At 35.6% G+C, this 72,089-nt stretch overlaps 1 pseudogene; it reads right to left on the bottom strand.

Moving 5' to 3' along the window:
* Positions 1 to 18,952: 18,952 nt before the first annotated feature.
* Positions 18,953 to 38,071, bottom strand: LOC115517053 (annotated as a pseudogene).
* Between the last annotated feature and the right edge of the window lie 34,018 nt (positions 38,072 to 72,089).

Below are 72,089 nucleotides of genomic sequence, written 5' to 3'. Positions count from 1 at the left end.
TTGACACTTCAATTTCTTTAAAAGGCTTGTTAGGACAGGCCCACATATCATAATCTGAATAACAACTCTTGATTAACTGACAGTCAACTGCTTAAAAACTTAATCATGAGTGATATTCCTTTATATTCACAAATCCAGCCACACTCAAGGGAAGTGAGTTATATAGTGTGTATATTCCAGGGGGCAGAAGTCTTGGGGACTTCTTAGAATCTTGCCTATCATATAAAAAGTGATGTTTGGACAAACATCAAGGGATTTAGAGAGTGAGCCATGTGGGTAACTGGGAAAAGTATATTCTAGGCAGAAAGAATACCCCTTGCAAGACCATGAAATTAAAGCATGTGGTATGTTTAAATAACAGCAAGATTGGTGGGAGGGTCTGTGTAGCTGAAAAGAAACACTGAATGGATGGGAGACAACGGAAGTCATGGTATTATGTAGACTGTTGTAGGTTATTGTAAGGACTTCAACTTTAATATGAGTAAAATTGATGCATGGATAGACCATGGTGGAGGGTTTTCAGCAGATGAATAATATAGTCTAACACTTTAAAATAATTCCTCCTGCTACCCTACTGAGAATAAACTATGGAGGGTCAGTGTGGGAAACAGTAGACAAGTTAGAAGATATTGAAAAAATTCAGGTGAGAGTCATGGGGTTCTTGGACTAAGTCAGTAGCAGTGAAGGTGATAAAAAAAAGATTGAATTTTGTAGATATTTTGCAGGTAGAGCCTATAGATTTGCCTGATGGGATAAACGTGAGATGTGAAAGAAAGATAGGCACCAACAATGGTTAGAAAACTTTTGGCTTGAACAATGGGAAAGCTAGAGTTTCTGTTTACTAAGAATGGGGAAGCTTTGGGGACATCAGGTTTGGACATGACATCAGATTATTGCTTTTGGTTATGTTAAGTTTAAGATGTGTAGTTGACATCCAAATGGAAATGTCAAATGAAGGTTGAATATGTGAGTCTTCAGAATTAGGTTCAGAATTAGGTCTGGAATGGAAATACAAATTGTGAGTTTTAACATGAATAGGAGATATTTAAAGCCAGTAAGGCCAGATTATTGCTTTTGGTTATGTTAAGTTTAAGATGTGTAGTTGACATCCAAATGGAAATGTCAAATGAAAGTTGAATATGTGAGTCTTCAGAATTAGTGTTCAGAATTAGGTCTGGAATGGAGATACAAATTGTGAGTTTTTAGCATCAATAGGAGATATTTAAAGCCAGTAAGCCTGGATGAGAGACACTTTTCTAAAGAAGACGTTCAGATGGCCAACAGACACATGAAAAGATGCTTAATGTCACTCCTCATCAGGGAAATACAAATCAAAACCACACTGAGATATCACCTCATGCCGGTCAGATTGGCTAAAATGAACAAATCAGGAGACTAGATGCTGGAAAGGATGTGGAGAAATGGGAACCCTCTTGCACTGTTGGTGGGAATGCAAACTGGTGCAGCCACTCTGGAAAACAGTGTGGAGTTTCCTCAAAAAATTAAAAATAGATCAACCCTATGACCCAGCAATAGCACTGCTATGAATTTACCCAAAGGATGCAGGAGTGCTGATGCATAGGGGAACCTGTACCCCAATGTTTATAGCAGCACTTTCAACAATAGCCAAATTATGGAAAGAGCCTAAATGTCCATCAACTGACAAATGGATAAAGAAGATGTGGTTTATATATACAATGGAATACTACTTGGCAATGAGAAAGAATGAAATCTGGCCATTTGTAACAACATGGATGGAACTGGAGGGTATTATGCTAAGTGAAAGAGGTCATACAGAGAAAGACAGATACCATACGTTTTCACTCTTATGTGGATCCTGAGAAACTTAACAGAAGACCATGGGTTAGGGGAAGGGGGAAATAAAGTTACGGAGAGGGAGGGAAGCAAACCATAAGAGACTCTTAAATCCTGAGAACAAGCTGAGGGTTGATGGGGGGTGTGGGAGAGGGGAAAGTGGGTGATGGGCATTGAGGAGGGCACCTGTTGGGATGAGCACAGGGTGTTTTATGGAAACCAATTCGACAATAAATTATATTTAATATAAAAAAAGTAGTATATAGAGAAGACCAAGGACTGAGTTCAGCAGACTCTAATATTAAGAGGTTGGGAAGAAGAAAAGGAATGAACAAGAGAGTGAGAAAAAGCAGTATCTGAGGTTAGACAAAAATCAAGAGTACATAATGACTTGAAAGCCAAGGAAAGGAGTGTGTGTGGTCAACTGTATTAACACTGCTGGTGGGCCCAGTAAGATAAAGACAGAAAATTAGTTTGCCTTAGCAAAATGGAGGTCATTGGTGGCCATGAGGGGAACAGATTCATTACAATGGTAGAGATGAAAGTCTCTTGAGTGATGATTAAAAATGAATGAAGGGATGCCTGGGTGTTTCTTTTTTTTTTTTTTTTATGAAATTTATTGACAAATTGGTTTCCATACAACACCCAGTGCTCATCCCAAAAGGTGCCCTCCTCAATACCCATCACCCACCCTCCCCTCCCTCCCACCCCCCATCAACCCTCAGTTTGTTCTCAGTTTTTAACAGTCTCTTATGCTTTGGCTCTCTCCCACTCTAACCTCTTTTTTTTTTTTTTTCCTTCCCCTCCCCCATGGGTTCCTGTTAAGTTTCTCAGGATCCACATAAAGAAGACATCCAGATGGCCAACAGGCACATGCCTGGGTGTTTCAGTTGGTTAAACCTCTGACTCTTGATTTTGGCTCAGGTCATCATGATCTTGTGGTTCATGACTTCGAGACCTGCATCGGGATCTGCACTGACATTGTGGGGCCTGCTTGGGATTTTCTGTCTTCTCTCTCTCTCTCTCTCTCTCGCTGTCATTCCTCTTCTTGCTCTCTCTCTCTCAAAAATAAATAAATAAACATTAAAAATATGAATGGATAGAGAAGAATTCGAGAGACTGTAGACAATTTATTGAGCCGTTTTGCTAAAAGAGAAACAGAAGAGGCATTAGTTAGGAGAACATGGATCCAAGAGAGAGTTTTTGGTTTGTTTGTTTTTCTAAAGGGAGAAAAAATATGTTTAATTGTTTATAGAAGTGGTCCAGTAGAGAGAGAGAATTTGATGATACAGGAGAAAAAGGAAAGGCTTTGCTCAAGGCATGGTTTTGAATGGGGAAATGAGATGGGACCAAGAGCCCAAGATGGGAGGGGTTGCATGGGTACAGAAAGTTGTGGATGTTCTCCTTTGATTGCTTCGGTTCTCTCAATGAACTAAGAAGCAAGGTCAGCAAAGACTGAGGACAATAATGGAAGTGCATGAAGTGTGAGGAGGAAGGATAAGGTATGAAATCCTTCTGCAGGTGAGCCGGAGAGCAAACTGACTAGGCACATGTAACGTGATTGTTAGGCAGCACTATGAACCTACTTGAGATTCATGTTCATGACTTAATATAATAAGACTAGTTTATATTCTGTGTGCTTTTTTCCAGTCATGTTAGTTGCAGAGGTTCCAGAAAAGTGTATATAGAATAAAGAAAAAGTGATTGTAATGATGGGTCATGGAATTTAAGCTGGTAAGAAGGGAAAGGAGTATATGATGGAGGAGAGAAAAGTGAAAAGCACACATTGATGACCTGCTATGTACTGTGGTAAATTGTTAGAATAGATTAGTAGATTACTAGTCTTTCTTTAAAACCGGCTTGGTGATGATCTCAATGTTGTATCATATAAAGTGTTAGGGGGAAGTCAAGTGGTCATAATCTCTGGCTCCTGGTGGGCCGAAGGTAACTCATCACAGCGATTTATTTTGATTTCAGAGTATATCCGTAGTTGCTGTATCTACTGGCACACCAATGAGGGAGGAAAGGGCAAGAATTAATATCTTTGCTTTATATCTAGATGTATACAGGTAGGCATGGAGAAAGGATCCCTGGACAAAGTTGTAAAAACAAAGTTGGAATTTATTATTCACTCCAGTCAGTATTTCTCTTTGGGACCATTGGCTTCCTCAATTCAGCTCAGCACCCCGTGCTGCCATATGGTTGTTCCATGTTGCCCAATCAGTCTCCCTCCCAATTTCATGGGGAACACCCATGCTTCATAATTTCCTCTTCTCTCAGGTTTCCTTTGTTAAAAACTGCACGTGAAGGGTTCATTCCTACTGAGTCATACATTAACCACTTTGGTTAACTAATTCCAGTTTGGTTAAGTTTTCAATATTATTCTCTCTCTTAGAAAGAATGCTATTTCCATAGTAAGAACCACATATATACTACAACCTGGAAAAAATGTATAAATGCCTGGAAACATATAACTTATCAGTTTTGGAAGAAATAGAAGATTTAAATGGACTGATTACCAGCAATGAAATAGAATCAGTGATCAAAAAACTCCCCAATAAAGAAAAGTCCAGGACTAGATGGCTTCACAGATGAATTATACCAAATACTTAAGGAAAGATTAATTCCTATTCTCAAACTTTTTCAAAGAAAATAGAAGAGGAAGGAAAACTTCCAAATTCATTTTATGAGGCCAGTATAGTAAAAAACACAGTTTACATCATGAACCAGATCACAAATACATGTATCTACATAAACACCCCTATGCAGCTGAAAAGATTTATGAACTCATGCCCCTACTACTTGTGATGCGCTCTGATGCTTTCTGTTATTGTATTCAATTTAAAAACTTACTGGTTGGGACCCTCTAAGTGATGTACCAACCACCAATGGGTTGACAGACTGCAGTTTGACAGTAAGAGGAATTTTGATACTTATAATGCAGGCCAGTTATAATCATGGAGGAGATTTAAGGCAGCTTCCAGCAGAGCACAGTTTGAAAATGAAAGACCTATTGGTTTGTCTTAAATTATTTGTAGTAATTCAAAAAATAAAAAATAAAAAAGAGGTCGGGGTGTCTGGCTGGGTCCACTGGAAGAACATGCAATTCTTGATCTCAGGGTTGTGAGTTCAGGTCCCATGCTGAGTGTAGAGATTGCTTAAATTACTTACTTATTTAATTTTTTTTAAAAAGATTTTATGTTATATGCTAGTGAAATATATTGGTATACTTAGGAGAAATAGATTATGGTCTTAGTTCTACCAAAAATAATGGCAAAGATACTAAAAATAAATAAATCACACTGCGTCGAATCTTTAAAAATAAATTCATGGAGTATGCTAAATAAGGATAACAACTAAGAACATATTCATTAATTTTGATCACCAATTTCTCTTCTTGAAGGCATTGATATGCTTTACTTATTTGTTCAAGACAATAAATGCCAGTCACTATTCTAAAAGACTAGTGACTTTTAGAAGTCCCCCATGATAATTCCATTTTGTTGTTGTTGTTGTTTTATAGTTCTTAGTCTACAGATGAGGAAACAGGCACAGAGATTAAGGAATTTGCCATAGGTTCCCTGGTAAGTAAGAGCGTCAGGCAGTTTGGTTCCTAAGTCCATGCTCTCAACCACTACCATATGGCTACGACCACTACTTAGGGGTGGCTAAGTCAATGTTTTGTCCGCTTTGGGTTTCTTGTATCATATTTCTCATTATGCTACAAGGGACTCAATGATTTCTGGCTATATTAATAATGCTAATAGCTGCCTTTGGGCTGTTATCTCTTTTTAAACTTACGGCACCCATAAAGTAAATGTTTTTATTATTTCTTTGATTATTTTTCACCTTAGACTACAGGTGAGAAAACTGAGGCTGTGTAACTAATTTGAGAGCATGCATGGGTGGTGGAGATAGGTGTTAAATCCAGGTCTCTGCACTGTAGGACTGGGATAAGATTTGATTACTATTAAATCTTGATGCTCACTCTATTCCCCCCACTTCTCTGTGAACTCCACATTTACAATGTAGTTTTTTGATTTTCTTTGTGTTGATTTTCTTTGTGTGCCGGCTGCCTTTCTATCACATTTGCTCTCCTGCTCTGCTTCCTCCTCTAAACCTTGAGCCACCATTGACTTTCCATAGTTGCTTCTCTTCCACCGTGGAACTCACGCTGTCACTGACACTGTAGTGTCTGTACTGACTACTGAGGGAGTCATGTTGTCTGCTTTTTAATTATTACATAGCTTGTTCTTTTGAAACTGTCTTCTGACATGAATGAAGGGGCTATTTATTTCCAATAGGAAATTTCATTGTTTGGGGTCAGAAGTCTTTTTTTTTTTTTTTTAATCAAATTGCTACCTTTACTTTGGGAAACAAGAACACTCTTTCCCTGTACTGGTTCCTGTTTTTCTATTATCAACCATTCTCCGAATACAGAAGAGCATCTGGTTTTACTGTTCACCATATGAGGGTTATGTGTTTATGATTTTGGAATGCCTTGATGGATCTGAGGTATTAATATTAAAGTCCACAGTGGTGAGAAAACATAGTGTAGATGTTTGCCTGCTTGATGGCATGGGTTATGTGGATCTTAAGGTACCTAAGTGGCTTGAATCAAAGACGCTAGATAGCTTACAGTTAGTTCAAAATACTAATTTTGTTTTCTAATATTCCTAGAATATAGTTAGAAAAAACGTTCTAGGTAAAAGTAAAATATATTATTTCAAGGAGATATAACTGTAACCAAGTCAAGTCAAGTAAATATAAACAAAAGATACACACACATACACACACTTGCTAAATTTTAAAATAACACACAGAGTTTCATTTGTGCTTCTTCAAATTGATCAAAAAGATCATTTTAAACATAAAGATATTGTAGGTAGCCTTCTAAATAAAGCTTATAAAAATGTGTTTCTTAAACTCCTTTCATAACCTGTTAGAACTCACCATCCCTCCTAACTGCTTTATTGGGCAGGTGTAGATTATTGCCGTAGGTGTTATATGAGGCTTCTATCATTTCTCCCATGTACTCATAGCCATTTCTTGGGATAGGGGAGTGGGAGAGGCTTTAAAAATTACTTAGGGCAGCTCTTTCTGCCCACTGGTCCTATCCCTGTGCTTTAATAAAATCACGTTTTTACACACACACACACACACACACACACACACACACACAAATAAAAAAATTACTTAGGTTGAAAATGGCTCATCACAGGTTTCAGTATTTTCCAAAATGGCTCTTAATTGAGTCCTGATAGGATACGTATGTTTTAGTAACGAACAAGGACTGGAAACCAGCATTTAGTGGAAAGACCATTGAATACCAGAAGATTCAAATCCTAGCATCCATTCTGTTACTTAATAATTGTGTGAGGTAGGGCTTCTCATTCTAATCTCTTTCATGTTCCTTTTATCTGAAATGGAGTTCAAAACACCTGCTGGGTCTAACTCAGAAATTTATTCCCCAGAGCAAGGGAGATGTAAGTGATGAAAGTATATGAATAGCAAAGGCAGTGCTCTGATTTTATTTCTGGATTTGATTTATGTTAAGTCACACAAATCCCCCAAAAGATAAGAATATTCATTGTTATCAACTACTTACCTCTGATTGATCTAAAGTCCTCATATATTCTACAAGTATGCTGAATTAATTGTTTGGATATTATACTGTTCCTTAAGTTTTCAAAATAAATATCACCAGAAAATCCTGACAACTTAAAATAGATTACATGCTTTATATGGTGTCTAAAACTTTTCATGCATTGTAGTAAAAAAATAGTCATATGTTTTATATGACGTTCTGATATAAATCCACACATCAACTTGGAGTTTTCTTCATAGCTTATTTGTAATACATTAGTCATTGTTGGGTCTATTAGTCAGAAGTTTCAAATCTATAATGTGGTTGTCATTTTTAGTAATTATTTTTAAAATGCTAACATACAATTTAGTTTGTTGAAATTCAGCTTTATTCACAGATTTCTCCTTCTGTTCTTTTGCAGATCAATGTGGATAATCTCAAAATAACAGTGCCTCTCTTACTGTAAGCATTTTAGATGTGTCATCATATTAATCTTTTGCCCTTTACTATTTCCGTTAATTAATTTTGCCCTTTAACTTTTGCTGATCAATGTGGACTAAATTGTAATTGCAACATTTCTATGAAATAATACAAAATTAAAGCTGATAGTAGCATGCTGTGAGTTAGTGAGAGATATTAACATTTTTGAACTTGGTAAGTTGATTTAAAACCAGTTAGACTTAGAATCAACTTTTGATTTATTTTAAATTGTAGGTGTGAGAATTTTGAATATTATATTGTGATTAAAGTTTTCTTGCAGTGTCTGATAAATACTGATGGTTTGGAAACATGTGGCTTTACATCTCTATTACATTCATTGTCATTACAAAGTTAAAATATGCAGTGAGGTAAGGAAAGGATTAAATATCTCATGAGTGTCTATATTAATTCCCATAAATGAATTGAAATATTGACTTTAATATAGATTAACCAATATGGGGCACCTAGCTGGCTCAGTCAGTAGAGCATGGGAGTCTTGAACTTGGGTTCATGTGTTCAAGTCCCATATTGGGTATAGAGCCTCCTTAAAAAAATTGATTACCCATCACAGTTGATAGTTTACTCACTAAGTGAACATATAATTATGACTTACCCTGTACCAGATAATGTATGAGGTGATGAGGGTAGAGTGATGAATAAAATTTAATTCCTCCTCCAAAAGAACTCAGATTCTAGTGGAAAAGATGGACACATAGTCATAGGTGTATGTTAAAATTAGTGCCACATTGGAGGTATGTGTTTGGTACTATGGAAACACACAGGAAAGCCACTTGGATCTTCAGATTGAGGGAAGGCTTTCTGGAAAGCCTAATGCCACCTAAGCTCTCTCTTCAAAACATTTAGAAAAAAATTATAAATGGAACACAAGAACATGTAACAATAATAAAATGATTTAGAAGATCTTGTAATCAAAGAAACAGAACCATTTCTATTCAGTGGCTAATTGGTTTCCTAGGGTTAAGCTCTTTTAAATATTTTTGCTTGCATTTCTTTTGGTGATTTCTCCATATCACTAAATTATATGATTAGACCTCCTTGGTGTCTTTTAGAGTTACTTATCATTTTATTACTTCTACAGGTTACTTTTGTGTTCATAAATAATGACCCAACACATTGTTAAGAGATGATACTATCACTTCTGCTGTTTCCTCCATCTTTTTACCTTTGTCATTCTCCACCACTTATCAGCTACCCTATTATTTTTATTTTGTTGAGATTGTTATCATTGTGACTTGATAGGAAACAGCAAACAAGTTTTTCACTTTTTCTGCATTAATAGACTGTGTACATTTATGTTTTTATGACTACGCTGGGTCATGTACTGTGCTCTGATGAAATGGATTCTCTTTTCTTAACTATCACTTACTTAAAATCATGCCAAAGATGCATATTTTCCACATTGGAATCATGACTTTTTACACAACTTTACTTCCCTCTGCCCTACTGTACTTTTGGTTAGAAATTGACTTTTCTTTCTTGTTTTAAAAAAAGGTAAGCCTCCTATGCTTTCAGTTAGCAATTGACTTTTCTGTTTTAAAGACTTTGTTTTCTAGGCCTTACCTTTTAATTGCACTTAGTTAAATTTCTATTCTGCACTTTCCAGCCTCTAGCAATTTGTTGCTCTCTCTCATTTGCTCATATTTCTCTTACCTTCTTCTTGGTTACATATTAATTCTATTTTTATGGATTTTTGTTTTTATTTTAGAAGAGTCTCAGGGGAGTTGAAAAATAGAGATGTATCACTGAGACCTAGTATGAGTTTATAGGAAACTACAAACAGTCACAGGTTGTTTAAGGTTGAAATGTTAAACAGCAGGACACATGACTGAAATATTGCTAGGCATCATATCATGAGGACCTTACAGATACATTTACTGAGGACTTTAGACATTATCTTATGGGAGCTGAGTGTTTTAATTGTGAAAGTAGTATGATTATGTGACGGAGGTATATTTAAAGACTAGAGGCAGGGAGCAAATTTAGAAAGCTGTTGAAAGAGTCCATATTGATAATGAAGATCTGATCTAAAGGGAAATGATCAGAGTGAAGATGGGAAGGAAGTAATAAAGAGATGGTGCAGCAGAAATTTCCAACATTGATTAAAATATCAAAGCAAGAAATGCTAAGAGTCCAAATAGGATAAATGCAAAACCAAACAAAACTGGCAAATGAGGATAAAACTTCTGAACACTACAGATAAAAAGAAAAAGCAGCTAGAAAAAAAAAAGATGTATTACTTTGCAAGGAGCTAATAAAGGCAAGATAAGGGTATTAGCTATTCTTTTTCTAAAAAAATACAGTGGACGCCAGAGGATAATGGAGTGATAATCTTTAAAATGCTAAAATAAAATAAGGTGAGTCATAGGTTATAATTAAAGTCTAGTCTATTTCTACTTTTGTTTGATTTGCTATGTGATAAGGAACGCCACTGTTCATTAAGACAATATTTTTCTGGAAAAAACACTGACTTAAATTCAGGAGATTTGGACATCACCATAAAAAAGTGTAATTTAAATAGTTAATTTTGGAAGATAATGGGCTAGGTAGAACCACTAAGAGATTTAAACACTCACCATTTAATATGTTCTGAATGGTTACAAGTCCTGCACAATCTAGAAGCAAGACTTAGCTTTTTAAAAATTCCCTTCAGGGGCACCTGGGTGGCTCAGTTGGTTAAGCATCTGACTCTTGGTTTTGGCTCAGGTCATGATCTCATGGTTTGTGGGTTTAAACCCTACATTGGGCTCTGTGCTGAAAGCATGAAGCCTGCTTTCCATGAAGGGATTCTCCCTCTCCCTCTCTCTGCCCCTCCCCCACCCGTTCTCTCTGTCTCTCAAAATAAATAAATTTACAAAAACTTAAAAAAAATAAAATTTCCCTTGGGCTCTAATGTTTAATAATTTCTAAATCTCTTTTTCATTATACTTAAAAGAAACTTGACTCAGATTAACTATGGCAATATTTGTAAAACATATTAAGGTCAATAATATAAATGAAATGAAAATTATAAGAAGGCCATGTACAATAGAGCGTTTATAAAGAGACAGGTCAGAGTGGGTATTTTCAAGAACGGTTAGACAGTAAATATGAAAATAAGACTATGCGATGTTATGTCCAGGCAGGTATTATGAAAACAAAAGTGAGAGGCAGTACAACATAGTGATTAAAGGTATGGGCTTGAGAAGTCAATTTCCCAAGTGAAAATGCCATCTTTTCAAATTATTAGCTGTGTAACCTTCAGAAGTTTCCTAACCCATCTGAATTTTAGTTTCTGCATCTATAAAACCTTTTGAAGATTGTGGCATAAAATCATAAGCATTCTTCACATGTTAACTGTTATTATAATGAAAAGTTGGCAAAGTAAGGTTAGTACATTCATAGTAATTGTGTAATATTTTTTGCTGGATTCTGGTATTTGGCTTAGGCAAAGGAAGTACCTGAGGAACTTCACATTTTATATAATAATGAAAGAGTGAAAACAGAAAACAAAAAATTATTGAATTCCCACTGAATGGTACGAATTGTGTTGGCACTCCACAGATATAATTTTCTTTAACCTTAAAATGAGTCTATAACATAGTATTATTTTGTTATTTTACAGATGAGGAAGCTGGCTTAGAGATGTGAAGGATCCTAGATCACTGTCAATTTAACAAAATGATTTCTTTTTTTTTTTTAATTTTTTTCAACATTTATTTATTTTTGGGACAGAGAGAGACAGAGCATGAACGGGGGAGGGGCAGAGAGAGAGGGAGACACAGAATCGGAAACAGGCTCCAGGCTCCGAGCCATCAGCCCAGAGCCTGACGCGGGGCTCGAACTCACGGACCGCGAGATCGTGACCTGGCTGAAGTCGGACGCTTAGCCGACTGCGCCACACAGGCGCCCCAAAATGATTTCTTTTATCAGTGAGAAAGTGGGGTGAATTTCAGGGAGGAGACTGATTTCCTTATATGAATCATAGAAAAAAACACAATAGGTGGTTAACTGCTGACACATAAAACTGATTCATACCTGTGGATATAGCACATCTCCTGTTAACAATGCTGTGTCCCTGCCATCTATGGATGATTATTTGGTCCGTCTGTTGATTTCTTTTCTTTTTACTATCACTTTATTTGCAGTAGAGTCAATCAATTCTAGATGGAACTGAAAAGTAGATGAGTTATATCTTTTCACCTGAAGACGTACCTCTTTCCTTTCTACTTTTCATATACCCTATCTTTCAGTAAAAACTATTTTTCTTTTTTTTTCTTTTTCTTTCTAATTTTTTTTTTTTAAGATTTTATTTTGAAGTAATCTCTACACCCAAGATGGGGCTTGAACTTACAAGCCTGAGATCAAGAGTCATTCATTTTACCAAACAAGCCAGCCAGACACCTCAATAAAAACTATTTTTAGAAGAACGTCTGAAGTCAATCATTTATACCTGGATGTAAATACAATTTGTTTTACCTTCTCCTCAGAAGATTATCTCAAATCTTATCTTCCCTTTATTAGACATTTCACTCTATTAAAGGAAATCTGGGCATTTTTGAGTAAGCAAGGCATACTTTGGGAAGTTGGGAAGTGATCTTTTCAGGATTTCCTGAAATATAATAAATTAAGTTGGAAATAATTTACCTGTATATCAAATAAACCCTAAAATAAAACGGAAGCCTAAACTGGTTATTAACTTTTCAAGCAGTTGTTGAAAATTATTTAAATGATAAAAAAAATCAAACATCACTTTGTAATATGTCTTTTCTTTATTGGTCTCCAGACTGTGCCCTAAAGTAATGCAGAAGTTCCAAGTTTTTATATAAAGTCAAATCATGAAACATGGTTATATACAGCTGAATTTAGGTATTATTACTATATTTGGATTATATTGGTGGGGTTGCCTTTTTGCTTGTACTTAGATATATGAATGCCTTGCCACTCTCAATTAGTCAGGCTTATATTGATCAAGAATAATTGGAGGGCACGTGGGTGCCTCAGTTGGTTAAATGTCTGACTTTGGCTTAGGTCATGATCTCATAGTTTGTGAATTCGAGCCCCGTGTCGGACTCTGTGCTGACAGCTCAGAGCCTTGGAACTTGCTTGGGTTCTGTGTCTCCTTCTCTCTCTCTCTGCCCCTCCCCATCTTGTGCTCGCTCTCTCTCTCAACAATAAATAAATATTTAAAAGAAAAAAGAAGAAGATCTTGAGGTCATGAGTTTGAGCCCCAATTTGGGTGTTGAGATTACTTTAAAAAAAATAACGAGGAAAAGTACTCATGCTGGTAATTCTTGAATAGCTTCTGTGGATAGGAAATACTGGTCTCTATTAGTTAGGGTTAGAGTAGGATGCTATACTAAAGAGAACAATGTTTCAGTAAGTTAAATGAGATGAGATGATTTCTCCTTTACATAAAAGTTCAAACTGAGTGGTTCAACTCTGCTCTAAGAGGTTATTCAGAGATACAGGTTCTTTCCCCACTGGTTGCCCTGTCATCCCCTAGAGCTGTCATCCTCTGCATGGCAGAGACCAAGTCTCTGTAAGTCCCAGCTGATAATAAGGAGAAGGACAACATGGTGGGTGTATAGTCATGGTTCCAAGACTCAGGTCCATAACAGGCATATATCACATTGTCTTCTATGGAGAAAAACAGTCACATGACTTCATTATAAAAAGGAGGCTAGAAAATTCCATTTAGTTTTGTGTCTAGGAATAAAGGGAAAATACATTTGGTAGACAAACTAACAGACTGCCTTATGGTGTGTGCTATTTCTATTGATCATGGTAAGGCTTCCTGATTATATACAGTTTTTTTTTTTTTTCTGAAAAGGGTAAGAATTGGTATAATTTCTGTATGGACCCTTAAACTGGAGAAATAATAATGACTTTTATTTTTCTGCAGACTGTGTGCAGTATTACACTGTGAGTATAATGGTGAGAAATTATAATCTTTCTTTGAATAAGATCCTCCCTACTCTTTTTAAAAACCTGATTTGATCTCAGAAGGATAGGAAGCAATATTAAAAATTGTGATTTGCCTATGTCTTGTGAATTTGTTCCTAGTTCCTTTTATTGAGAGGGGAAAAAAACAGCTTCTACTACCAATGCTGCAATGAAAAACATACTTCTTAGCAGATCAAAACGTTTTAATCTCCTTTCTTCCTGAATCAGTGCTTAATTTAAGCATTGCTTAGTAGATATTTTCTAATGTGTCCTCTTTTAAGATGATCTAGAGTACAGGTAACCTTTAAGGGGAGGTTTACTGTAAAGGCTTTCTTTATGGTTAATAACTCATTCTTCAACTGGGATTGAATATTAGATACCTTACAGTTAGATAGAAAAGAGAATGGTGTCCATTTGTGTAGGGTAGTAATTATTCTCTAGTTTTATATTCTGACCAAATATATTATTGATGTAACATGATTTCTGTGTGTGTAACAAGACCCAAGAAGTTCCTTATCACATATTATCATCCCTATTTACTAGCATATGTCTCAATTTCTCAATTACAGATTATTTGTTTTGGTGTAAGGGCTTGCCTTTTTGAAACTCAACTACCTCTTGGAAACTGACTCTTTAAACTTTATAATCATTATATTCTATTTGGCTGAATTTGTTCTTGAGTTTCTTGAGGTTTCATTTTGATAGGAGCAAGCAAGTTGCTTGAAGTAGCAGTGAACAGATCCACTGATGAGGGAAATGGACACAAAAATATTTTTTTGCTTGAAAGATGAGGTTGATTTGTGGAACTGTTCTTCATGGAGGGTCGCTTTCAATTCTAACTGATTTAAAGAGGATAAATTAGAGTTGATCGTGTCCACTGAAAGAATTTTTTTATGTGCAAAAGGTATGCAACATTCCCTGAATTTTTGGTATTCATTTTTAAGTTAGAAAATTACCATTGGAGATTTAATGAAAAAAGAATAAAAAAAAAGCCTCATTTGCAAAATCATAGTTAATTGAAAACACCAAGATTTCATTTTCATTAATCATGCTAAAAGTTTTGATGAAGGTATTTTTAAATTTATATAGTACCTTAATGATAAAATATATTGGTGATAAATCCAAAGGATTGGTGAAATAGGATTTAAGTAACATACTTTTGTTAATAAAGGTATTGATCTATTGCCGATATTATAAATATATTAGTACAATGTTAGCATTTATTTTCAGCCCTGAGCTTTAAAAGAAATTGCAGGTAACATGGCTTGGTGATGAGAAAGAGCTTTTCCCCTAACTGGACAAAAAATATGTACTGTCCGTTTTAATATTATCTTAATGTTTAGGCCTTTGTAAATTGTAAAAAAATAAAAGTTTAAAATTTGTGTTAGGTAAATCTCTCAGTTTAAATTGAATTCAAGACATTGTTGTGGTTGCCAATAACTGTACTCGTGTGAATCCTTGAACTCTAAGTTTTAGATTTAGATTTAACAGATAACTACATTGTCGACTCTTGTAAGTGCATCGGCCCTGTTTTGTTCTTTGTTTGTTTTTACAATTCTTTTTTTTTATTTCAAGTTTTTATTTAAATTCTAGTTAGCATATATGGTAAAATTGGTGTCAGGTGAAGAATTTAGTGATTCATCACTTACATATAACACCCAGTGCTTATCACAAGTGCCCTCCTTAATGCTCATAACCCATTTAGCCCATGCCTCACCCACCTCCCTCTATCAACCCTCAGTTTGTTTTCTATAGTTAGGAGTCTCTTAGGGTTTGCCTCCCCCCTCTCTTTCTCTCTCTCTTTTTTTTACCCCTCTCCTATGTTCATTTGTTTTGTTTAATTCCACATATGAGTGAAATCATATGGTATTTGTCTTTCTTGGACTGACTTATTTTGCTTAGCATAATACACTCTAGCTCCATCCATGTGACTGCAAATATGGATTTCATTTTTTGATGGTTGAGTAATATTCCGTTATGTGTGTGTGTGTGTGTGTGTGTGTGTGTGTGTGTACCACTTCTTTATCCATTCATCAGTTGATGGACATTTGGGCTCTTTCCACAATTTTCCATACTGTTTTCCAGAGTGACCGTACCAGTTTGCATTCCCACCAATAGTGCAAAAGAGTTCCCCTTTCTCTGCATCCTCGGCATTGGCCATGTTTTATTAACCTTTCTGTAACTAGTTTCTGGCATATACTAAACATCTGTAAATATTAAATGGCTATTCAATACATCCTTACTAGATTTACATTTAACATAATTCACAAGTAATTATTGATTCATTTTTAAAATTCAGTGTACTAAAGAAGGGACAAAGATGAGTAGAACAAATGGTCTGGTTAACAGAGGAGAGCCTAGACAAGTGCAAACATAACTAATATAAAGTAGGGTGAGCCGAGTATCCTGAGATAAATGTAAACAATGTATAATAGAGGTTCAAAGGGCAGAGAGCTTGCACAGAGTTTGAAGATTGAGGATTGTCTTCAGGAGGATGTGACATTCAAGTTTGAACTTAAAGGTGGTCATGCACCTGCACAGCGGATTGGAAGGACAGTCATGGCAGAGAGCATATTCTATATAAACAATCAGTGCAAATCAGCCTATTTGCTACCTCTGAATGGCTATAACTATTCTACAGGGATCACTTCACAATATGTAGTAACAACTTTGTACCAAGGTTGTTATCCTCATTCTCTCCACTAAAACGTAAACTTGTTATGGGTTATAGGTTGGTACATTTTGTATCCTCTGCTACATCTATGAACGCTCTGTATGTAAAAATATTTTAAAAATTTACTTGGCATCTTTCAAATTACCAAAGATTTTACAGTGTTACTATTTATGTTAGGTCTACTGATTGACAGCCAAAATAGCTCCTCAAATGTGATACATAATCAACCATTTCTAGAACAGCAGCTAAGGGCTAAGGCACTGGAGTTAGGACTGCCATGTTTTAATTACTGGTTTAACTACTTACCAACAATGGGATCCTGGCAATGTATCAACCACTGAGGACTCAGTTTTGTCATCTATGAAAGGGAATGATAATCATATTTATCGTATAGAGCTCTGTGATAGATTAAAGATGTCTATAAATACTTTGCTACCCTTCTCTTTGAGGGTGATGTTCAATTTTCATCTCTTTGAGTCTAAGTTGGCCTTTGTGATGCCCTTAATGAATCGATTGCAATGGGAGTGGGATTCTGGGACTTTTGGAGTGAGATCTGAAGCTCTGCAGTGTTTGCTCATCCCTTTTTGAATTCTTGCTCTTGAAAAACTGTCTCTCAGAGTCCTTAGCCAATCATATAAGAAATTTGACTACCCTTAGACAACCATGCTGGAGACACCACATGTAGGTGCTTGGGTTACCAATATTAGCTGAACTCAGCTTTCCAGCCATTCCAGCCAAGGCACCTGACATGTGTATTAAACCTCTGGGACTCTTCTGAACAGCCCATCCACCAGCTGAATAACATATAGTGACATCAGCTGACTCATTGTGGAGTAACAGTATCACCAATTCTAAACGTATGTGATTTTTAAAACGGATTTCATTCATCATGAAATATAATAAATGGCTGTTTTAAAACACCAAGTTTTGGTTTAGTTTATTAATGTCAACAAATAACTAGAACAGGCTATTATGAAGATTAAGTGATTTAATGTATATAAAACACTTAGCACAGTGTCTGGCACAGAGTAAATATTTCATAAACATTTTTTTCTATTATGGTATTATTGCACCATAACCACAATTATGAAATCTGCATTTGTGTGTGTGTGTGTGTGTGTGTGTGTGTGTGTGATTTGCAAGTACTGAGAAAATAAACTCAAGATGAAAGGCAATAATGTGATGCACTTTCATATAAAATAGTCTTTGTTAAATTGTCCTTCTATAAGGAATTCTTGTTTTTGTCTGGCTAAGCATTAAATAATGAATTAAAAAAAATTATTTTAAAGTTTATTTATTTTTGAGAGAGAGAGAAAGAAAGAGCACAAGTAGAGAGCACAAGAGAGAGAGAGAGAGAGAGAGAGAGAGAGAGGGAGACTCAGAATCCAAAGCAGGTTCCAGGCTCCCAGCTCAGTACAGAGCCTGCCACAGGGCTGGAACTCACAAGCCATGAGATCATGACCTGAGCTGAAGTTGGACACTCAACCAGCTAAGCCATTCAGGCGCCCCGTGAGTTTTTTTTCTTTAAGGTGTTTTTTCCCCTTAGATGTTTTCTCATATTACTACATATTGTCCATCTGAATGATCTTCACTACTTTGTTGGCTTCAGTTTCTATCATTTGTTAATCCCAAATCTTTACCTTTAGTTCAACTTATTTTTGAACGTCAGACGTGAAAGTTCAGTTGCTTCCTGAAAATCTTCACCTAAATGTACCATGTGGCAAAACTGAACTCATCAGCTCCTCATCCTTTCTCCTCAAATTTCCATTGTTCATCACCCACTCAGGTGTTTACATCAAAATCTGAGTTTTAAGGAAAAAATCTGGCCTAAGACCACAATTCATATTGGTTATATATGTTTATTAAAATAGGATCCTCTCTGTAAGTGGTAATTGCAAACTTTGAAGCTTTTATAATGTAGTTCACGTACTATGATATAGGAATTTCTATGTTGTATGAAGCAGCAATGTATATAAATAGTAAAGAACACTGTCCAAAGTATCTGATATTTTGAATATGCTAAGGAAGCTACAAAGATACTTGGGATGTAGACCTTTTCTATTGTTTCTTTTTCATGCTCAAGCCTACAGAAGCTTGTGACTATATACATTCATCCAAATTTTAATCTGAAGGATGTCAAATAGCCGTATAGAATTCATTTGTCTATATATTTCTTTTTTCCCCTCAGTTCAAGTTTAATAGAAACAACAAATAATCTAAAGTGATGCCCCACTACTATACACATCAGTTGTCCTGCCCCATAGCACAGCTCAGGCCACTCTCTCTAGAGGAAGAAAGGGCAGCCTTCCCAACCCCTGCAGGAAAGGCCTGTTCTGTTCCACACCACATCCGCACTGAACCTAAAGTCTTATGTTTTAAGCATGACAATTGTACAAATGAAATCTTGTCTTCATGGTTACCCACTGCAGCCTGGCCCTAAAATGGCCCAGCACTCACTTCTGCTTGGAGAAATATTCTTTGCTCTTCTGGACATCAGGCTTGATGATATCACTGCCAGTCTTGCAGCCTTGGGCACAATTCCCCATGCGTGTCAGTAAACTTGAAGGCCTGAATTAGTCTCAGAATCTTATCCATAGAGTGTTCCAGAAGGAAGTCATTCACAGTGATCTGCCAAAGGATGCCTTTATCATCAATGATAGAGAGGCCCTGAACAAGTTACATTCATCAGCTTTAACATTCCATAGTCCTAAAGACCATATACAAAAGACCCACAGCCAGTATCACCCTCAGTGGGGAAAAACAGAACTTTGCCTCTAGGGTCAGGAACAAGATAGGAATGTCCAGTCTCACATTGTTATATAACATAGTACTGGAAGTCCTAGCCTCAGCAATCAGACAACAAAAAAGAAATAAAAGACATCCAAGTCAGCAAGGAAGAAGTCAAACTTTCACTATTTGCAGATGACATGATACTGTAGGTTGAAAACTCAAAAGTCTCTACCACAAAACTGCTAGAACTAATACATGAATTCAGCAAAGTCACAGGATATAAAATCAATGTAAAGAAATCTGTTGCATTTCTATACACCAATAATGAAGCAACAGAAAAAGAAGTCAAGGAATCAATCCCATTTACAATTGGATCACAAATAATAAGATACCTAAAAATAAACCTTACCAAAGAGGTAAAAGATGTGTACTCTGAAAACTATAGAACACTTATGAAAGAAACTGAAGAGAACACAAAGAAATGGAAAAACATTCCATGCTCATGGATTGGATGGAAAAATATTGTTAAAATGTTTGTACTACCCAAAGCAGCCTACACATTTAATGCATGCCCTATAAAAATACCACCAGCAGTTTTCACAGAGCTACACATCCTAAAATTTGTATGGAGCCACAAATGACCCTGAATAGCCAAAGCAATCCTGAAAAAGCAAAGCAAAGCTGGAGGCACCATGATTCTGGACTTCAATTATATTACAAAGTTATAGTCATCAAGACAGTATGGTACTGGCACAAAAAAAGACACATAGATCAATGGAACAGAATAGAAAATCCAGAAATGGACTCACAACTATATGGTCAACTAATCTTCAACAAAGCAGGAAAGAATATCCAGTAGAAAAAAAAGATAGTCTCTTCAACAAATGGTGTTGGGAAAACTGGGTGACAACATACAGAAGAATGAAACTCGACCACTTTCTTACACCGTATACAAAAATAAATTCAAAGTGAATGAGAAACCTAATTATGAGACAGGAAACCATCAAAATCCTAGGAAAGAACACAGGAAGCAACCTCTTTGACCTTAACTGCAGTAACTTCTTACTACACACATTTCCGGAGGCAAGGGAAACAGAAGCAAAATGAACTGTTGGGACTTCATCAAGATAAAAAGCTTCTGCACAGGAGAAATGGACAGAAGACATGAACAGACATTTTTCCAAAGAAGACATACAAATGGCCAACAGACAGATGCAAAGGAACTAAGCATCATCTGATATCTGATGAATATCAGAGAAATACAAAACAAAAGCACAATGAGATATCACCTCATACTTGTCAGAATGGCTATTAATAAAAAGATAATGGCAGGTTTTGGCAAGGATGTGGAAAAAAAGAGAACCCTTGTGCACTGTTGGTAGGAATGTAAATTCATGTAGCTACTATGACAACAGTATGGAAGTTTCTCGAAAAATTGAAAATAGAAATTCCATACCATCCAGGAATTCCCCTTCTGGTATGTGTCCAAAGAAAATGAAACACTAATTCAAAAAGATATATGCACCCCTCTGTTCTTTGCAGCATTATTTATGAGTGCCAAGACATAGAATCAGCCTAAATATCCACTGATGGATAAATGGATAAAGAAAATGTAGCACAGCTAAGGAAACAACAAAACCAAAAAGCAGCCTACAGAATGGAGAAGGTATTTGCAAATGACATATCTGAAAAAGGGTTAGTATTCAAATCTATAAAGGAGTTATCAAACCCAACAGGCAACAGCCAAACAATCCAGTTAAGAAATGGGCAGAAGACACGAATAGACGTTTTTCCAAAGAAGACATTCAGATGGCCAACAGACACAGGAAAAGATGCTCAATATTACTCATCATCAGGGAAAAACAAATCAAAACTGCAATGAGATTCCACCTCACCCCTGTCAGAATGGCTAAAGTTAACAACACACAAAATGAGATGTTGACAAGGATGTGGGAAAAGAGGAACCCTCTTATGGTTTGGTGGGAATGCAAACTGTGCAGCCATTCTGAAAAACAGTATGGAGGTTCCTCAAAACATTAAAAATAGAGCCACCCTACAAACCAGCAATTGCATTACTAAGTATTTACCTAAAGGATACAAATTACAGATTTGAAGGGGCATATGCACCCCAGGGTTTATAGCGGCATTATCAAGAATAGCCAAACTACAGAAAGATCCCAAATGTCCATTGACCAATGAATGGATAAAGAAGAGGGGATATATATGTATATATATGTATATGTACATGTGCATGTATATATATGTATATGTATATATGTATATATACACATACACACAATGGAATATTACTCAGTCATTAAAAAAATGAAACTTTGGCATTTGCAACGATGTGGATGGAGCTAGAATGTATTATGCTAAGTGAAACAAGAGTCAGAGAAAGACAAATACCATATGATTTCACTCATATGTGGAATTTAACAAACAAAACAGATGAACATAAGGGAAGGGAAAAAAAAAAGAGAGGGAAGCAAACCATAGAGACTCTTAACTATAGAGAACAAGTACTGGCAGGGGATGGGCTAAATGGAAGGCACTTGTGATGAGCACTGGGTGTTGTATGTAAGTAATGATCCAGTAAATTCTTCACCTGAAACCAATTTTACTAAATTAAACTAGATTCTTCACCTTAAACCAATCTTACCTTGTATGCTAACAAACTAGAATCTAAATAAAAACATGAAAAGAAAAGCAAAAAAAAAGATTCCATTGTCCTGGACACTGGACACTGGCATGCTTGGCTTCTGATACCAAGGGAATGTTCCTGGGTCCCAGTTCTCTTTGTTTCTTGGGTGTGATGATCCACGCCAGGCAATAGAAATGAGAGCCACAGATGCACCAATCATTTAGCAGCTGAGTTTCTTAAATTCTCCTGCCCTGTAACTGAAAGCAATGATCTCTGCAGGACACACAAAGGTGAAGCCAAGAGTGTAAAAGAACACAACGTATTTTCCTTTGTAGTCAGATAGGCTGATGTCTTTTTCTAAGTTTATTTATTTTGAGAGAGAAAGAGTGCGAGCAGGGAAGGAGCTGGGAGAGAGACAGAGAGAAAATCCCAAGCAGCCTCTGTGCTGTCAGCGGTACTGGATCTACGGCACTTGGAACGGTGAGATCATGACCTGAGCCGAAATCAGGAACTGGATGCTTAACCGACTGAGCCCCTGAGGTGCCTCCCCTGATGTCTTTAAACTGGCCATCTGGCGTAACAGCCATGGCTTTGAAGTTGGAGTCGGGATGCCCAATTTTGGCCTTTCCTGAAGATATCTTGTCATCAGCAGCTGAGACAGAATGCACCAAGGCCAGTCAGGAAGAAGACACTATCCATACATTTTTTAATGCTTTAAATTTTTAATGCTTTAGCATTAGTAAAGCTAATTGTTGTTGTTGTTGTTGTTGTTTTTTTGGTTGGCACACCAACCAGAACTTTGCTAATGTCATTTTTAATACAATTTTTATTTGTATCTTAGTACAACTTTATGATAATTTATGGTGCTCTAATCTTTAATCCCAGAAAAACTTTCAGCAAAAATTTCTGTGACTTAAATTTGGAAAAAAACCCTTTCTGTTGAAGATTTACCATATATTCTAAAATACTTATATTCTGAGGAGTAAAGGCTTGCAGGAAATTTATACTTGTTTAGCTTGTTTAATCCAGTGGTTGCCCTGCAACCTAAAAAAAGTTCACATTTATCATGCTATTTATTCTTTAGTTTGAAAGACTTAGAACTTTAAAATTGATATTCACTTTAGTTAATTTCATGAATGCCTTTTCAACTGCATTGACTCAGTGAGAGAGGGAATCTTTTATGGGTATACTTTCCACTTGGGTAGACTACATAAGCGTCTTTTTTCTCTTTCTTAAACAGCTTCCCTAATTGTTCACTATTACTTCAGATGACTTCTGAAATTCCTTGACAATCAGTGTTAGGTGAGTTGATTCTGAAGGTGAGACTTTCTCCTTTCACTGCCCGCATTCATACATTGCCAAATCTGTCGTATTTCTTTTGACTCTTTGTCTTTTTCCTTACCTTTTTTTTTTTTTACAATGCAGTCTTTGTCTTGCCAAGGCTCTTTCAGCTTTACAGAATATTATTTTTGTGTCCCACAATGACTTTAGAAGAAAATTTATCCATTGAGGATAGCTGTATAGCTCAGAATATTTTATTTAACAAATTATTTTGCATAGGCTTCCTTTAGCCTGAAATCTTCTCTGCACCTCAGACAGGTACCAAATATCGTTGACTTTTCAGAAATGCATCAGTTGTATAAAATGAAGCATATCTATAATATGCTTACAAGCATGTGCTAATGTAATAGCACTAAAGGAAAAATAGTGTTTTGGCAGAGAAAATTTTAATTAGTTGTTTTAGTAAAAATAGCTACAACTCTCCATCTTCTACTCAGCACAGAAAATGCGTTTCAGTCTTTAGGTCAGCTCATGTAAGACAATTAACTGGCAGGAGAGTCCGCACTCTTCACTACATGGATCCAACAATATCAGGGAAGTGTTAGAATAACTTAAACTTCCCTAATGAGCTTCAGGGCTTTAATGAGAATATTTTCTATTCTTGTATGATTAATATTGCTCTTTGATAGAAAGAGGACTCATGTGTGTGAAGGAAATGTAGAACGAAAGAGCTCAAGATAAACCGTTAAGAGGAAGTTAAGAAGTGGTTAATCCCTTAGAGCCCAGAGGGAATTAATTATTGATAACTAGTAACTGCCACCAGGTTGAGTAGTTTCTCCAAATAATTATAATAGCCTACAATAAAATAGCAAACAACTATTTTTAAACTACCAGCATTTTAACCATTTATTTTCTGAATTTAGTCAACTAAGCGATCTGTCCTGTCTGGCTATATAATTATGTAAAATGGTGAACCTATATCATGTATTTAAAGACACTATTATTATTTATAATAGTCTTATTTTTTTGTGCATAAAAATAGTCGTTGTAAATCACTAAGTCAGAGTGGATGAACCAGTTCTTTGTGTTTGTGTATGTATGTGTTTGTGTGCACGTATGTTTGTGTAGGTACACAGCTCTGTGTGCGTGGGTACGTTTGGAAAGTTAGAAAATTAGAACAGGATGAAGAGGAAAGAATAAGAAAAAGAGACAATCCAAAAGAGTCACTGATATTAAGTAAAACATTATTAGAACATGGGGACATACATAATCAGTGGAATTTTTGCACAAACACAAGTACAGGTTTCCCTTGCTTTCCTAGAGTTCGCGTCTATGAAAGACCTACATTAATATCTGCTTTCACTAACCCAAAAGAAAGCCAGAGAGAATTTTCACTTTTACGCAATGGTGACTGCTTCTTCGTTTTATGCCATTTCAGCTTATGTCAGGTTTCATAGGAGCACTCTACTTTCAGAGAGTGGGAGAAACTTGAAGTTTTTAGTTATTGTTTTTCACTATCCACTTATCCACTGAAGCAGACTGTAAGATGTCAAGAAGTAATGAGAATTTAGTGAGAGGAAGTGACTAGAAGTAGTGAGAAGTAGAAGTAATGAGAAGTGAGGATGTTAAGGATGATGAGAAAAGTAAGATACAGGTAGATGGTCATCCCAGTATATTTATATTTATTTTTTTAAAGCTAATCAGTGTTTTATTTTTTATCATTATTACTTATTTTGAGAGATAGGGAGCTCAAGTGAGCGAGGGGCAGAGAGAGAGGGAGAGAGAGAGAATCCCATGAGGGGCAGAGAGAGAGAGAGAGGGAAAGAGAGAGAGAGCGGGGCCTACCTGAAGTGGGGGCTCAAGCTCACCCAATGAAGGGCTTGAGCTCAGTGGTCATCACATTGTAATAGAGTTTAGCCACGTACATTGAACAAACACTGGATAGAAGTTTGATGAAGCGTAGGAGACTAGGATGGCTTTTTAAATTGTAACTGGGGAAACCGTGGTGATAGAGAAAAAGGAGCAAGAGCAAATATAGAAGTTGGAGGAGGGAACCATTTTGTTGTTGGTGTTGTTAGCTGCCTCTGAATGTGTGTTCAGAAGGTTTTAATTTCAGCAGGAGACGTCATGTGTATTTATTTAAAAAGCACTTAAATTGATGATGTCATGATCTAGCTATACTTGTTGAAACTTGTTAAGAAAGACAGTCTCTTGCATGCAGTCTTTCAGTCCCAGCTTGGCCCAGAAGAATGGGCCTCTGGCCTGGAGTACATCCCTTACCAAGAGATAGGGAACCCACACTACCTTGCTGGGCTTATTACTTTGTGTGGGAATATCTTTCCCTGTGTCAAACTCAATGCACTCCTTTGTTCTGCTGAAAGACACGCTTCAATGACCCTCAGGCACACCTTGAATTTTCTGTATTTCATATCCTCTAGGGGAAAGATTATACTGCAGCAAAAATTGGGATGCGTGCAGTCACGCTGCCTGTGATAGCTATGGAATAGATTTGTTGGCCGAGGGGAACTAGTGCATTGCAAAGGATTGGATTTTGTGTGCACGTTCTTCCTTTTCTTGCTACAAATAAATACGGTACCACTTGGACTGGTGTGTGTATTATCTGTTCTCAGCAACCTTTAATATTGCACTAGTGTCTTCCCTGGGTGTCACTTATTTGCCTTTCAAGCTTGGCTGCACTCGTGTTATACTCTATCAAGCACAGCCTGACCACCCAGTGGATGGTGAAACAAAGGTTTTCCATCTCAAGCTTCAATAAGGATTGTGCTATGGTTTGGAGGTAGGAAGGGAATTACAATTATTATTCATCCATTAGTACTGATTACCATTAAGAATGGATAGTCTGGCAAATAGCTGGTCTATCAGCTTCTATGTTGTGCTTAGGTCACAGAACATTGGTCAATCTAGCATCAGTTCAGTTGACTGATTTGTGCCTTTGGTACAAACTTCTTAGATGGACCACATAGCCATTCCTCTCTTGGGTCTCATACTCTCCCTCTCAAGATTTTTTCCAGGGTTAACAGGTGAGTCTCCTCCCTGCTCTGGATCCCCAGACTTCTCCTATTTCACATTTAGAGGAATCTCCAATCCACTTCCTCGTGTAAGCTCTACTTTCCCTATATTTTTTCATATTTGACATTGATTACCATTAAAACTAGAATCTGAATCATTACCAACAACTATATTACCTATTTTTCCTTGAACCAAAGGCATAATGTTTAAAACATTCCATGAAGAAAGGGGCAGTATGTCTAGTATGGCAAAGAAGGAGGAGAGTAACAAAAGAGTTGTGCATATTGAAATTATTTAAACATTCATATTCTGCCAAATTTGTATATAAGTGTGCATATTACTTTCAATAATTACAGAGATATAAATGGGTCTTAAAAATAGCAAAAAACCATTTTGTCAAGTTGGAGACAAGGAAGTATGGAAATTCTCCCCATTTTAAGTGTTCTTTAATTATTGGCCTTTCTGTGGTTGAATTTATATTAACAAAGATAATTGGATATTAAGGCAATTAATCAGAATGCTCAGCTTAAAAATAGCAGTTGAAAAATAAGTGAAATTTCCTACCGAATTCTACAATTTGGTCTTTATACAGAAAAGATTGATTAGGTAGATGCTGAACGCTTTTCTTTACTCTTCAGAAAAGATTGTTCTCTAATTGTCACTGTATGTGAAGTAAAATGAAGATAGATAATACAAATATTCTGATTGACCAAAAGATTAAAATTGTGAGTCTTCCAAGAAATACGTGAGGATCCAAGAATGTCTTATTGCAGTTTATTTTTTTCTGACTGTTTTTTTTTTCAGCCACCATCTTCTAATAACGCACAACTACATCTTTTCTTGTTAGAACATGTTATCCAGCACTTTTTGATTACATGTTCTCAGATAATAGCTGGGGCAGATTGACCAAAGGAGAGCAATTTCTTTAATCAGGATAACATAATGATTCTATCACAAACTTTAGACAGGACTATGGATATCACCAATTTTTTTTTTCTGGTCTATTAATAGCATTGTATCTTTAGTAGAATTGAAGACAGGACCTTCTGTAGGTCTCAATACAACTTTATAAAAGGCCATAACAATGCCTTTCGAATCAAATCCATTTGCTGTTCTACAGAAAAGCAAGTTTTTTAGTAACTTGGCCATAACCTGAGGACAGGGACCCTGCAAATATTAAACAGTGGAATGTAGTGAACAGGAATCTGAAATTTCTGCCTGGCCAAAGCCAGTGGCCTTTGGCTTCTCTCTGTTCTTGAGTCATTTTATGGGAATCAGTTTCTTCATCAGTGAAAAGAGGGTGCTGTCCAACATATTCTGATGTCCTTTTAGTTCTAAAGTTCTTTGGCTAATTACCTGGAGTCCAAGTGATGCCCTCAATCTGGCTGGTATGTAATAAATATTTGATGTTTATGAACAATGTTTGACTTATGTATGTGGAGAAACACATGCTATATGGAAATACCATGGTGTCTTCAATACATATTATTTTGGGAGCAGATTAATTTGGGAGCAATGTGATTAAAATGTATGAATACTTTGTTTACTTAGGTCAAAGAGAAATAGTTGTTTTTTTAAAATAATGTAAACTAAGGGAAAATAAAATACTCAGTATACTAGTTTAAAATATTTTTCATCTAGTGGTTGGAATATGTTAAATGTAAATATGTTAAATAACATTATTTATTTTTATCTTTGATAAGGTGCCAAATAAGTGGTTGGAATATGTTAAATGTAATGAATATATTTAAAAGAAAATGTTTAAGATATCTGAGATGTTTATACTTTGTGAATACAACCAGTATATTCATTATTTAAGAATATATACTGGACGAAATCAATATTTACATAAGAAAACAGACTGCAGGTTTAAATTTGTCTGTCAATAAGACTATAATAGAATCACGTGTCATGTATTTGTATGACCATTAAAATTTGAAATAGAAAAACAGAAAAGTATGCTTTTAGTTAACGTGTCTTACATGTATAGAATGAATTGACAACTTTCATGTGTATGAATTACTAATAATAGTTTACATTTTTAATACATGTACTGCTCTAAATAATTACCTATATTTGCTCTTTAATCCTTTTAACAACCCTATAAGGTCTTTACAATTATTATCATTATCCCTATCTTGCAGGTGAGGAAATTGAGGATCAGAGATGTTCATTAATTTGTCTAAAGGCACACAATCATAAGTGGTAGGGCCAAGATTTAAACCCCAGTATTCTGGTTTTATGCTCTTAACCAACTGTAATATTGGTTTTTTGTCATGATAATTTCTGAAAGAATTACTAATCATGTGAAATGCATTACATCATTTATTTACAAGTTTACTAAGGATAAAATTGACCTTTCCATGTGTTCAAAAAAGTGCATTGTTTTCTCCTTTATCCACATTTACAATTTCTGTTTTTTTATCCTTTGTAAAACTAAGAAGCTGTACTATCAACTTTTTCTTTTGTTTTAATATGAGACCATCATTCAATTATATGATTTGCTAGCATATATAGGATGCTAGGATATATCAATGCGTTTTTTTAATCTCTTGCTTTTAATACGTAGGGAACCAATTTCTGATGAATTGCTGAACCGAGAACTATGTTCTCTGTGAAGTTATAAGTAGCCCATATATGTCTCTTTTTATTCTTTAGGAGGCCTTATTTAGTTATGTTAACATCATCTCAGCCCAGAGTGTGTTCCCTCTAGAAATCATCGATCATCTGTTTTAGTCAAGCAGCTGACATTCAATCAATCACATGTTAATATTACTTCACTTCTCATTCAGAGGTTTCAAACATCTATCTCTTTCACTCTCTTTCAAAACCTTAAATGGGACTGACAATTATAATGATGTATCTTGTGATACAAAGCATAAATTGTAAATAAGTCACGAATAGTAGTCACAGAAAAGAAAGAAGGCTGAGAAAAAACCCCAGTCAGATAGTGTGCAATAGTTCCTTCCTTTAGTCAGGGAAATAAATGCTTGTTTGCAATAGAATCTAACTATTATAAGACCCTTTAAGAACAATTCCTGTTGCAAAGTGAGAACATTTGTAGTTCCATTTAAATAATGCAGCACTTCCAGTCTGTGAAAATAGATAAGCTTCCAGGAGTCTTTTTGTGGAAAGATAAGTCACATGAAAAAACAAAACCAAAAACCAAAAAACGCCTTAAAAAAATACATTGGTAGACATATCTTAGCAGGAAAACATTTTTTTGGTGCTGGACAAATAGGTATGTGTGTTTGATTTAATGGCTGTGTTTCTGTACTCAACTGAATTTCACAGGGTCACATTGATACATGGTTAGATCAGAAATTATACAGATTCTAGTGAATTCTTATTAAAATCAAATGCTTTGAAAAATTGCAATATTTTGATTTGATCATCTAAAAAAGTTGTATCATTTTAGTCTTATCCAAATTCACTCAGAATATAGATGAAACTGTTCCATGTAAGTTTTACAATTTTTGGTTAAAATTTTGTCTTTCTGAATTGTGTTTATTCTAGAAATCATATTGCTCATTGCTTTTGCAAGTAGTGAAGAGCATTGTTTAGGAATATAAATCAGTTAGGATGCTTTGTGGAGCAAGTGATTGAAAAATTGGCTTAAGCTGGTTTAAAATAAGAAAATTTATTTTTTGTCAGGGATGGCATCGAGGTAGATTGCTTCAACAGCTCAGTCTTCTCATCAAGGATCCAAGTTCTTTGAGCTTCTCCACTCTGCTGCCTACAACATCAGCTTTACACACAGGTTGATTTTCTTTATGATTGTGAGGTAACTGCTATGTGTTTTGTTCTTGTCATGTGAGTGTGTATGTGACACACACACACAGAGGATTTCTCTGTGAATACGTGAATTAAACTGGGATAACCGAGGAAAGAGGAGAAAGGAAGAGAGGATGCTGGGTGATCATCCGTGTCCAACACAGGAAAGCAATGTAACATAATGATAAATATTTTTGGATAGCACATTTTAATAAAGTCTGACTCCACTAGATTAATATTACTTGGAGCAAGATTTAAAACCGTGTTGAAAAAAATTCCCGTTTCCTAATTCTTACTTCCTTTTTGAAATTCAGTTATGATCACTTAACATGGAGACTCTAGATTCTGAATTATACAGCTGCAAACTGGAATATTTATTTATTTATTTATTTAGTACATAAGCATGTGTGAAAGTGGGGAAGGGGCAGAGAGGGGGACAGAGAATCTTAAATAGGCTCCACGCTCAGCATAAAGCCATTGTGGGTCTTGATCCCATGACCCTGGGATCAATCATGACCTGAGCTGAAATCAAGAGTCTGATGCTTAACTGAGCCACCTAGGCACCCCTAGAATTCTTTTTTAAAATATTTATGTATTTATTTGTTTGTTTGTTTGTTTATTTATTTATTTATTTATTTTGAGAATGAGAGAGAGAGAGAGAGAGAGAGAGAGAGAGAGAGAGAGCGAGCCATCAGGGTAAGGACAGTGACAGAGGGAGAGAGAGAATCCCAAGCAGGCTCTGTGCTCAGCTCAGAGTGTGACATGGGGCTTGATCTCACAACCATGAGATCACTACCTGAGTGGATATCAAGAGTTGTACACTTTACTAACTGAGCCACCCAGGCACACCCCCCCCAGAAGTTTTAAATGTAAACTAATTTTATGAATTTGTGAGCTTTTATTGTATTCACCTCTTATGGCAGAGATTGCTGCTTCTTCTCTCAAGTTTTCAATGGGCCAGAGTTGCTTAGAATAAACACTGCTTAACAGACTCCTTTGCAGCTAGATATAGTCATTGATAAAGGTCTTTGACTTGGATGTGAGTGGAAGTCATGTGTGCAACTTCCAGTTTACACTTTAAAGGGAAAGTATAATATTTGATGGGTGGTAAACACAAGAAAGAAGGAACCTAGACAGCTGGTCACTTTAAAGAGAAGATCTAATGTATCAGCCTAGATACTTCCGTCTGCCTTGTAAGCTAGTTTTAATCTAGGCTGAACTTACATAGTAATACAATAGATAGCCAATATTAACATACTATCTAGAAATAAGGGGTGATTCCTTGTAACTAGAAGCTGGATTACAATCTTCCTGAGTACAAAATAAAATGTACTTCTTGTTTTTGAATATTATTAGGAAAAAGTAGTGTTGTATGGAGCTCCTGATATTTTTATTTTGATCTTGTAGTTTTTTTAATGCACACAGCAGATTTAACTGTTTTGAATGAATTTACTCATTTTAAGGTATCAACATCCAATCACTTCACTTAAAATAATCAAACCGTTTGTGTATACACACACACACACACACACACTCACACAGCATACATCTCCACTGTTTACTGTCTCAAAGCATTTTAACAAGGTATTGTGCTGGCAGAATTAATTAGATCTGAAAACTGGTATAATAAAAACAATAAAAGCCATAAGAATGCATTAAAATAGAATACCAAAATAATAGAATGTAAGGTTTCTAAAGTTGTATTTGACTAGTCAAATGTTCCTTAATAACTGGATGCATGAGAATACATTGTTCGTTATAATATTAAAGGAATGTAATGAAATGGAAATTGAGGCAATAGAGAATTCAGTATGCACAATTATTTTAAATTTAAAATCTTCCCCATAATGAACATAGCTAAAAACATAGAAGACAAATGATAGAGAAATTAGAAGCAATTATCAAAGGAATTCTCAGCAGAAATTTCTGATTTAAATTAAAGCCTATGATTAAAAATCTGCCTCTTTGTCCTTCTCCAGTCTTCCCACAATCCACTACTACACCACCATGTAACTTAATTTCTTTTCCTCAAAGGCACTCATGCTCTGATCCATAACAAGAATGAACATATCAGATTTATGTCTTTCTGGCTTCTGCTTCTATATGGGCTAATACTTAATTTTAAAAAGAACAAAATGGAAATATTACTGAACAGTGGCCACGAAAAACAGAATTATTTTTCGCCTACATAACGCCATTAATTTTGTGAATGAAAAGGAGAAAGTTTTCAAATTCTTTTTTATTGATATTTGAAATATAGCACGGTGTATTTTGGTAACTGGAGCTGACTTACAACCATTAGGTATCCCAAACATTAAAAAGATTATAGTGCATCATCTCCAGATACAATTCATTTATTCATTCAAAAGTGATTTTGAACATCTGCTCAGGGATTGTTCTAGGTGCTGGAGACAAACAGTAAAATAATATTACTTGTTCTTATTATGTTTGTATTCTGGTGATTAAAATCAATACTATATCATAAAACAAGTCTGGGGCAATTCAACATAGTTGTATTTTTTGATGAAACCTATTATGATTCTTTGGGAAATATAAAGTTCCTTATACATGGTGTTTTTTGTGCATATAATAAATTTCATATTGCCTATTATACACTGATACCATTATTTGCTGTTTTGTCATTTTTCAGAAATCATTGATAATTAGTTATTTTTAAAGTAGTTATTAAAAACTCTTCATCTAATCTTTTTGTCTTTCCCTTTGGATGGAATTGCATTTTATAAAAGATCCAAAATGACCATATAAAAAACTAGAGAAACTTGAAGTGATTTTAAAAGTCGAAATAATCAGTTGTGGGTTTTTTGTTTTGTTTTGTTTTGTTTTTCTATTTATACCCAAGTTACCTAGCATATAGTGCAATAATGATTTCAGGAATAGAATTCAGTGACTTATCCCCTACATATAACACCCACTGCTCAACTCATCCCAAGTGTTTTCCTTAATGCACCTTGCCCATGTGGTCCATGCCCCCACCCACAACCCCTCTACCAACCATCATTTTGTTCTCTATTTTTAAGAGTCTCTTATGTTTTGTGACCCTACCTGTTTTTATATTATTTTTGCTTCCCTTCCCTTATGTTCATCTGTTTTGTATCTTAAATTCCACATATGAGTGAAGTCATATGATATTTCTCTCTCTCTGACTAATTTCGTTTAGTGTGATACCCTCTAGTTCCATCCACATAGTTGTAAGTGGCAAGATTTCATTATTTTTGATTGCTGAGTAATACTCCATTGTGTGTGTGTGTGTGTGTGTGTGTGTGTGTGTGTGTGTATAATGTCCTTATCCATTCATCTGTCAATGGACATTTGGGCTCTTTCCATACTTTGGCTATTGTCAGCAGCACTGCTATTGTCAGTAGTGCATGTGCCCCTTTGAAACGTCGCTCTTGTAACCCTTGGATAAATACCTACTAGTGCAATTGCTGGGTAGTAGGGTACGTCTATTTTTATTTTTGAGGAACCTCCGTATTGTTTTCCAGAGTGGCTGCACCAGTGTGCATTCCCACTAGCAGTGCAAAAGGGTTCCTCTTTCCCCACATCCTCGTCTGTTTTTGCCTGAGTTGTTCATTTTAGCCATTCTGTCAGGTGTGAGGTGGTATCTCATTGTCCTTTTGATTTGTTCCCTGAGGATGAGTGATGTAGAGCATTTTTTCATGAGTCTGTTGGCCATCTGAATGTCTTCTTTGGAAAAGTGTCCATTCATGTCTTTCACCCATTTCTTCACTGGATTAATTGTTTTCTGGGTGTTGAATTTGATAAGTTCTTTATAGATTTTAGATACGAACCCTTTATCTGATATGTCACTTGAAAATATCTTCTCCCATTCCATCAGTTGCCTTTTAGTTTTGATGAGGTCCTAATAGTTCTCTCCAGAGACATGTTGAGTAAGAAGTTGCTGCGGCTGAGGTCAAAGAGGGTTTTCCCTGCTTTGTCTTCTAGGATTTTGATAGCCTCCTGTCTTAAATTTAGGCCTTTCATCCATTTTGAGTTTATTTTTGTGTATGGTGGAGGAAAGTGGTCCGATTAATTCTTCTGCACGTCGCTGTCCAATTTTCCCAATACCATTTGCTGAAAAAGACTGTCTTTGTTCCATTGGATATTCTTTCCTGCTTTGTCAAATATTAGTTCGCCATACGTTTGTGGGTCTATTTCTGGGTGATCTATTCTATTCCATTGATCTAAGTGTCTGTTTTCGTGCCAGTACCATACTGTCTTGATGATTACAGCTTTGTAATACATCTTGGAGTCTGGAATTGTGATGCCTCCAGCTTTGGTTTTCTTTTTCAGGATTGCTTTGGCTATTTGGGGTCTTTTGTGGTTCCATACAAATTTTAGGATTGTTTGTTCTAGCTCTGTGAAGAATGCTGGTGCTATTTTGGTAAGGATTGCATTGAATATGTAGATTTGGGTAGTATAGACATTTTAACAATATTTGTTTCTCCAATCCATGAGCATGGAACATTTTTCCATTTTTTTGCATCTTCTTCAATTTCTTTCATAAGCTTTCTATAATTTTCAGTGTATAGATTTTTCACCTCTTTGGTTAGACTTATCCCTAGGTATTTTATGGGTTTGGTACAAGTGTAAATGGCATTGATTCCTTGAATTCTCTTTCTGATGCTTCATCATTGGTGTACAGAAATGCAACAAATTTCTGTGCATTGATTTTACATCCTGTGACTTTGCTTAACTCATGAATCAGTTCTATCAGTTTTTTGGTGGAATCTTTTGGATTTTCCACATAGAGTATCATGTCATCTGCAAAGAGTCAAAGTTTGACTTCCTCCTTGCCAGTTTGGTTACATTTTATTTCTTTGTGTTGTCTGATTGCTGAGGCTAGCCCTTCCAACATTATGTTGAATAACAGTGGTGAGAGTGGACATCCTTGTCGTGTTCCTGACCTTAGGGGGAAAGTTCTTAGTTTTTCCCCACTGAGGATGATATTAGTGGTGGGTCCTTTGTAGATGGCTTTTATGATCTTGAGGTATGATCCTTCTATCCCTATTTTATTGAGGGTTTTTATCAAGAATGGATGCTGTATTTTGTCAATTTCTATCTCTGTATCTATTGAGAGGATCATGTGGTTCCTATTCTTTCTTTTATTAATGTGTTGTATCACATTGATTGATTTGTGAATATTGAACCAGCCCTGCATCCCAGGAATAAGTCCCACTTGATCGTGGTGAATAATTCCTTTAATGTATCGTTGGATCTGTTTGGCTGATTTTTGCATCCATGTACATTAGGGAAATTGGTCTGTAGTTCTCCTTTTTAGTGGGGTCTTTGTCTGGTTTTGGAATGAAGATAATGCTGGCCTCGTGAATGAGTTTGGAAGCTTTCCTTCCATTTGTATTCTCTGGAACAGTTTCAAAAGAATAGGTGTTAACTCTTCTTTAAATGTTTGGTAGAATTCCCCCAGAAAGCCATCAGGCCCTGGACTCTTGTTTTTTGGGAGATTTTTGATTACTAATTCAATTTCTTTACTGGTTATGGGTCTGTTAAAATTTTCTATTTCATTCTGTTTCAATTTTGGTAGTTTATATATTTCTGGGAATTTATTTATTTCTTCCAGATTGCCCAATTTATTGGCATATAATTGCTCATAATATTCTCTGATTATTGTTTGTATTCCTGCAGTGTTGGTTGTGATCTCTCTTCTTTCATTCTTGATTTTATTTATTTGGATCCTTTCCTTTTTCTTTTCTTTTCTTTTCTTTTCTTTTCTTTTCTTTTCTTTTCTTTTCTTTTCTTTTCTTTTCTTCTTTTAATATAATTTATTGTCAAGTTAGCTAAAATACAGTGTATAAAGTATGCTCTTGGCTTCTTGAGTAGTTTCCCATCATTCATCACTTATATACAATACCCAGTGCTCATCCCAACAATGAGCCCTCCTCAATGCCCAATGCCTATTTTCCCCTCTCCACACCCCCCATCAACACTTAGTTTGTTTTCTGTATTTAAGAGTCTCTTATGGTTTGCCTCCCTGTTTGAAACTATTTTTTCCCCTTCCCTTTCCCTATGATCTTCTGTTAAGTTTCTCAAATTCCACATATGAGTGAAAACATATGTTATCTGTCTTTCTCTGACTGACTTATTTCACTTAGCATAATACCCTCCAGTTCCATCCACGCTGTTGCAAATGGCAAGATTTCATTCTTTCTCATTCGTGATTTTATTTATTTGGGTCCTTTCCTTTTCCTTTTTGCTCAGATTGGCTAGGGGTTTATCAATTTTGTTAATTCTTTCAAAGAACCAGCTCCTGGTTTCATTGGTCTGTTCTACTGTGTTGTTTTGTTTTTCATTTCGACATCATTGATTACTGCACTAATCTTTATTATTTCCTATCTTCTGCTAGTTTTGGTTTTATTTGCTGTTCTTTTCCTAGCTCTTTAAGGTGTAATGTTAGCTGGTATATCTGAGACCTTTCTTCCTTCTTTAGGAAGGCCTAGTTTGCTATCTACTTCTCTCTTATGGCCGCCTTTGCTGCATCCCAGAGGTTTTGGGTTATGGTGTTATCATTTCCATTGGCTTCCATGTACTTTTTAATTTCTTCTTTAACTTTTGGTTAACCAATTAATTCTTTGGTAAGATGTTCATTAATCTCCAAGTATTCGTTGTCTTTCTAAATTTTTTCTTGTGGTTGATTTTGATTTTCATAGCATTGTGTTCTAAAAATATGCACGGTATGATCTCAGTCTTTTTGTGCTTGTTGAGGGCTGATTTGTGTCCCAGTATATGATCTATTCTGGAGAATGTTCCATGTGCATTTGAGAAGAATGTGTATTCTGCTGCTTTAGAATGAAATGTTCTCAATAGATCTGTTAAGTCCATCCGGTCCAGTGTGTCATTCAAAGTCATTGTTTCCTTGTTGATTTTCGCTTAGATGATCTGTCCATTGCTTTAAGTGGGGTGTTGAAGTCCCCTACTATTATGGTATTATTATCAATGAGTGTCTTTATGTTTGTGATTAACAGATTAATATTTTTGGATGTATACATGTTGGGGGCATAAATGTTTACAATTGTTGGATCATGGTGGATAGACCCCTTAATTATAATATCATGCCCTTCTTCATCTCTTGTTATATTTATTTTAAAATGTAGATTGTCTGATATAAGTATGGCTACTCTGGCTTACTTTGGCAACCTTTAGCATGACTGATGGCTCTCCATCCCCTTACTTTCATTCTGAAGGTGACTTTAGGTCTGAAATGAGTTTCTTGTAAATAGCACATAGATGGATGTTGTTCTCTTAACCATTCTGTTATCCTCTGTATTTTGATTGAAGCATTGAGTCCACTGACATTTAGAGTGAGTTCTGAAAGATCTGAGTTTAGTGCTATTGTGTTGCCTGTACAGTTGGAGTTTCTGGTGGTGCTCTCCGGTCCTTTCTAGTATTTGTTTTTGGTCTTTTTTGTTTTGTTTCATCTTTTCTGCCCTCAGAGAGTCCCCCTTAAAATTTCTTGCAGGACTGGTTTAGTGGTCACAAACTCTTTTAGTTTTTGTTTTTCTGGGAAACTCTTTATCTCTCCTTCTATTTTGAATAACAGCCTTGCTGGATAAAGAATTCTTGGTTGCATATTTTTCCAATTCAGCACGTTGAATATATCCTGCCACTCCTTTCTGGCCTGCCAAGTTTCTGTGGATAGGTCTGCTGTGAACCTAATCTGTATTCTCCTGTAGGTTAAGGACTTTTTTTCTCTTGCTGCTTTCATAATTCTTTTCTTGTCTGGGTATTTTGTGAACTTGACTATGATATGCCTTGTTGATGGTTGTTTTTGTTGAATCTAATGGGAGTTCTCTGTGCTTCCTGGATTTTGATGTCTGTGTCTTTACCCACGTTAGGAAGTTTTCCACTATGATTTGCTCACTTAAAACTTCTACCCATTTTCTGTCTCTTCATCTTCGGGGACTTCCATAATTTGGATGTCATCCCTTTTTAATGAGTCACTGAGTTCTCTAAGTCTTATATTGTGATCTTTTACCTTAGTTTCCCTCTTTTGTTCTGCTATATTGTTCTCTGTAAATTTTTCTTCTATATCGCTATTTTGCTGCTCTGCTTCATCTATTCTTGCCCCCATGGGATCCATTCGAGATTGCATCTCAATTACAGCATTTTTAATTTCATCCTGACTAGATTTTACTTCTTTTATCTCTGCAGAAAGGGATACTACGCTTTCTTCTCATTATTATAATAAAATATTTATTATATATTAAGGAAGTAAAATTTGGAGGAAGAAAAAAATTAATAAAATTATAAATAAAGTTAAAAAATTTAAAACAACACAAAAATCAAATAAAGGAGGCTCAATCTTAGGCGTGTTTTGGTCTGGTTGTTGAAATAAGCTTGGTAGAATAGAGAAAAAATAGAAAGAAAAGAACAGAAAAAAAAGAAAAAAGTAAGAAAACATTTAAAAGTTAAAAATATATATAAGAAAATAGAATAAAATGAAATGAAGAAAGTAAAATATAATAAAAAATTTAAAAAATAAGTAATAAAATTTAATTTTATTAATTTATTATTATTATTTATATTTATTATTAATTTATATAATATATAATATAATATAATATATAATAATATATTATATATAATATATATTATATATAATTTATATATAATATAATATATAATTATATAATAAATATTAATTTATTATCATAATAAATTATTAATAATATTTTAATATATTAGTAATAATAATATCAACAATTAATGAATAATGATTCATTATTGTTAACAGTTAATTAATAATTAATAATATTAATATCATTATTAATAATAAATTATTATTATTAATTTATTGTTTAAAGTAAATAAAAATTTAAAAAATAAGTAATAAAAATTTTAAAATTTTTATAAAAACAGAAAATAAAAATAAATGCTTTCTCCTTCTGTATCCAAGAATAAGAAAAGAAAAGAAAAGAAAAGAAAAGAAAAAAGAAAAGAAAATAGATGGACCAGTGAACAGAATGAAATCTGAATGAAATTACATCCAGTTTCCCCTAGAAGTCAAACTATGAAGCACTTCCTAGTCTGTACACTAAGCAAGCGGGGAGTGCTTGGTTGGTGCAGTTGGAAGGGGCTTGGTGTAATGGCTCTGTGCTCCACTAGTTAGCGCTGCTTAGCTTACTGGGGCTGATAGGTGTGGTTCACGTGTGCAAGCATGTGCATGCATGGGAGAGGTGAAAATGACGTCACCTAGCTTCCCAGTCTCTAGCACCAGAGTTCTGCACTCTCACCGACTGGCAATCAAGCACCCCTCCTTTGTCTCTGGCTTCTGTCCAGTCCCTGCTTCTACACTGTCTGTGTCCAAGCCGTCAGCCTTCCAGGCAGCACCTCCCTCCCAAATTTTATCTTAGATGGTGTTTCCAAACCCCTTACTTTTGAGGGCTCTGCAGCTTAGATCCAGTCTGACCCTCTGGGGGAGGGTCTTGCAGAACAATGGCCAGGTGCTGGCTTTCATCTGGGAACATTCAGGCAATTGTGCTGCTGTTGAGGCTCAGAGATTGTGGCCAGGTGCCTGCTTGCCCCAGAAAAAGTTCGCGCGATCACACAGCAGCAGCAGTTTAGGATTATAGTAAATCACAACACACAACTGGTACCAGGTTTCACTGCACCCTAGTGTCTTTGTTCCAACACCAGCAAACGTGGCTGTTCTCTGGGGTCCGCTGGGACCTTTGTCTATGGGGTGGCCGTAAGGCCTCTACCAAATGACCTCCTAGCAGGGGAACTGCTTCTCCTCCTGTGGAGCACAGATCCCTCGGACCTCACTGTCTGCTCCTGGGAATTTGCCTTTCCCACTAGAGCACTGCTAGGTATTAAATTCCAGAATTTCTGACTCTGTGCTCTCCTGTTTATAGAGTCCTAATGGTATTGGACTCCTTTATCCTTTCTCCCTTTCTTGTTCAGTCACTTGTGGGTGTTTCCACTCTTTCTCTTTCTCTCCAGCTATTTTTTGGGGGAGTGCTTTTCCTGTATTCTCCCCCATTTCTCTGTCCTCTCTCTGCAAAGACAGCTCCCTTCCCTCCACGGCTTCTCTCTTCCCCAGTTCACCTCTCTGCGTTGTGTACCTGCTGAGTTCTGTGCCTCAGATTATGCAGATTGTTGTGTTAATCCTCAGATCAATTTTCTAGGTGTGCAAAATGGTTTGGTGCTGATCTAGCTGTATTTCAAAGGTGAGAGAGGCAGAGAATTCCCAGGCTGCTCCGCCATCTTGGCCCCTCCCTCAGCAATTGTGTTTTTTGGGAAGATTCTGTTAATCAATTTTGTTGTGGATTCTGCATTTTTATATTTACATAATTCAGTGTATACTTTAGGAGGAGATATCAGAGAATTTTTCAATGTGATATTTTGTACATACAAAATAATCTATGTAATATAAAGCCACATTATTAACCATAACAGTAAAAAATAGCAAGAATGTAACATTCTATTTAAAAGCTAGACTATTGTTAATATTATCTTATATGAATAATTTACAGGAAAAATACTTGTTTTTGGAGGTTTTTTTTCAGTTCATGTCCCCCTTATATTTTAACTGCCATCTGTACAATATTGTCAGCATTAACTTGAGAAATATGTAGCTATTTTCTCCTTTTTAAATGCCGAAGTTACATTTTATTTTGTGACAATTCCAAATGTATGAATATATGGCAAGAACAATATAAATAACTTTTTTAAAGGAAGTATAATTGGAATACAGTATCACATAAGTTTCATGTGTACTACACAGTGATTTGAAGGTTATATATAATATGAAATGATTACCATAATAAATCTAGTTACCGGTTGTCACCATACAAAGTTAGCACAATATTGTTGACTATATTCTCCATGATGTACCCTACACCCCCAGGATTTATTTGTTTTATAATTGGGAGTTTTTACCTTTTCATTCATTTCTCCCCCCATCCCCCCCCCCCCCCCCCAGCCTCTTCTCCTCTGGCAACCATTAGTCTGTTCTCTGTATCTATGAGTCTGGCTTTGTTTTGTTTATTTTGTTTATTAGATTTCACGTGAGTGAAATTATATTTGTTTTTCTCTGAGTTATTTCCCCTAGTATAAAACCCTCAAGATTCATCCATATTACTACAAATGGTAATATTTCATTCTTTTTTTTATGTCTGGCTAATATTTCATTGTACATACATACCACATCTTCTTTATCCATTCGTCTATTGCTGGTTACTTAGGGTGCTTCCATATCTTAGCTATTGTAAATAATACTTCAGTGAACATAGGGGTGTGTATATTTTTTGAGTTAGTGTTTTCATTTTCTTGAGATGAATACCCATGAGTGGAATTACTGGATCATGTGGTAGTTCCATTTTTAATTTTTGAGGAACCTTCATATTGTTTTCCATAGTGGCTGCACCAAATTACATTCCCACCAACAGTGCATAAGTGTTCTTTTTTCTCCAATTTCTTGGTAACATTTACTTTTTATCTTTTTTATTTTAGCTATTCTCACAGGTGTGAGGTGATGTTTCGTTGAGATTTTGTTTTGTATTTCCCTGAGGATTAGTGATGTCGAGCATCTTTTCATGTGTCTTTTGGCCATCTCTATGTCTTCTTTGGAAAAATATCTTTTCAGATCTCCTGCCTATTTTTTATTGGACTGTTTTTCTTTCCTTTTGCTATTGAGTTGTATGAGTTCTTTATATATTTTGGATATTAGATCTTGATCAGATATAGCATGTGAAAATATTTTCTCCCATTCAGTAGGTTGCCTTTTCATTTTGTTGATGGCTTCCTTTGCTATGCAAAAGACTTTTAGTCCCAATAGTTTAGTTCATTTTTGCTTTTTTCACACTTGCTGAGGGAGTCAGTTTCAAAAAATAAAAGTCACTAAGACCAATAATAAGTTGCTTATCACCTATGTTTTCTTCTAGAAATTTTACAGTTTAGATCTTACATTCAATTCTTTAATCCATTTTGACTTAAATTTGTATAGAGTGTAAGATAGTGGTCCAGTTTCATTGTTTTGCATGTGGCTGTCCAGTTTTCCCAATGCTATTTAAAAGACTGTATTTCCTGTTGTGTATTCTTGCTTCCTTTTCTGTAGATTAGTGTATCATATATGTGTGCGGTTATTTCTGGACTCTATTTGTTCAATGTACCTGCTTTTGTCCCAGTACCAGACTGTTTTGAACTACAGTTTTGTAGTTTGAAATCTGGGAGCACGATATCTCCAGCTTTGTTCTTTCAAGATTGCTTTGGTTATTCAGGGTTGAAGCTTATGCTTATTTCTTCTAGTTGTGTGAAAAATGCCATTGGTATTATGATAGGGATTTCATTGAATCTGTAGATTTCTTTGGGTAGTAAGGACATTTTAACAACATTAATTGTTCCAGTTGTGATCATGGGATATCTTTTCATTTATTTGCATTTTCTTCAGTTTCTTTTCTTAAAATTTTGCAGTTTTTATTATACAGATCTTTTACTTTCAGCTAAGTTTATTCCTAAGCGTTTTATTGTTTTGATATTATTGTGAATGGCATAGTTAAATTTTTTTTTCAGATGTTTTATCTTTAGTATATAGAAACACAACTGATTTCTGTATGTTGATTTTGTATCCTGCAACGAATGCCATTTTATTAATTGTTTGACGGCTTTTTTGCTGTCCCTTGTTCCTTTCTTCCTCTTGCTGCCATCCTTTGTGAAATGATTTTCTGTAGTGGTATGCCTTAATGCTATTCGCTTTATTTTTTGTGACTCTAATGTAGGCTTTTCCTGTTTAGTTACCATGGGGCTCATATTAGACACTTTGTAACAGTCCATTTTATGCTGCTAGCAAATTAACGTCAATACATATATAACTCTACCCCTTTACTCCCCCTTTTATGTTCTTAATGTCACAATTTAACTATTTTTATGTTGTTTATTCATTAACAAATTATTGTAGCTATAGTTATTTTCAATACTTTCAGCATTTAAACTTTATACTCAAGTGGTGAATATGCCACCATGTTATACCAGAGCACAGTATTGAGGTATTATAAATTTGATTATCTATTTACCACTATCAAAGTGTTATATGTTCTCATATATTTTCATGTTACTTGTTAACATCCTTTCATTACAGCTTGAGGAACTCTTTTAAAGACACCCTGGTAAAGTATTCTTGGTTGGCAGGTTTTTTTTTCTTTCTTTCTTTTTTTTTTTTTTTTTCCTTTTAGTACTTTGAGTATATCATACTTTTTTCCAGCCTGTAAGATTTCTACTGAAAAATCTGCTAATAGCCTTATGGAGGTTCCCTTGTAAGTTATAAACTTTTTTCTCCTGTTGCTTTTAAGATTCTTTCTTTGTCTTTGTTCACATTTGATTGTAATGTGTCTTTGACAAGGTCTCTTTTAGTTGATTTTGTTTGATCGTGTACAAGCTTCATGAACTTGGATATCCAAGTTCTCCCCCAATTTGGGAAGTTCTCAGCCATTATTTCTTTAAATAAGTTTTCTTTTTCCCTTTTTTGTCTTTTCTCCTTCTGGGACTCTAATAATTCCTAAATTTGTCCTTCTTATAAGTTTCATAGATCAAGTAGGCTTTCTTCTCTCCTTTTCATTCTTTTTTCATTGTTTCCCTCCGAGTGTATAATTTCAAAGTCTGGTCTTCAATCTCATAGATTGTTTCCTCTGCTAAATGAAGTCTGATGGTCACCATCAACAATATCCAAAGTGTGGAAAGAGCTCAAATGTCCATCAACTGAAGAATGGATAAAGAAGATGCACACACACACACATATATACACATATATACATATATATACATACACATACAATGAAATACTACTCGGCGATCAAAAAGAATGAAATCTTGCCATTTGCAACAATGTGGATGGAACTAGACTGTATTATGCTAAGCAAAATAAATCAGTCAGAGAAAGGCAAATATATGATTTCATTCGTGTGGAATTTGGGAAACACAATTGATGGTACTGCTTTACTACTGCATTTTTCATTTCATTCATTGTGTTCTTAAGCTCCAAAATTTGTGTGATTCTTTTTTGTGATTTCTTTGATCTCTATGTTAAACCTCCCATTTTTCCTCCTGTATTGTTTTCTTTATGTCATTGGATTGTCTGCTTGTGTCTTTTTGTAGCTCATGGAGCTTCCTCAAAATAGCTATTTTGAAATCTTTGGTAAGTTGCAGAAGTCTCTAGTCAGTGACCAGAAGATTGTGATTCTTTGGTAGTATTCTTTGATTTTTTTGTGTTCTTTGAGGTTTTGCATTGTTTTCTTCACATTTGAAGTAGCAGTTACCTTCTCTAGTTTTTACTAACTGTTTCTAGAAAGAGATACATTCTGTTAACCCTGCTGACATTCTGAGGTTATCTAGAAATTCTGTGGGTACACCTGCTTCATGCTTCTTGCTTCATCTTGTGGCAGAATTCTTAAGCTTATAATGCCTTCTCTGGAACAGCAATATATAAGGCTCAGTGCTGACCACCCTTTTTGTTTCCCCAAAGGTGTGGTTAAGGCTCAAGTCTGTGGTTTCTTCTGGCCTGCAGATTCAGCTGACTTACTGTGCTTGCTCACTAGTTTGACAAAGCTCACTCATACTGCTGTTGGAAGCATACAGAGGGAGCTGGCTGCAGGATGGGGGTATGTGTGATACCCCCATCACACTGTGGAGCACTGTTGGTGCCTGTGGGTCACTTGGGGGATCTGAGATATTCCCAGCAGCTCATAGAAGCCCTTTATGATGGAATGAGTGATACAGTTAGCATCCACATCCCTTTGATGTTCTCTGAGAGTTCTATCTGTCACTTTCCCCACCTCATATAAGTCGTGATTTGCTACTCTTGATGGCTAGAGAGTGAAATGAGCCTCTTTGGCAGTGTCCCACACATCTGGGGAAGCTGGGTGCTCACTCACACACTCTCCCTTTTCCCCTGGGAAAAATCATGGGCCCAGGAAAAACTTTCTTGGCCCTAAGCTATGCCATCTTAGGGCAAGAGTAATATAAAGTCAAATTCTTCCTCTTACCCACCCTAGGGTATCCAAACTCATATATATATATACACACACACATATATATGTATATATATATACATATATATATGTATATATATATAATTTTTGTTTTTGTTGTTCCATTGGAGTGCTGTTACTTCTCTGGAAACTGGACTTCCACAGAGGCTCTCTCATCCATGAGCGATTATCTGTCATTGTTCTCTAGGGGCTCCTGGACTGTGGCTGACTATAAGATATACTAAAGGTAGTTATTTATCTTCTCTTATAAATGACTATTTTAATTTCTAGCTTGATTCTGGAATTTTTGGTAGAGACTCTAAAAGAATCCACAAATAACGATTATTGCGAAACTTTTTCCCTATACTATAAAAATATTTTTTATTTTGCTTTATTTTTACATCACCTAAGTCCTCAAGAAAACTGTTCAGTATATTGATGATAGAGGCTATTGATACTGATGTTGATACTGACTTTAGACAGAAATCCTTGTGTGTTTTATTAAGACAAATGTTTATTCTTTATTTTTATATACTTAAAAATATTAAGGAATTTTCATTCTATCCTCATTTATTAAAGACATTTAAAAATTAAGACTACCTGTTCGTGTTTATAAAATATATTTTTAGCATCGATGTCCATAACTAACTGTATAGCTTTTCTTCCCTTATCTCTTCATGTAATGCATTTCTTTAAAATTTTTTTTTAACGTTTATTATTTATTTTTGAGAGAGAAAGGGACAAAGTGCTAGTAGGGGAGAGGCATAGAGAGAGGGAGACACAGAATCCAAAGCAGGCTCCAGGCTCTGAGCTGTCAGCACAGAGCCTGATGCGGGACTTGAACCCACGAACTGTGAGGTCATGACCCATGCTCAAGTCAGATGCTTAACCGACTGAACCACCCAGGCGCCCCATGCATTTCTTTTTTTTGATGAACTCATGCAATTCACCTGTAAAACTACCTGAAACTGGTTAATTTTAGGGACTATATATTTTACAAATTCTTCAATTACTTTTATGTAATTTTCTCTTTTGATACTTTAGTCACTTAAATATTTTCTTAAAAACATCTATTTTCAAGTATTGGTATACTATATCATATAAGATTTATTTCATAGTAGCAGTGAGGTAATGTCAGCTTTACTGCCACAGAGAATAGGAACAATATCTTAATTATTTCTAATTCCTTTAGAGCCTTAGAATAGTGCCTTGCATATTGTGGGCGCTTAATGACTGTGTTGTATTTGAGGTATAGTCTGAAAAAAGAATTATAGTGAAAATTTACCACTTTTGAACCTCTACACTTGCATAAATCTTAGAATAGGAAAATGAATTTCTGATGACAAAGTTTTAATACTTAACTTATTTGGGGTATATAAAATATGTTAGAGAATATACATTTATTATAGCAAATGAAGTATAAAGATGCTGGTCTTACTTAAAGGTAATTATGTGAAAAAAGTAGCATTCAAAAGGTATAAAAAAACTGTTTCATATTTTCAGTATATAATTAACCATCTTTACATTTATTCAGAAAAGAAAGTAATAAACCACTTGTAAATAATGGTAGTCTTGCATTCTATATACTTACATGTCAATAATCTGAACATAAATTTTCTCCTGTTCTTAGTTACACAAGTTTGTTTTTGAGATGGTGCGGAGACAGGTATCATTACCATAGCTGCGGTTCCATTTTCTAAGGATGTAAATGTACTCATGTAAAACATGGAGGAAAAATGAAGTTCCACTACTATTGAAAACTATAGTGCATGGAAATTAAATCAATATGTGGCTTTTCAAAACAACATGGTGACAGCTGAGAAGTGACATCTGAGTGCATTCCAGGAAAGACACAAAAGTAGTAGGTGTCTATTAAAATATCAATCACAGGTAGAGGAATAAGAACATATCCTTTACACATTTTGATTGCCTGATGTTCTGTCCTTTGGTTTCTTGGGATTAATAACACCAGTAAGGAGGAGGCTTTTGTAAAAATGAGTAAATAGGACAGGCTTTAAGAAAATATAGAGAGCTTTTCCTCTATTACTTGAAATTGACTTAGCTTTACTTTGTAAACTTTTGAGCAACTGTAGTGATATGCTCACATGTCACCTAGGTTAATTTACTACTCAATAACTAGTGCCAGTGATAACAACTTCCTTATGAGGACAATTAAGGTATTTAATGATGCCATAGATAAATCATGGAAGAAAACATATATCCAGGTATTAAATAGGAAGAAGTAAACCCGGCCCTCAATTTTGAGGAGCTTAGATGATGTCAGTAGGTATCTTATCAACGAATGCCCATGGTCCTTTCAAAGGCTGTAGTACATGATAAAAGAGTGAGGAAAAAAGGGTCAGAGAACAATTCAGTTACTATAAGACAAAGGATAATAGTAAAAACTAACAGCAGAGTACAATTTATCCAAAACAGCTTCTAACTGAATTGTATCCTTAACAGTACTGATTTTTTTTTTTTTTTAGTTTTAAATGTTGTTTATTCTTGGGAGAGAGAGAGAGAGAGAGAGAGAGAGAGAGAGAGAGAGAGAGAGATTGCAAGCAGGGGAGGGGCAGAGAGAGGGAGACACAGAATCCTAAGTGGGCTTCAGGCTCTGAGCAGTCAGCGGAAATCCCAAGGCAGGGCTTGAACCCACAAACCTTGAGATCATGACCTGAGCTGAAGTCAGACCCTTAACTGACTGAGCCACCCAGGTACCCCTTAACAGTACTGACTTAAGAGGAATGTCAATAAAAAAAATCATCTAGGATCCTTGTAATAAAAGATTTAGTCAAATGTTATGCACAATTGGCATACTTTTAAGGCATGCTAGGGTATTTAGTAAGTTTGTATCAAGATGTATGCACACTAAGGTATAAGATAGTTCCTAAATGACATTTGGTTATATTCTGAAAATTTGATGTAAAATGGTTATTTGAAACTTACAATATATTTTTCAAATCAACAATGTTATAATTGACCTTTTGTCTCCCACCTAATTCAGAAAATAATTTAGTCCATGATCTAGCTTAAATCTTGTCAAATAGAAAATAGATGAAAACCATTCAGTTATAGAAGTGTGAATTAAAACTGAAAACTAAGCTTAAGTAAATAATCATTTCTTATTTACTTTGCATTTTAAATGTGCTCAAGGAGAATGAACTTGTTTATAGATTAATTGAAGAAATCTGTAAAGTTTTTGAAAGGAACTTCTGGGCATTTTTATAGATTTTACATGTTTTTTATTATTTATTTTTTAAATTTATTTATTTTTGAGAGAGAGAGAGAGAGAGAGATTGAGACCAGGGAAGGGGAACAGAGAGACGGAGACAGAATCCCAAGCAGGCTCCATAAGTGTCAGCGTAGAGCCCGATGCGGACCTTGAACTCACGAACTGTGAGATCATAACCTGAGCTGAAACCAAGGGTCAATGGCTTAACCGACTGAGCCACCTAGGTTTCCCTAGACACCTCATTTTAAAGAGCCTCATTTTAACTCAATAACCTCTTTAAAGTCCCTACTTACAAATATAATCACATCCAAGGTAGTGGGTTTAGGGATTCAACATATGATTTTGGGAGGTTGTGGGGGGACACAATTCAACCCATTGTATAGCCGTAATATGATTATGGCTAATTTGGATTGGTAGAATTCTTTCAGTCCTAATCAAATCACTGTTAAAGAATGGAGAATAAGCAATTGAGGAAAAAAATGGAGGTGGGAGAGCCATGAGGAGAATATTTTTTAAGTTAGTTGCTAAGAATGGAAAAATATTGGGAAGTAAGATGTGTGCATGTGCAAAATTAACTGAGTCTAGGGAAGTCTTTACCAGGGAATTAAGTGACGTTAGAGGGATCTGTGAATCAGTATCCTTTTGTAGGTAGGTTGCTGTGTGAATGGAACAAAAATGAAATGAGCTGAAAAAACTGGGTAGGGGTATGGAGGGGAAAGCACTGTGTGACTTACTGTTTATATTCACAAGTAATTCACAGGTTGAACATTCATTATCTTGGAGTTGTAAATTACCTAACATTAAGATATCATCCATTTATATTTATATTGTTTTTAATTATTATGTTATTGACATATAATTGACATACAGCATTATGTTAATTTTAGGTATCAACATAATGATTTGATATTTGTATATATGATTACAAAATAATTAACACAATAATCCAATTAACATCTGTCACCCTATATAATTATACAAATTTGTTTTCTTGTGATGAGAACTTTCAAGATCCGCTCTCTTAGCTACTCTCAATTTTGTAATACAGTTTTATTAACTATAGTCACCACTCAGGCACATACCCAGAATTGGAATTGCTGGATGGTGTGGTATTTCTATTTTTAATATTTTGAGAAACCTCCATAAAGTTTGTCATAGTGGCAGCACTAATTTACATTCCCACCAATAGTCACAAGGGTTCTTTCTCCTTTTTCCACATCCTAGCCAACTCTTGTTATTTCTTGTCTTTTTAGTAGTAGCGTTCTGACAAGTGTGAGGCGATATCTCATTGTGGTTTTGTTTTGCATTTCTTTGATGAGTAATGATGCTGAACACCTTTTCATGGGTGTTGGACATTTTTATGTCTCCTTTGGTAAAATTCAGATCCTCTGTCCCTTTAATTAGATTATTCTTGAAATGGGTTGTATGAGTTTCTTTTATATTTTTGGATATTAACCTCTTGTCAGATATAACTTGCATTTTTTTCCCTCCCATTTAGTAGGTTGCCTTTTCATTCTGTTGATACTTTTGCTTTGCTGTTCAGAATCTTTTCAGTTTGATGCAGTCCCACTGTTTATTTTTACTTCTGTTGCCTTTGTTTTTGGTACCAGATCCAAAAAAAAAAATAATTGCCCAGACATATCAGGGAGCGTGCTGGCTATATTTTCTTCTAGGAGTATTATAGTGTCAAATCTTAAATTTAAGTATTTAATCTATCTTGTTTTAATTTTTATATATGTTACAAGATAGTGGTCCAGTTTCATTCTTTTGCTTGAATACCCTTTATTGGAAAGACTGTCCACTGTCCTTCTCTAATTGTTTATTCTTGGTTCCTTTGGTATAAATTAATTGACCATACATGTCTATTCTGTTCTGTTGGGCTATGTGTCTGTTTTTATGTCAATACCATAATGTTTTGATTACAGTAACATTGCAACGTAGTTTGAAATCAGGGTGCCTGATGCCTCCAGCTTTGTTCTTTTTTCTCAGGGTTGCTTTGGCTATTTAAGGTCTTTTGTGGTTCTATATTTATTTTAGGGTTATTTGTTCTATTATTGTGAGAAATAGCATTGTAATTTTGATAGGGACTGCACTGAATCTATAGATGGCATTGGGTCGTATGGACTTTTTAACAATATTACTTCTTTCAATCCATGAAGACAGAATATCTTTCCATTTGTTTGTGTCTTTTTTTTTAATGTTTATTTATTTTTGAGACAGAGAGAGACAGAGTGTGAATGCGGGAGGTCAGAGAGGGAGACACAGAATCTGAAGCAGGCTCCAGCCTCCAGGCTCTGAGCTGTCAGCACAGAGCCCGACGCGGGGCTCGAACTCACAGACCGTGAGATCATGACCTGAGCCGAAGTCGGATGCTCAACAGACTGAGCCACCCAGGCGCCCCATGTTTGTGTCTTTTTAAATTTCTTTTCTTAATGTCTTAAAGTTTTTGATATATAGATCTTTCATTTCCTTGGTTAAATTTATTCCTAGATATATTTTTTTTTATTTTTAAAAAAAAAATTTTTTTTTCAACGTTTATTTATTTTTGGGACAGAGAGACACAGAGCATGAACGGGGGAGGGGCAGAGAGAGAGGGAGACACAGAATCGGAAACAGGCTCCAGGCTCCGAGCCATCAGCCCAGAGCCTGACGCGGGGCTCGAACTCACGGACCGCGAGATCGTGACCTGGCTGAAGTCGGACCCTTAACCGACTGCGCCACCCAGGCGCCCCATAGATATTTTGTTTTAATGCAATTTTAAATGAGATTGTTTTCTTAATTTCTCTGATAGTTCCTTATTAGTTTACAGAAATGCAGCAGATATTTGTATATTGATTTTGTAGACTGCAACTTTACTGAATTTGTTTATTAGTTCTAACAATTTCTTGGTAGAGTCTTTATGGTTTGCTCAATAACTCTAACTATCATTTCATCTGCAAATAGTGAAATTTTACTTATTCTTTTCTAGTTTGAATGCCTTTTATTTATTTTTCATGCCTATTTTTTTCTGACTAGCTCTTCCAATACTATGTTGAATAAAAGTGGCAACAGTGGGCTTCTTTGTGTTCCTGAGCTTAGAGGAAAGCTTTTAGGCCTTCATCACTGAGTATGATGTTAGCTGTTGGCTTGTCTTATGGTCTTTATTAAGACATCTCCCATTTAATAAAAGAGCAAATCTTGTGGGATTGAGATTTGGGGGGCAGATGCACCTGTGTATGAAACTTGATTTTGTAGCCTACTATTGGGTAAGCTTGGGTAAGTTATTTTATCCTTCTGAATCTGTTCTCCACTCTGTAAAATGTGGATAACATTATATACATTTTATGTTAGTTTGGGGGATTGGTGGAATAAAGTATGATATAGAATATCTTCATTCTATTGGTTCTATATAAATGGTAGCTATAATAATAATAATGAAGGTATTTATAATAACTAAACTTTTTATTAGTTTCCTAGGGCTGTTGCATCAAATTATTACAAACTTGGTGGCTTAGAACAACAGAATTGTATTCTTTCACAATTTTGGTCCCTTGAAGTTTAAAGCCAACATGGTAGGATTGATCACATTCTGAAGGAAATCCCTCTGTGCCTCTCTCTGTCTGGCTGCTGGCAATCCTTGGTGTTTCTCAGCTTATAGATTTATGACTAAAATCTCTACCTCTGTTTTCATACCTGCATATACTCTCCCTTTTAAGGACACTTGTCATTGAATTTAGGACCTACCCTAATCCAGATAATCTCAAAGCCTTCAATTTAATTAATTCTGGGAGATGTTTTTTCCAAATGAGGTCACATTCATAGATTTCAGGTGGATCTATCTTTTGTGAAATTACCAATCAACCAGTACAACGGAGAAATACTATAACTTAATGAAATTTTAAGGATAATCTAGATAATAATATCATGCATTTGAGAAATACTTTATAAATCACTTTCTTAGCTCTTTTAAGGTTTGATATTTAAAATAAAGCCTAAAATGAAATTTACGAGAATAAATTTTTGGCTTATTCAAACTTGAGTAAATTAGGGGAATTAGATATTTATTTCAATATGAACTATAATATGTGGAATTTGGATAATAATAACTACTGATAATTAATGAAAACTAGTGTTTAGTGTTTATTATATATTTAATGCACATTTCTTTATATGTACTACCTCATGCCATCCTCACAAAAATCACAGGACACACAATAGCAATCCCAAAATAGTTACATATATCTTCCATATTTGGAAAATTATAATAACATTGGCAAATAGACCAAATTTGAGATAATTCATAAATATCTTATATTTGAAATTTTATTGAATACATAATGAAGGCATAGTAAAGACTTGCTTATAACTATGGCGGGCCACCTGACCGCATGGAGTTTTTTGAAGGAAGTTTGGGTTAGACCTAGTTGCTTGAACATGAAGACAAGATGCAAGTTTGTTCTTCCATCATTTAACAAGAGAGCTTTTGGAAAAGTGGGATTGGAGATTGCTTCTGGGTATTGTTGTTGAGAAAAGCATGGCACGTGACAGAATAGTCACAAATTATTCTTTGTCCAGTACACCATGACTATGATGAAACCTCATTATCTAAGGGGCATACGACTCTGAAAGGATAAGCTATTATTGTTGGTGCCAAATAAAGAGGTTGTAATAACCATTCTACTTAAGAAGAAATATCTTTGAGAAATCAGAGGAACTGTGGCACTAGTGTGGTGGGGCGGGGGTGGGGGGCAGCCATATTGGAACAGGGTCCTGAAAAGAGCAGTAGAATTAGGAAGTGGCTCAGCATCACTAGAGCCTGCAGGGATGGTAGGAGTTGGTGAGGTAGCAGAGTACTAGTTAATAGCAGCAGTATTGACAGCCAAACTAGGGAAGGATGTTAATTAGACAAATTATGATTTTGCACTGCTTTCTTTAAATAAGGAGAAAATTGTCACTTGCAGATTGTAGAATTGATCTTGTCAGAAAACTCGATGTCTGTTGGAGGCAAAAATCTTTTGATGTTATATACTTTTGAAAATGGACTAGTAGAAATGAAGTCTTTAGAAGTTTTTTTTTTTTGTTGTTGTTGTTGTTTTAAATCATGAAAAAAAATGCCTTTTCCCTAAACACTTGAAATTTCAATGCCCCAAATGTTCATAACATCAAATTAAATAAAATACGTTAAAAGTCATCCTGTAGGGGCACCTGGGTGGTTCAGTTGGTTAAGCATCTGACTTTGGCTCAGGTCGTGATCTCATGGTTAGTGAGTTTGAGCCTCGCATTAGGTTCTGTGCTGACAGCTTGGAGCCTGGGGCCTGCCTTGGATTCTGTGTCTCCCCTTTTCTCTGCCCCTCCCCTGCTCTCTCTCTCAAAAATAAAAAATAAACATTAAAAACTTAAAGTCACCATGTAGAATGGCCAAAATTGGTAGAAAACATCATCTTGGTCATTTGACTGACCTACATACAACTTATTTGTAAATTTATAGAACATTGCTTTTATCATAATATAGAGCCTCTTAGTAAATGACAGTGATAGGAGTTTGGGAACTTATCCTCCCTGTTTTTTTTTTTTTCTTCCTTTCCAAACTATATTAAATTTGCAAATTAAAAAAAAAAACAATATCACTGTGATTCTACTTGGAAAATTTTGATCTGAGTGAAAAATGATATGTAACAGAAAGATCGTAACAGATATCCTTCGGCAAATCTAAAGGAAAGCGTTACTTGTTCTTACACATTTGATGCATCATGAAAAAATTCATCACTAGGACTTACAACAGAAAACTGTTATAAAGGATAATTGTTAAAAAAGCTATTTTAGGATAGAATAATTGATTGCTGACCCCAACACACACTTGCTTTTAATCTAGTGCTGAAGTTCTCTGTAGGAAACATTAAAACACCTACAAATCCTTTTGTAGTTTGGTGGGAAAAACAGTAAGTAAGAAAAACTCATAGTTATGTAATCTAATTTGATTTCTTCCATTTATTTTCCTCACTTACCTCTAAATCACATTTATACCACTGATTGCCAATCCAAGTGTAAATGTGGAAGAGGGGTATATGGGAAAGTGTATTTCTTGAAGTAAATTTTGAAATCTTTAAATTTTCATCTGGAGATCTTAGAAAGAAGATTGATATTTAGAAGAATAGATATCTTCATTACAAATACGAGATATTTTGGGGGCATCTGGGTGGCTCAGTCGGTTAAGCATCCGGCTTTGGCTCAGGTCATGAGCTCACAGCTCGTGGGTTCGAGCCCTGCATTGGGCTCTGTGCTGACAGCTCAGAGCCTGGAGCCTGCTTCAGATTCTGTCTCCGTCTCTCTCTCTCTCTCTCTCTGCCCCTCCCCTGCTTGTGCTCTCTCTCCCTCTCTCTCAAATATAAATAAACATTTAAAAAAAAAACAAATACAAGATATTTTTTATATTTACATTTTATATAAATTTGTGCAGGGAAACAGGATTTATGTGAAGTGAGTGGTCATTACCTTGGGATAAATATTTTCTTTCTGAAATTGCTAATTTCTCCTTCTCTTTTTCCTTAGCATTGTGCTACTATAATCTTAACATGACCAAATATTTTATTTAAGGAACACTACTTGTTCGTGACATCCATGTACCTGTGAACTTGTTATATGACAGTTGCCAGTAGCTCATGGAGATGGGCAACTTACAGCACTTCCAAGTGATTATGTTCTGTTAAGAAAACAAGCTGATATTTTTGTGTCTTAACATATACAAGTTAATTTCTCTCTTACATAAAGTCTGCAGTTATATGCTCCCTTCTAAGGGTAGACTTAGAAATCTAGGCTGTTTTAACCTTATGGCTTTCTCAGCTCAATAAGTGGATTCCTCTGTTGCCACAGAAGGTAAAGGGAGAGCAAAAGGTTTATACGTTGGCTTAAACATGCTTCAGTCTGGAATGGATACATAGTATTTCTGTGCACAGTCTGTTGGTCAGAACTAGGTCTATGACACAAGGCCAGACTGTAGGAGGGTTCTGAAATACGGGTGAGCACATGGATAGACAGTGTGTAGGAAATGCCTCTGTCACATAACTAAATGAGTCTAAAGGAAACAATTATTGATACAGATTATAATCAGCCTACACTGTAAAGTATGGGAATGGATTATAGTACTTTGCTACTTGTGTTGAAAGATTCTGCCTCCTGCATTTGGTCAGATTGAGTTTTCTTACAAGAATAAGAATGTCATCCCTTCATCTGGCTGTGATTTGAGAGGAAAGAAGAAAGATTATTTGTGAATTTGGGAAAGGAATTTGTTCTTATGTAAGAGGTAACAGGAGAAGGGTTCTAGTAATGGAAGTGGAATAAGTGGTTAAGGAATATAAAACTAATTACTTAAGTAGAATGTCAGTTTTATAAATCTCTGTGTATTTACTTATAACTTTAGATACTTTCCTCTGTTAGAAACATACTATAATTTCATACTCAATGCATTTGTATATTTTTGTCTTGCATATTTCTTCCACAGAGAAATTGAGGTATTGTAATTATAATCGCTATCTTAAATATCTTGTTCCTCAGATGTGTATCATTGATCTACATAAAAAGACAGTTTAAAGTAGTTAGATGAATTTGTTGAAAGATAGTGAATGTTTCTCATGACTTTTATTAAAACTAGGTTTTTGGGTTATTAAAACTATTACTGACACTAATAAAAATAGTCATGATGATAATGATGGCAAACACTTACCTCAGCATATGTTACAAACCAGACACTGTTCCAAGTATACTATATATGTGTGTGTGTGTGTGTGTATACATATATATGTACATATACATATACATGTACACATACATATACTATGTATATATAGTATACTTGGAACAGTATATATAAAAATCTATATATAATATATATATTATATATTATATATAAATATATAAGTATTTATATATTAAATATTTGCATAAATATAAATATATATACAATATTATATATACGATCTTTTTAAACTTTATCCTAATCCTTCTTGGTAGGCTAGTTAGTATTTTAAAGGTAAGGAACTTGAAAGTGCAGCCATGTTAAGTGACTTGCTCAACTAAGTTGATGCAAATATTGTATATTGGGAAGGGAATTAAAGTTACTAGTCTGCCTCACACCCCTATTTGCTCCCTAGTTGATAAGGTCCAGATTTGTTCAGATTTCCAAAACAGAAATCCAGAGCTATGACATAGGTCTCCTGACTTCCAGATCAGGTGAAAAGAATCATGCTTTAGAGCAAAACAGTTATTATTTAATACGTCAAAATGTTTAAATTGCCTTCTCAATTCTTTGGACACAAAAAATTTTGTTTTGGGGATTATAGTACTGCTATGAAACAGGGATTAGATAGGGCAATGCAGTAGGATTTCATGAGGTGTGAGCACTAAAGGCAAATTGTATTGTCAGCCAAAAGGATGCTGGCTGTGGTACAGCTTTTCATTTTGAAATATTAGAGGAGTAAGAGAAATCTATAATTCATCTAGACTCTTGTTAAGACATATTTTTTTAAAGATGAAATCATATGTCAACTTTTACTTTGATTGGATTCTCTCTGAAAATGCTTTTGTACCATGTTGAGTACCCCCAAATAATTACGTGCTGAATGTAAATAATGCATTAATATAAGTGCTTGGGTGGCTTGGGTGCTTGGGTGGCTCAGTCAGTTAAGTGTCTGACTTCAGCTCAGGTCATGATCTTGCAGTTCGTGAGTTCTAGCCCTGCATCGGGCTCTGTGCTGACATCTCAGAACCTGGAACCTGCTTTGGATTCTGTGTGTCCCTCTCTCTCTGCCCTTCCCCCACTCATGCTCTGTCTTTGTGTCTCTCTCTTTCTCTCAATAAATAAACATTAAAAAATATTTTTTTAAATAAGTACTATAGAGGAGTTGGTAAAGATGAATGTATTGAATATTCCATAACTCACCTATATTTCTCAAAGCAATCATTTGGAAACATATTAGTTGTTACTTTTAGCTGGTAATTTAGATGGGTACAACAAATAGGTGTGATAGCGCCATTTGTTCTTGATATTATCTTACCATATATATTTTTTAAAGCTACATATATTAAAAGCTAGAAATACAGAGAAAAATATTAGTTACACCATGCACTATTAGTGATGATTAATAGGGTCAAAATTTTCGTATCTTTTTAAAACTCAGAAATCTTTACTGGGAGCTATGAAGTCTCTTTTCTCCTCCTTCCCTGTACCATATACTCCTCATGCTCTCCCCAGAGTCACCCTACACTATGAATTTGTAATAAGTTCCTCTGCTTTATCATATTAAAATTAACTTCCTATACATAAACAAATACACTAACAAAATAAAAGTATCATATTAAATATCTTTCTACAACTTGTTTATTTCTAATTGTTATATTTTAAACCTGTTTTGATACATTTAGATCTAGTGCATTTATTTTAATTGACTTTTCTTGTTTATATCTCCCTGGAAGAAATGGAATTACTGGGTTGTATAATTGTGCTTTTAAAGACTTTATTAGGTAACATGGAATTGTTCTCCAAAGTGGCTGTAGTAATTTATTCTCCCACCAGCATGGGGAGAGTTCCCATGAGTTTCTACACCTTTGGCAATATGTGGTAGTAATAGATTGTAAAAATTTCTTTCCCTCCAACTTTTAATTATTGTCAATTTTTAAAACTGAATTATTGTATATCTTTAATTTTCTTGACAAGTATGTAATTCGGTTTGCTTTTTACCAGGCAGCATTTTTATTATGTTAAATGGATGTCAGATAGATTTTAAAAAAACTTTTCTTAAACATGTTATACTCTTAAGTAAAAGGATTAAACTTGATAACTATTCCATGAATATCCATTTAGATTAGCTTATTCAAATGAATTCAATGACCTGCATTCAGTCCAAACTATAGTCTAAATAAATTATATGACTGTATATTGTAAATGTGGATATAAAATCAGTTAATCTATGTGTAATTTATAATGAGCAACAAAGGCAGGTCCCACCTCCAGAGTATCTATTTTGTCTTGCTTGTATATTTTGCCTCCCACTGCTGCCCTTCAAATCATTGCAGTTTGCCCTGAAGATAAATTCACAGCTTGAACTTTTCATTTAGCTAATTGGTACTTGTTTTTGCCACTGAGTTGTTCTCATTCAATTGGGTAATGAAAGCGAAAATTGCTTCCTCTCAGTGTCTCCATTTAAATGTAGAAAAACCATAAACATAGCAGTACTTTGCTTAAAAGTAATATGGAGATAAGAGAGCTTTTGACCTTAGAGCAAAAAGTCATGCCTGAGGTGAAACTTTTGGTATGGCAAGATAAAGAGGTCAGAAAATTCTCAAAAAAGCAACTATAAAACGGACATACTGTCAAAAACAGCGAAATAAGTCATACAGAGAAAGAGCGATACCATAGGTTTTCACTCTTATGTGGATCCTGAGAAACTTAACAGAAGACCATGGGGGAGGGGAAGAGGGAAAAAAAGTTACAGAGAGGGAAGGAGGCAAACCGTCAGAGACTCTTAAAAACTGCGAACAAACTGAGGGTTCTTGGTGGGTGGGAGGGAGGGGAGGGTGGATGAGGGGTATCGAGGAGGGCACCTGTTGGGATGAGCACTGGGTGTTGTATGGAAACCGATTTGACAATACATTTCATATTAAATAAAAAAACAACAGCCATTTTACAACATTTTACAGCCATTTTACAACTACTCTCTTGATTTGGAGTGGAAGGTGAAAACCCCTGCTCAGCAGTGTTGTCAATAAAAGCAGTGATCTCGATGGCAAGTCACCAGGAAAGGCTAATAGCTCAGCTAGTCTGAGGTTGTCATTCTGGCTACAGCAAGCAGCAGACAATGACCTAGACAAAAATTTAACAAGGACGTCCAGGAAATGAGGTAACCAGAGGAGGGCTTGATTAGCTTTTACACATCCCTGGGTAACCGGAAGTCCATGTAAATGTTCATGGGAGATTGACAACAGACTTTTCACAAATCACAGGTGGTCTGGGAGAGTGTGTTCATGCACAGATCGTACATAAGAGAGCCTGATGGAAAGTGAAACCTGGAGCATATGTGAACAATGCTGAACTTTTAATGTCCTCCCCAACCTGTACCCAGATCCTTGGGCAGAGGGTGGAAACCTTTCTTGGATGAAGGTGTTTGTGTGCAACCTATGGCCATAATCTATGCAAGTATAGAACCAGTCCCTAGGAAGCCAATCTTAAAAATTAACATGAGAATTAAAAAAGCTCCCTGAGTATAGACATCAGCAGCGACATCCTGCAAGTGAGATATATTCCACAGATTTAATCCAGGCAGATTGCTAAATAATCAAACAGACTGTAGAGAGCAAGATGGAGTCACTCAATTCAAGCAGTGACTTATGTCAAGCAGTGATACAAGCAGCCCAGGGCATTGCAGCCAAGACCAGATATTGCTGAAACCAGCACAGGCCTGACAACCGAAGTGATAACCAACAGAACCAGAGAAGAGCCGCAAAGTCCCAAGATTGACTAAATTCCTATTAAAAAGGGAGGGTTTTTGTGGCAAACTGTTAGTCTTTCCAGACGCTGACCGTTTCATGTCTGACCACATCAGAATGTCAACTGCCACCAAAGGATCTGCCCAGTTGATCTCTGACATAGCAGAGATTCTCCACTGCTTGAACATAATAAGCAGCATGAGAACTGACCTTGAGGGCACCTAGGCCTCATCTCATTTGCAGGCTTGCAGACTGACTTCGCATTTGGTTCATTAACTTCCTACCCCTTGTATCCTGTTGTGTGACCTTGTACTGTGCTATTGTGCTTTGTGCCATGTGTAAGGAGCCAAGTTAAACATGTAGTGAAATATCATTGCGTTTGGAGCCCTGAAACTGCTTTATAGTTATTTTATATTAACCTTACTTTATGATAGAATAAAGCTGACATCGTGGAGCGACACAATTCATGTGTGTGCCTTCATAGCATGTTTGTGACACAAACAAATGAACAGCAACAACTACAACCCCTAGGAAGGAAATATCAGAATCTGGACTGTTTATAATATATAAAACAGTATCTAAAATGCTAGTTTAAATAAAAGTTTATGAGAAAAGAAAAGAAACAAGAAAGTGTAACCCTAATCAGGAAAAAGAAGCAACTAGAGATTGTGAGTTAGCCAAGATGTTGTAATGTAGAAAATAAAGATTTCTAAGGAGCTATGATAATTATGTTCAAAAAATTAAGGGAAACAAGTTTAAAGAATTAAAAAGCAGCATGATGACACTTGCTGAGTAAATAGAGATCTTGATAAAGAGATTAAAAACTATAAAAAGAGAAACCACGTGGAAATTCTGGATTTGAAGAATATAATAGCTAAAAATTTTCCTGGGGCGCCTGGGTGGCTCAGTCGGTTGAGCATCCGATTTTGGATCAGGTCACCATCTCACAGCTCGTGAGTTCGAGCCCCGCATCAGGCTCTGTGCTGACAGCTCAGAGCCTGGAGCCTGCTTCAGATTCTGTGTCTCCCTCTCTCTCTGCCCCTAACCCACTCAAATTCTGTCTCTGTTTCTCTCAAAAATAAATAAACATTAAAAAGAAGTTAAAAAAATTTTTCCTAAAGGGGCTCTTATCAAAAGGCAGAGCTTGTCAGATTGGATAAATAAATCAAGATCCAACTACCTGCTCTCTATAAGAGACAGTTTAGATTCACGACAAAAATAGGTAGAAAATAAAAGGATGGAAAAAAATACTGCATAAAAATAACCATAAGAGACCCAGAGTAGTTATTTTCATGTCAGACAAAATAGACATTAAGCCAAGAATATTACATGTGACAGAGGGATTTTACCTAATATAAGAAAATTAATACATTATAAATATATAGTAATTATAAATGTGTACACAGTTAACATAGATATAAAATAAGTAGAGCAAAACCAGAAAAAAATTGAAAGGAGAAATAGACAATTCACGAAATCATTGGAGAAGTTAATTCTTATATCTGAAAATTAATAGAACAATTGAGCAGAAAATTGGAAGGGATATAGTAGATCTGACCAAGTCTGTGAATGAAATTTACCTAACTCAAATTCAAATAATCATTCCACATCGTGACAGGAGAATAAACATTCATTTAAAATACATATGGGACATTTTAAAAAATAGGCCCCATATTAGACCTTAAAAAAATTTCAATACATTAAAAAGCATTAAATCAAATGAGCATATTGTAGTTAAATTATAAATCAACAAAAGAAAAAATTGGAAAAATTGCCAAATATTTCAAAATTACACACATTTGTAAGAACTTAGATGTCAATGATTTAATCACCAGATAAATTGCCAATATTTTTATCTGAACAAAAGTGAAATACAACATAATAAAATTTTGTGGGTGCATTTAAATCAACGTTTAGAGGAAAATTTATAGCTTGAGACACCTATATTAAAAAAGAAAAAAAATTCTAAAATCAACAATCTAAACTTGTATCTTAACAAACTAGATAAAGATCAACTTAACCCAAAGCAGGCAGAAGGAATGAAATAGTATGGACTAACACGTAATGGAACAATTAAGTAGAACACCGAAAAACAATAGAGATAATCAATAAAGTCAAAATTGGTAATGCAAAGAAAAACAAAACCAGGAAACTTTAGAGTGGCCAAGAAAATAAATGGGTAAACACATGAACTGACAAAATCAAGAATCAAAGAGGAGGCATTGTAAAACCTTCAGAAGGAAAGGAAAATGTGTTGTCAGCTATTTGTTGTGTGTGTGTGTGTGTGTGTGTGTGTGTGTGTGTATGTGTGTGTGGCAGTTTTAAAGCTTTTAAAATCAGTACTTATTGATGGAAACAACTTGACCAAAAATCTGTCACAGAATTTGGTGACTCACTAAAACATTATAAAAAATAGAAATTAGTAAAACTAAATCAAGAAGAAATAAAAAATGTGAATAGACACATAAGAAGTAGAAATTGACTTAGTAGTTAAAAATGTTCCTACAAATAAAAATCCCAGGCCCAGATAGCTTCACTAGTGTATAATATCAAATATATAAATAAAAAACACCAGTTTTACACAAACTTTAGATTATAATTCATTCAACTTATTAATAGAATAAAGGTAAAAAATTATATTGTCATCTCATGAGACACAGAAAAAATGTTTGACAAAACCCAGCTACCATCAACGTAAAAACTCTCAGCAAACTTTCAGTGAAAGGGAGTGAAGTTTTTTTTGTTTTTTTGTTTTTTTTTTGTATCTCACTTGTTCCCTTTTGTTGATAGCTGCTTTCTGGACACAACAGAGTTGAGTAGTTGTGATAGAGAATGTGTGACTGGCTAAACCTAAAATATTTACTACCTGCCTCTTTGTAGAAAATGTTGGCTGACTCACAAGACAAAAAACATTGCGCAGCAGGTGGCTAATGGCATTTATGTTGGAAAGGAAGAAATGAAACTGTCTTTATTGTCAGATATGTTGCTATATATGGAAAATCCCAAAAATAACTACAACAAAATAACATGTTTAGCAAGGTCTCAGGATGCAAGATCAATGTTAAAAATGAAGTGCTTTATATTCATAGCAATAAACAGAGATTTTTGAGAACATTATTTTGCCATCCTTTGGAGTCAGCCCCCCAGCCTTCAATGGCAGTTCCCTTGACCCTTGTTGCTCAAGCTCTTATAGTGGTTGTACAAAATCCCTAATTCCTAAATTCAACCCTCACAGGGGGAATTCATAGACTGAATTCCTGTTCTTATAACCAAAGCCTAATAGATACAGTAATAAATTTGGATTTAGAATACTAAGTACAATGGGGACACACTGAAGACATGAATAATCTGGTTCATGTTTTTGTAATACTACTCTTTTTATATCCATTCAAGATCCCCTGATTCTTTTTTAAATTATTATTTTAGAGAGAGAGAGAGCACATGAGGTGGGGAGAGGGAGAGAGAGAGAGAGAGAGAGAGAGAGAGAGAGAAAATCTTAAACGGGTTCCATTCTCAGCATGGAAACTGGTGTGGGGCTTGATCCCACAATCCTGGGATCATAACCTGAGCCGAAATCAAGGGTGGGTTGGTCACCTGACTGAGCCACCCAAGTGCCTCAAGATCCCTTGATTCTAAAGCTTTGCTGGTATGCAAACTTTGTTTCTGACTGGGTATTTGCTCAGACTTTATTGTTGGACAGATTCTGAGTCAATGATTTTGGGATCTTGATTGTTCTATCTTGGATAGAGACCTGAATTCCAAACTCATTCCATCAGTCAACACTGTATTTGATTTTAATTTCTCGTCTGAACATCACACAGTTTACTTTTTTCTGGCCTAGCTCCTCAATGGGTTCTGCCTACCACTGCTTGTGATCACATGCTAATATGCACAGTGTTATGAAATAGCAATATAATTTTTTTAGAAGGCTTAGTTCCACTGGACCTGGTTAAAACAGAACAAAACAAAACTTGTTGCTGGAAACTAAATTATTTCTTAGAAGCAATGATTTTTATGACAGTATACTATTTCACCTTTGGTATTACTACATATAAGACCATACTTGTCAATAGTCAATATTCATGCCATAATAATGTTTCTAAAATATGATTACTTTTCAAGTAATTTTGATAAGTCAAAGAATCATTGAATCATGATAAACCTTGAGATGACCTGATATTTTTTCAGAAAAACAAAATGAATTCTTATCAGAATTAGTGGGAAGAATGATAGTGCTTTGCCTGATAGACCGGTCAGATGATGCTTGGCTTTTATTCCATTTCAGAAGGAAGCCATAAATTTCTATAAAAAACAAAGTGGTAATATGATAGAGATCTGGAGGATCATTACCACTGCCTTTATCTACAGATAGTATTTAATAGACTAGTATAGTAGTCAAATTAGATTTGTTCTGTTCTGCATCTATCTACAGTACTGTTTGTCATAAGCAGTTATACCAACAATCTGCAAAATTGATTAGAAGGCCATGGGCTGGCAAATAAACGTGCATACTTTAGCCTAGTATTACACTACATGGATAAAATAATGCATTGCTCAGTTTGGGTCTATATTACAAATGTGGAAATTACTATATACGACCATCTGAAAATAAACAGATAATTAAAAAAAAACAGACCTGAAACCATAAAACTTCTAAAAGAAAACATAGGCAGTAATCTCTTTGACATAGGCCTTTGCAACTTTTCTGGCTATGTCTCCTCAGGCAAGGGAAACAAAAACAAAAATAAATTTTTAGTACTACACCAACATAAAAAGGTTTGTACAGTGAAGGGAAGCATCAACAAAACAAAAGGGCAATTTACTAATGGGAGAAGATATTTGCAAACTATATACAGTAAAAACTTGGTTTGTGAGCATAATTTGTTCTGGAAACATGCTTGTCATCCAAAGCATTTGTATATAAAAGTGAATTTCAAGAACCATTGACTCAGTTGTGATCATGTGACATTCAGCATCATGCACTACTCGTATTGCAAGACATCGCTCATTTATCAAGTTAAAATTTATTAGAAATGTTTGCTCGTTTTACAGAACGCTCACAACTTACTCGCAATCCAAGGTTTTACAGTAATCCAAAAGTACTGTATAGTCCAAAATATATTAAAAAACTCAAATAACTCAATACCAAACACAATCTGATTAAAAATGGGCAGAGAACCTAAATAGACATTTTTCCAAAGAAGACATACAGATGGCCACCAGACACATGAAAAGATGCACAACATCACTAATCAATATGGAATGCAAAACAAAACCACAGTAAGATATCACCTCACACTTGTCAGAATGGCTAGTATCAAAAAGACAAGAAATAAGTGTCGGCAAAGAGGTGAAGAAAAGGGAAACTTTGTGCACTGTTGGTAGACATGTAAATTAGTACAGCCACTGTGGAAAACAGTATGGCGTGTGCTCAAAAGTTAAAAGTAGACTCGCCATACAATTCAGTAATTGCGCTACTGGGTATTTACCCAAAGGAAACAAAAACACTAATTCACCCCTATGTTTATCGCAGTATTATTTACAATAGCAAAGATATGGAAGCAACCTAAGTGTCCATTGATAGATTAATGGATAAAGAAAATGTACACACACACACACACACACACACACACAAGGAACATGAACTTAGCAGCAAGAAAATGAGATCTTGCTATTTGTGACAACATGGATGACCCTAGCAGGTATTACGCTAAGTGAAATAAGTCAGGGGTCACTTGGGGGGCTTAGTTGGTTAAGTGTCCAACTCTTGATTTCAGTTCAGGTCATGATCTCACAGTTCATGGGATGGAGCCCCACATTGAGCTGTGCACTGACAGCACGGAGGCTGCTTGGTATTCTCTCTCTCCCCCCGCCACTCTCTTCCCCCCTCTCTCTCTCTCTGCCCCTCCCCTACTGGCAAATGTGCTCTCTGTCTCTCAAAATAAATAAATAAAAGCTTAAAAAAAAAGAAAGAAGTCAGAGAAAGACAAATACTATATAATGTCTCTTGTATGAGGAATCTAAAAAACAAAACAAATAAATGCACAAACAAAATTCAGAAACAGAATTATAAATAGAGAACCAACTGGTGGTTGCCACACGGAAAGCGTTTGGGGGGGGTGGGTGAAATAAGTGAAGACGATTAAGAGGTACAAACTTCCAGTTGTAAAATAAATAAGTCACATGGATGAAAAGTACAGCTGAGGAAATATAGTCAATAATATTGTAATAATCTTGTAATAATGTTGTATGGTGACAGATTTTAACTACACTTACGGTGAGCACAGCATAATGTATAGAATTGTTGAATCACTGTGTTATATACCTAAAATTAATGTTGCATGTTAACTATACTTCAATAAAAAGAAGTAAACAAGAATCAAACAGAATAAATAGGAATAAAACAAATAAAAATTCTGATGTACAAAAGTTGTAAGGTGTATCTGTATTAACAGGTGCTGTAAAGAGAATATCGTGTCTCCCAAAATTCATATGTTAAACCCTAACACCCAATATGATGGTATTTTCAGGTGGGACCCTTCATCAGGGCGGAGCCCTCATGAATGGGATTAATGCCTACATAAAAAAGACCTCCTAGAGCTCCCTTGCCCCTTCCACCATGTACAAATAAAGCAAGAAAACAGCTGTCTATGAGCCAGGTGGAGGGTCTCTCCAGATACCAAATCTGTCTTGATTTTGGACATCCCATCCTCTAGTACCGTGAGAAGTAAGTATCATACATAAGCTGTCCAGTCTCTTGTATTCTTTTTATAGCAGTCTGAATGGACTAAGATACAAGATACATAAGGGAATTTGAAGACTGCTATTTGGATCATTTGATATAAATCCTTGGATGCAGAAGATATAGTAAAATTTCATTTTATATGATACTGTTTGTGATAGGCAGAAGTCTAGGGTGGTCCCCTTAAGATTTTGGCCCCAGGTGCACACACATCTTTTCCCACTTATTTAATCAAACCATAATCTAGGCACTGCTGTTAAGAGGTTTACAGATGCGGTTAAGGTCCCAAATCAGTTGACCCTGGGATCTGGAGATTATCCAGGTGGGACACATGTAATCTAACGAGCTCTTTAAAAGCCAGGTCACGGGCCAGTCACGGAAGTCGGAGACGCAAAGTTTGAGAAAGATTTAACATGTTATTTCCAAGCTGAGGATGAAGAAGGTGCTTGGCAAGAAATGTGGCAGTCTTCAGAAGCTAAGCGTGATCATTCTGGCTGATAGCAAGCAAGGAAACAAGAGCTCAGGCCTGCCTTAGCGAGAAGGTGGACTCTACTTATTCTGAGCATGGAATTGGCTTTTTCCCAGGTCCTCCAAACAACAGCTCAGCTCTGCTTGTACCTTGAATTCAGCGTTGTGATATTGTGAGCAGAGAACCTAGACATGATATGCTGGACTTCTGATCTACAGAACTGTAAGTTAATAAATGGGGGCTGTCCTAAATCTATAAGTTTGTGATGATTTGTTAGGTGCCAATTAATTCCTAACGGATCATTTACCTGGAAATAATTATCGTTTAATTTCCCTTTTTCAAGGCCATGCATGAAATAATTTCATGATATTTATGGGCCTTCATGAAATACTAAATTAAAATGTTCTACGTTATAGTTCACTAATGAAGGACAAATAAGGAAATATCAACACATTTTGTATCTCAACATTTTCTTCAGGGCAGTACATTGGCATTTTGTTTCCTGGGAAATCTATTTTAATGAAATAAACTTAGTACCGATTCTGACAAGTATATTTCAGTCAAAGCTTAATGTATTGACTCAAAATATTTGGTTGTTTATTAGAGAAGGATTATAGCTATCAGAACAGGAACTGCTCTCCCTATCTGCTCTAAAAATAATTGTAAGAACTTCACTATTTTCATGGATATGACAACATCAATCTCATTAACTACTGTAACTTACCTCACTAGGGTGAATAACACTGATTATTCAGCCAGGGTCTATGATGGTGACACTGACAGGTGTTATTCATGATGACTTCTATGAGTTATAAATCTATGACTGATGAAGAACACTGCCAGAAAGTTTCTTCATGGATCCCCAAAGCCTGTAGTTATTGCCAAACATGTTTTTTATTTAAATTTGGAGATGATTCATTTGAATTAGTGCATAACTACCAGTGACTCTCAGAGAAAAGAACACTAGCTCGGAAAACTACAGGCCTGTCTATAATTTAGTCTCAATCAAAGCAACAATTCAAATTGTAGTCTCAATCCAGGCAAGCTCCAATAATTAGAACTTATTTCCAGGCCCATGTAGCTTTGGTTTCCCGGGCTGATTTTTACAGCAAATTTCTTGTGACCTTGAACAAGTATTTAAGCCTCTTTTCTCCTAAAATAATAACGAAATTGGAATATCTGAAACTCTCTCCTGATGATTTCTGGGAATTAACTTTTTAAGACAGCATTGAGAGACTCAGAGGGATGGCAGAGAAATTGAAATCATCACAAATAACAAGATTAATAGCTCACCAAATACTTTCTAGTTACAGTGTGAAATCAGGGCTAAAAAAGAAAATTCTTAGCAATAAATGATGAAGTCATTTCTCCCAGTGACTAAGGGAGTAGCTGATAAGAATTTCATAGTCCATTTAAATATTTAAAAACTTTTGTTACGGGGTGTCTGGGTGGCTCAGTGGGTTAAGCATCCAACTCTTGATTTTGGCTCAGGCCATGCATTTTGGCTCGAGTTCCGCTTCGGGTTCCAAGCTGACAGCAGAGACTGCATGGGATTCTGTCTCTCTCTCTCTCTGCCCTTTGCCCACTTGCACTCTCTCTCTCTGCAAATAAATAAACTTAAAAGATACTTTTCTTATAGGAATCTACTCCTATAAGAAATCGTTGCACTATATGCTAACTTGGATGTAAATTAAAAAAATAAAAGATATAAAAAAAGTGAAGCATAAAATTTTCAAGTAGAGGAATAATATAATGAGCTTCAAGCATTCATAAACCAGCTTCAATAGTTATGAACACATTTCAGATCTTACTGGGATTATGTTATCATTCCATGTTATTTTGAAGAAAATAGCTACATCATACTACTTTATCTGAGTCCAAGTTTTCATTCAGGTAAAATACAGTGAATTCTAATGTATTTCCAAATGGGGTTGAAACTAAAACAAAAAAAAAGTTGCGTTTGTTAATTATTAGTCACTTGAACGCATAAAAAACAATTAAAAAATTTAAAAAATTGGTTAAATAAACAGTATAGAACCAGGAGTTTCATTTGAAATGAAGGAAATAATCAAGTAGGCAGTACTGAAGTTTCATCATATTACAATGTGGAATTGTTTAAGGGACACTAGTAAAGAAACAACAAACTCTTTGAGGGCAAAAAATACCTTTTCCAACTATTGATGGAAAAAAATGCACTACCTTTGGTAAATATTAACTAAGGAGACTTTGAATTGTGTTTAGTATTTATTTTAGCATCTACTTTTGGATCATACACCTATTTGCTCATAAACGTGTATTATCTAATTTTAGCAAGACTCTAACTTAGAGCATTTTTACCACATTTATAGTCTTAAATGCATCCTATGTATGTAGACTGTAGGAACTGCCCACTTTATATAATGCATTGACAATGTTCTCATAAGACATTTTCGGGTGACTTCTTTTCTTAATAGAACCTATTTGAGATTGTTTTTAACCTGAGAAGTTCCTGAAGTCTTAAGTGCTTAAATATGCTTTTTGTATCTTGAAGTCAGTTTAAATATTCCTTGCAAATGGAAGGACCTTATTGAGATTTTTGAAATAGGAACTCAAAGTGATAGGCAATAGCTAGGATTTTTATGGAAAGAAGACTAGTGTAGGGGAGCCTACTGTCTTATGAAATAAATGGTAAAGTAGCATTTAAACTAGAAGACAGATCATGGTCAAACTTGAACCATGTTAGTTCAATAGTTAGAGCACATGAAAGAGGAATCAGTGACACATAGGTTCAGCAATAAAGCATTGTTTACTCTTCATTTACTCTTGTAGAGCATTTCCACTTACTGCACTGAAAGTTAGAGCAGCTGACCTGCAGTCCTGCATTGGTGTGGAGAGGGAGATCTTGTGGGGAAGGGAAAAGAATCAGGTGACCCAGTCTATTCTCAAATAGACTTCTGAATAAATACACTAATACATTTTTATCTCTGCAATCCCTTCGGGGAATGTCCCTAGGTGAGGATTAGGTAAGTAGAATGCAGAGGCTAAGGCTTGGGTTCCTGGAGAACTTCACAAAGGCTTTTCACCACTCTGGAGTGTAAAATGGACATGTTTTAGAATCTAAACACTTTTTGCTGTGTGAAAAACTCCCTGAATCTCCTTCATTTTGTTCTAGATTGGAAGGAAAGACCTGGGGAGCTTCCTTTGATGATTCAGACTTCTGTTTGCTTTACCTGAATATCCTGATTTCATGTGTACTTGTAATTACTTAGTAAAGCATGCTACTGGGTATGATCTGTGATTAGTGTGTCTGATTTGACAACTCAGTGTATGTGTTAGTTCCTTTCTGTCTGGAGTGGGGCAAAATATGTGAATATGTGTGAAAGAAGTCAATTTATCCATTTAAGTCAATTAGTGGCTTCAAATGCAGTGCCTTTTAGGTGAACTCAATTTTGTTTTCAGTAAATAGCCTTTTTGGGTATCTCTGTCCTCTCAGTTCTTCCCAGAGCACATCTCTCTTCTGCTCTCTGGTTCTTCTAGTCTCCAGTAAGTCATATGTCCTACTCTTGGTAGAAAAGCCTGTGCTCCCCTCTCTGCGATTAGTTTTTCAACTTCTGCTCTCCTTTCATGGTCAACAAATGGTGATTTTTCCCTTAGTCTTTTCCACTCATAGAAACTTGGTTTACAACAAAGTAAGAACAATTTTCAGGCTGTTGTATATGACATGTATCAATGAAATGTTGCTTCCTATGCAGAAGATTCAGTTCTTAAAAATAAATCAAGCAATGCATGTGTCCCAAGTTGAATTAAAGTAGTGAGAGTAGGGGCATCTGGATGGCTCAGTTAGCATCTGACTCTTGATTTAAGCTCATGATCTCACAGTTCGTGGGTTCAAGCCCTGTGTCAGCCTGTTTGGGACTGACAGTCAGTCCTCTTTCTCCCTATCTCCCTTTCTGTCCCTCTCTTTCTGCCTCTCCCCTGCTCTATCAAAATAAATAAACATTAAGAAAAGGCAGTGAGAGTAGACATCTTGCCTTGATCCTAATCTTAGAGGAAAAGCTTTTAGCTTTTCATTGCTGAGTATGATGTTAGCTGAGTGTTTGTTATATACAGCCTTTATTATGTTGAGATATGTTCCCTCTATATTTATGTTAATTTTGAGATCAAGTGTTTTAAATATATAAGAAAAATTGGTATTAAGGTTTGTATACTTTCCAAATAGATACAAATACACAATGAATGTGTGGTATGCAGTTTGCTTAGTTCCGTGAATGGCACTGTCATGTGTAGTTAAACCAGCCAGAAGAAACTGCTTTTCATCGTAAACATCAAGTCCATCAACAAATCCTTTAAAAAAAAGAAAAAGGATGGGGCGCCTGGGTGGCGCAGTCGGTTAAGCGTCCGACATCAGCCAGGTCACGATCTCGCGGTCCGTGAGTTCGAGCCCCGCATCAGGCTCTGGGCTGATGGCTCAGAGCCTGGAGCCTGTTTCTGATTCTGTGTCTCCCTCTCTCTCTGCCCCTCCCCCGTTCATGCTCTGTCTCTCTCTGTCCCAAAAATAAATAAAAAACGTTGAAAAAAAAAAAAAAGAAAAAGGTTATTTATTTAATTTTATTTTTTAAAATATATTGAATTTTTTTTTAGAGACAAAGCATGAGTGGGGGAGGGGTAGGAGAGAGAGAGAGAGAGAGAGAGAGAGAGAGAGAGAATATGAATCTCAAGCAGTTTCCACGCTGTGCATGGGGCTTGATTCCCATAACCCTGGGATCATGACCTGAGCCAAAGTCAAGAGTCGGATGCTCAACTGACTGAGCCACCCAGGAACCCCTATGTATTTATTTTGAGAGAGAGAAAGTGAGGGAGGGGTGGGGGATGAGGAAAAGGGAGAGAATTTTAAGCAGGCTTTGATGCTTGGAGAGGAGAAGCCCTACTCAGGGCTTGAACCCAAAAACCGTGAGATCATGACCTGAGCTGAACTCAAGAGTTGGATGCCCAGCTAACTGAGCTACTCAGGTGCCCCAATCAAAAAACCCTTTGGAGGGGCACACACGGGGGGCTCAGTCAGTTGAGTGTCTGACTTCGGCTCAGGTCAAGATCTCATGGTTCATGGGTTTGAGCCCATGTCAGGCTTTGTGCTGACCTAGTGAGGCTTCTTCAGATTCTCTCTCCCTCTCTACCTGCCCCCTCCTCCCACCTTACACTTGGACTCCTCTCTCTCTCAAAAACATACATTAAAAAAAACCCTTTTGATTTTATCTT

Source organism: Lynx canadensis, chromosome B3 (assembly GCF_007474595.2).
Source record: "Lynx canadensis isolate LIC74 chromosome B3, mLynCan4.pri.v2, whole genome shotgun sequence".
Lineage (NCBI taxonomy): Eukaryota > Metazoa > Chordata > Mammalia > Carnivora > Felidae > Lynx > Lynx canadensis.
This window is presented reverse-complemented; position numbering and strand designations above follow the sequence as displayed.